General features: G+C 41.2%; 3 protein-coding genes and 3 long non-coding RNA genes across 10 annotated transcripts; 4 read left to right on the forward strand and 2 right to left on the reverse strand.

The window, feature by feature from the left end:
- The first annotated feature begins 15,069 nt into the window (after positions 1–15,069).
- On the forward strand, positions 15,070–16,081 carry LOC143488696 (uncharacterized). 2 transcript variants are annotated; one of them, XR_013124508.1, is made up of 3 exons: positions 15,070–15,409; positions 15,507–15,618; positions 15,692–16,081. It is a non-coding gene; the product is annotated as an uncharacterized LOC143488696 (long non-coding RNA). The 2 variants fall into 2 exon arrangements; XR_013124507.1 differs by having other exon boundaries at positions 15,764–16,081.
- Positions 16,082–19,803: 3,722 nt separating this feature from the next.
- LOC143488799 (uncharacterized) lies at positions 19,804–21,106 on the forward strand. Its single transcript, XR_013124532.1, has 3 exons — positions 19,804–20,146; positions 20,310–20,406; positions 20,536–21,106. It is a non-coding gene; the product is annotated as an uncharacterized LOC143488799 (long non-coding RNA).
- Positions 21,107–29,380: 8,274 nt separating this feature from the next.
- On the reverse strand, positions 29,381–34,082 carry LOC143488712 (globoside alpha-1,3-N-acetylgalactosaminyltransferase 1-like). Its single transcript, XM_076987562.1, has 7 exons — positions 34,020–34,082; positions 31,964–32,028; positions 31,789–31,833; positions 31,487–31,531; positions 31,285–31,317; positions 30,817–30,948; positions 29,381–30,569 (listed from the first exon to the last, which is right to left on the reverse strand). Exons 1-7 carry the CDS (start codon positions 34,080–34,082, stop codon positions 29,876–29,878), a joined length of 1,077 nt encoding a protein of 358 aa, XP_076843677.1. The 3' UTR covers positions 29,381–29,875.
- A 2,373-nt stretch (positions 34,083–36,455) lies between these two features.
- Positions 36,456–37,467, forward strand: LOC143488695 (uncharacterized). Of its 2 annotated transcripts, none has more exons than XR_013124506.1 (3): positions 36,456–36,795; positions 36,893–37,004; positions 37,078–37,467. It is a non-coding gene; the product is annotated as an uncharacterized LOC143488695 (long non-coding RNA). The 2 variants fall into 2 exon arrangements; XR_013124505.1 differs by having other exon boundaries at positions 37,150–37,467.
- A 13,616-nt stretch (positions 37,468–51,083) lies between these two features.
- LOC143488758 (globoside alpha-1,3-N-acetylgalactosaminyltransferase 1-like) lies at positions 51,084–60,209 on the reverse strand. 3 transcript variants are annotated; one of them, XM_076987644.1, is made up of 8 exons: positions 59,853–60,209; positions 59,270–59,285; positions 53,610–53,645; positions 53,481–53,525; positions 53,186–53,230; positions 52,972–53,004; positions 52,526–52,657; positions 51,084–52,286 (listed from the first exon to the last, which is right to left on the reverse strand). In XM_076987644.1, exons 1-8 carry the CDS (start codon positions 59,998–60,000, stop codon positions 51,593–51,595), a joined length of 1,149 nt encoding a protein of 382 aa, XP_076843759.1. In that variant the 5' UTR covers positions 60,001–60,209; the 3' UTR covers positions 51,084–51,592. The 3 variants fall into 3 exon arrangements, with proteins under 3 accessions (XP_076843759.1, XP_076843758.1, XP_076843761.1); XM_076987643.1 differs by having other exon boundaries at positions 52,526–52,660; positions 59,853–60,207; XM_076987646.1 differs by having other exon boundaries at positions 52,526–52,660; positions 59,270–59,358; positions 59,853–59,978.
- Positions 60,210–68,493: 8,284 nt separating this feature from the next.
- LOC143488713 (E3 SUMO-protein ligase ZBED1-like) lies at positions 68,494–70,049 on the forward strand. The gene is made up of 4 exons (XM_076987563.1): positions 68,494–68,855; positions 69,098–69,248; positions 69,595–69,928; positions 70,030–70,049. The coding sequence occupies exons 1-4, from the start codon at positions 68,551–68,553 to the stop codon at positions 70,047–70,049; spliced, it is 810 nt and encodes a 269-aa protein (XP_076843678.1). The 5' UTR covers positions 68,494–68,550.
- The last annotated feature ends 1,827 nt before the right edge of the window (positions 70,050–71,876 follow it).

The raw sequence follows: 71,876 nt of genomic DNA on the forward strand, positions 1-71,876 counted from the left end.
CGCATGTCCCAGTCCTTCTGGTGTTTGTTAGTGACCTTGCAGTTAAACCACTCTACTAAGCCATCTCCCTGTGGGTGTAGCGGTGTGGTCCTGGTCTTACTTATTCCCGGCATCTTGCACACTTCCCCCATGACCTTGGATTTGAAATTCCACCCTGATCGCTGTGCAGCATTTCCAGTACCCCAAAACGACAAAAGAACTCACTGACGAGTACGGACGTGGTCATAGTTGCGCTCTGATCCAGTATGGGGTACGCCTCATGCCACTTTGTAAAATAGTCCATTGCCATAAGGACGTATCTGTTGCCTGCCCCCATAACTGGGAACAGACCCATGACATCAACGGCAACTCTCTCCATCTGCGAGCCCGATTGCATAGGGATCAGCGGTGCCCTGGGTTTCAACGCCGGCCCCTTTTTGGCGGCACACATGTTGCAGCGAATAGCTCAACGTCGTGTCAACAACCCGGCCGCCTGAATCTCTGTCTTAGCCAACACAACGTCTTAGCTATTCCAAAATGCCCGCTACCCAGCTACATTCTTCCACAATTCACTGGGAATTCACTTTGTAGAATTGACCTAATTCGATTCTGACCACTCACGGCACAGCAGAGCCCTATAGAGAGAAAGTCGCGTCAACTCCGTTCACTCCAATGGACCAGTTTTTTTACAGCAATGGCGGATCGTGGAGCCTGTCAATAGTTCCCGGAAGTTAGCAGCAAATACGAGCAGCGCAGTCAAACTGGACCAGTGAGACCATCTGTGATACACTTTTACAGGTTAGTACGCTTAAAAAATCAGATTGTGTATTATAAGGACATCAGAATCAAATTAGCATGTGCATTAAAATGTGAATTAAAGCATTTTAGTGAATTATCCACCTCTTAATAAGCAGATTTAGGGAACTAAATCTATGCTAAGACAACGCGAATACGGTTAGCGAGATTTCACATTAACGACCGACAGCCTATTAATTGTAAATTCCTCTCTTAATGCCATTTCACCTAAACGCAATGTTTTTGCGGGGTAGCTAAGTATTGGTTAAATATAACATTTGAGTGTGATTGTAGAGTGTGTTGGGTCGAGGAGGTGAAATGAGGATATCCATTTTGGAGTACCAGCTAACGTTTTATTTCCTTTTATTTTATTTATTTATCCTTTTATTTATTTTAATTTCCTTTTTATTTTGTTTTATTTATTTTTATTTTATTTTATTAACGTATTTCCTCAGTTTTTGAAACTGCTGGATATAAAAGACATATACTATTTAGTGTGATTAAGTTTTAAATATTCTATCACTTAAAGAAATAATATAATTATTAGGAGTTCATACTTATTATACCTGTGTCAACACTATAGCTGTGATCAGCAGCTATGGGCCCTGTCTTTACATGTCCAGTGGTGCATCGTAGTGCAGGGGGCTTCCTCTTTCTGAGTGCGGGGCGATGCACAAAAATGGTGGGAACAGCATCTGCTCTCAGCCTAGTCTTGCCCTGTTTGGTTTTGATGAACTGGTCTGCCTCAAAATGTGCCTGCAGAGTGATGTGAGTTTACTCCTCACACATGACAACTCAGTTTTGTCTACCCATATACATATTCCATAGTGGGTGAATACACAGTATTAGAGAACACTTACTGGATACGTATACACTCATTACACGTATAAAAAACAACCAAGGATGTGCAACAAGTTCAAATTCATATCACATCAATACTCATAATAATCATTTTCTCCTGTATTTTTCTCCTCTCTCTCTTTAAGCCAAAGAACCATAGGGGATTCAATGGAGCCTGCAACTAGAAAGCACCCTCACCCTGCACCCGAGTCTGTCTGGAGTCTTAGATTTTTTTTTGTTCACTATTCTGTATTTTAATAAATCAGGCATTAAAGCTTTCCAATAGTGTGTTTATTGTGAAAAGTGCAAATGCAGTGTTTGATGATTACCTCACATATATATTTGCTGTTGTAATCTTTAGTGAGGGTAAGATTGCTCCTGCTTAGTTGAGACAACCATTTTTTCTCCTCTCAGTATCAGTGGGGAAACCATACATTTTTGCTCGATTGGAGCATCCCCATGCAACACAGCAAACCATGGTGGACACTACACAAACAACTGGGAGGAAAGGACCCAGAAAAACTGCTTGACATGATATTCATATTTGAGATTATTAGAGATTTATTTAATGAATTAATTGCTGTAAATAAGTGTGTATTAAAAAGACAATGTGACGTTGGGTGCGAGGCGAAGGACGAGACACAAATCCAGCTTCACAGACACAACGACACGTTTTAATGCAGACAGGTATTGCGCAATAGCGCACGCTAAACAGACGCATACACACGTAACGTGTAGACTCAAACATTAGACAACGACGAGCACAAGACACTGCGCGAACACACATTAAATAGACAGACCACATCAACCCCAAGTGATGACGAGACGAGCCACAGGTGAGACGGATAATGACAAGACGCACCCGCACCCACGGAGGTACACAGACGCAGACGAATAGACGCAGACAACGTTAACACACGCCCCAATGGAAGGGTTCCTGGACCGTAGCGTGACAGACAAGATATATATATAATTTATCTATGTATTTTAATATGTCATATACTGTCTGGATGTAAATGTAATGTGTTTTAATGTACCCTTTTAAAGCATATTTCTGCACAATGAAGTCAAAGAAAATTTTCCTTCTGTCAGAAAATGTACATAGTCATTTAGATTACTTAGGTCACCAATACCATATGGGATTACAGACATTACCATGAATGTTAGAAAATTAATCTCATCTGAATTTCTCACCCCTTCCTGTCCCTCTAAATATATAAATGAACGTAATATATAACAATTATAAAACAATCAAAGCATTAAACAGCAATGTGCTCTAAAATTAGCCTAAAGTTGGTCGTTATATGTTCACAATAATCCTCAAATCGCAGTTCTGTCTCTGTGTTTACGCGCTCAAATTGAACTTCCTGGAACTATCTGAAGCCTCCGTGAATCACGTGACCATCAAGCGTTTTGAACTTCCGTTGTCGCGACTCTCTCTCTATACGGCTCTGCGGCACAGCACCCTCACCCGTAGGTTAGCCCAGTTCAACCTCAATGCCTTTGCTGCAGGGCTGGCGATGAGGATGCTTCTAGGTGTTTTAGGCTCCAACCAATTTCCAGCTGGGCCTCTCTAAATTGTTCTGAAGTAAAGGATTCGAGTACAGTAGAACCCTGGAACTCGACTGCCTCAGTACTCGACATATTCAGAGTTTGACGTAAAATTTCGAGAAAATTTTGTCTTGGAGCTCGAACAAAAATTTTGAATCCGACCCGAATCACGTGACTTTTGTAAACAAAATACAGTTTGTGCTTCGGTCACATGCTGCTAGTTGGCGTTGTTGTTCAATAGGTTTTAAACCATTTTGAGGCTGTGCTCCAAACTTTTGCTGTATATTTATTGTTTTTTGTACTGTTTTAGACAAAAACATAGGTCTGCAAGAAAGACAGCAGAAAAGCAGAAGAGGAACATGGTTAGAACAACAATAGACTTCAAAAATGCGATCATAGAGAAGTATGAAAAATGCATTCGTCTGACAGACTAAGCATTGTTATTCATTGGATATATTAGATTATTTTGTTAAAACATTGGCTAAATGTTGATCATTTTTGTAGGGAAAAAATTGATGGTGGAGAAACAATTAATCGGTTTTCCGTTATTTCTTATGGGGAAATTCAATTCAGAACTCGACCGCATCAGTTGTCGATGCAAGTTCCGGAACAGATTACTGTCGACTTCCAGGGTTCTACTGTATCTGTATGGGAAATTTTCTATTTATCTGGTTTTAAATGTATATGATTAACATTGTATCAATCAAAGCACTCAACCGGCAGGCCATTTATTTTCAGGGCGGTGTAGAAACCATTGATGCTCAAGCAGCACGAGGAAGATACACGAGCGTGTATTCCAAAATCCTTGTCTGGCGACCGGGACCACTGGAAAGTACCAGCTCTGCCTTCTCCGCTTCCTTGACTGCCAGGTCCCGTGATGCCGAGCACGGAAGTAATTTGGAGCGTTCGTTTTCGACATGGTTCTAGCGCTTCATTCATTGCTATTTAAATATTTAGTTTTTTTTTAACCGTAAAAACTGGGGGGGGGGGGGGGGGGGGGGGGGGGGCAAAACCCGGCTTTTGAAAAAGTGGGGGGGGGGGCACTACCAATCAATTACAATTTAGAAGTGAAATTTTGCCCTGCAGGCTCAGCACAACGCCGTTTCCTATAGGAGCTGCATCAGCGAATCACAGCTGGGGATCTAGTGGTTCAGCCTACTGCGTTGTGCAGTTTACCAAGACTGCCACTTTTTCTTTCTTTTGTTCTTTCTGTCGATTCCACTGGTGTTAAGGAGAGGTGTGGTAGCAACTATTGAGGAAATAATAGTAAAGATCCTGCTATTAAAATTCATAAGAACAGTACATCTACTAAAGTACATCTCCCATACTCAGCTGAACTGACGGAGAATTAGTTGTGCAAGGGCAAATAACGCTGTTGCTGACTAGACCTGGTCGATACAGTCTGGCAGCGAGTTGAATTCATCCCAGAGGCCATGGTTTTTATCAGAGATCATCAGGATCCGGGGAGATGATGCCTGGTCGATCTACTGGAGAATTAGATGGTGAGCCACCCACGAGTTGGACTACTTTCTTTTGAGAGTCACCTTCACTAGGAACATACTAGTCTGAAAGACTGTTACCTCCCTTCCACTCGTTATCTCGAGCACTATATGTAATTTTTATTATTTTTAATACCAGTTTCATATTTGATATTTGACACGAATGAAATAATTTTGTAAATTCCAGCTGTTATTTTCTTTACCCCCTGTAACTCTGTATACCTACCTTCATCCTCCAGTAAAGTGTCCACTCCCTTTGAGCCGTATCACAGTCTCCTGTGCATGCTGTCACACACCTCGCCTCCTCACAGAACCTAGATATACTGGTCCATAGCCTTGTTACAGTTTCTGATCTCCAGTTATATTACTAAGGCAGAACAGCTGCCACTGTAGGTGGTAACTGTGGTAAAGTTGGCGTTACACTATTCAAAGAAAACTATAAACTATTCAAAGAAAAACTTACCTATGAAAATCTATGGACTGAGCTGTGAATATAAACACAATGTGGCAGTAAAAGGGTCATGGCACTCAAACAAGGTTCTGGACATTGTTTTTATTGTTTTATTTTTATTGTTTATTCACCCCCATCAGACTTTGTTAACACACACTAACCTGGGGGTATATTTTTAGGCTAATTTGTTTAATTTTGGAATTTAGCAATAGATTCATTGTACCCAAAATATTATACCCAAAATAGTAAAACTGACCCCACCTCATCACACTTTCACACTTACAAGTTTCCTCAATTATTGTAAAAATAATAATTTAAAAAAAAATTGTAAAAATTATTATTTATATTTATTTGAACATGTCTAAGCAGTGTCTTAAATACACATTATAGCAAAATGTCAGTTTTTGTCATTTCTTGTATTTATTCATGTGTAACGTAACATGCAGCAATAATTTCCATACCATGTGGACCAGCTCTCCTGGAGATTGTTGGTGATGGCTAAGGCATTCTCCCTTTCACTGTCTGAGTGAAACTGCATGTTATCTTGTCTCTCGCTCTCCCCATCTTGGTGATGCTCTCTCTCCTCCATATCTTCACCGCTGTGGTGTTCTCCCAACTCCTCCTGTCCCTGGTGCCATTGGACTTGTATTCTATCGCTGTCATGTTTCTGTTGCCCTTCTCTCTCTCTCTCCTTCCACCCTATCCTTTTCTTCTCTCTCTGCTACCACCTCATCTTCGTTTACCCTGTTCAGGTGTTTATTTTCTGTCTCTTGCCTTTCTCTTTTGTGAGAAAAAAACGATGTATGCTACCTTTCCTCTTCATTTCTGTAAGATTCAAATAACTTCACAATGTTTTCCTTGACAGACAATGAGTAAATATTAGCTTAACCTGCTTAACAACGAACTAACGTCAGACCTAGCTAACATTACATGCATGTTTAGGGAAATAACGTTCATCAGATAGTTCATCAGTTTTTACGTCTTCCCTCCCGTGTCTCCTTTTGTCACGTCTCCTGGTTCCCTCGCTTTGCGCCACTTTGTGTTTGTCTTTTGCCGCTCTGACGTTCTCATGCTGAGTTCACTGCAGCCGGACATTGGAGATTCGCGCTCGTAAATGCCAAATTGTCCATAACTTTTCTTTTAATTTGTTGCTGCCAACTGGGGTGGCAGCACTATGCCACCCTGGTAGATCCGCCCCGATTACCCATGTTTGAAAATAATTATTCTAAGCTGGAAATGTCAAATGCTTTTATTTAAATGCTTAAAATTTGTTGCTTACCAAGAAGCCACCCATCACACACTCTGCTAACTTGTAATCTAATCCCAACCATGCTGTTTATAAGGATGTACGAATCATGGGTTGATCCAGGCCAACGTGCCACTACATTAGTAAGGCACATTTTTGCATCATAGGTTATTTGTACATTTATGGAATGAAAGTACTTTCTATTCACATAAGCAAATTCCTCCTCAGATGGTGCCTTTATAGAAATGTGTGTGCAGTCGATCGCTCTGATTACATTAGGGAAACCGGCTATCACAGCAAATTGCGCTTTAATGTTTGCCTGGTCAACCGCTTCATATGGGAACATAGCTGACATGCAGATCATCTCATCCAAAACAGCTGGCATGGCCCAGCTCAAAGATGACTGGGACATCCCCAACTGGTCTGCCAGTTGTCTTTGAAATAAGCCAGTTGCCAGGAAGCCGAGCATTGTCAGCACCTGTAAAGGAACTGGCAATGCGCGACTCCTCACCGTTTCTCTCTCCAAAACTGGACCCAACTCAGCACAGAGTGCCCCGCCCCCCGAGTACGAGTTCAAGAGTGGAGAGGAGGAGAGTCCCCCCCCCGTATACTCAGAAGAGGAGAGCGAGGGTGAGGCTAGCGGCTTCCCACCGTGTCTGCAGCTTCTCGGAAGAGGAGGAGGTCAGCCCCCCCACTCGACCCCCACCGAGCACCACAGTGCGGAGGAAGAGATCAGCCCTCCTTTACTCGGCCCCTACCGAGTATTACGGTGAGGGAGAGGAAGACGTCAGCCCCCCTTCATCCGTTTACTCGGCCCCTACCGAGTATTACAGGGAAGAAGAGGAAGTCAGCCCTCCTCCATCCGTATACTCGGAGTCCACCGAGTATTATGGTGAGCAGGAGGATGAAGTCAGCCCCCCTCCATCCGTTTGCACACCGCCCTCGGAGCACAACAGCGAGAGCGAGGAGGAGGACAGCGTCTCTGGGTGGTCTGAGCTGACAGTCCAGTCTGAGAAGGGGTTCCCAAGTGGAGTGGACGTTCCTCGTGCCCCCTCTGAGGGGAGCAGTTCATGCTGCACGACCGAGGAGCCGATGTCTCTAGGTCGGGGCGGCTCCGAGGAAGAGGAGGAGATGGAGACCTCGAGGGGCGAGCCAGCGCTGTCCCCGGGAGTGTGAGTGGGCGTTGGTCCAGCCCGCGGCCCGACGTGGGGGTTAGGGGTGCCCAGGAGGCGCAGTTGACAGTAGCCAGCGAGCAGCGTAACGCAAGCCCTCTGGTAGCGCCTCGAAAGGTGACCAAAGCGCCCCGAGAAAAGCAACGCGGCGCACAATCTTCGGGGGAGCTCAGTCCCGAAGGCCGGAGGGACTCCGCCGCCTGTCTCGCCTGCAACCCCAGGAGGGGTCGCGCCACTGCTAGTGCTCTGGCAGGCAGCCAGAATGATTTTGGGGCTGCCTGTGCCTGTTTGTTTGTCCATTCCAATGTTTCCCCCAAACCCCCTTTTTCCTCTTGTGCCCTTTATGTTGAACGTGCCTGTGTGTGTGTTTGTAACTGTGCCCGTGTTTAAAGTATTTTCCCCTGTCTTCCCAGGGAGGGTGTTTTGGAGCTATTCGTGGCAGTTCCCACCATCGGGGGAGACGGCTCTCAGGGGCTCGTGAGTCCAGCGGCTCCGGACCTACCCGTCGGTGTAGGTTCGGGGCTTTCCAACTTCATTGGACACACCAAGAGTAGCGAGCACCTATTTAATGTGCGTTCGCGCAATGCCTCGTGCTCGTCTTTGTCTAAAGCTTCGTGCCTGCGTAAGTGTCGGTTAAAAGTTCTTGCGCTGCCGCGCTGAGCTTCACGTTTTGTGTAAATAAAGTTGTATGTTACATCAGATCTTTGTTCGTCATGCTTGCCTCCTCCGCACATCACAATAAGAAGCAATAAATATAAAGGTGTTGCACAAAAAATATTATGTAAAATATATTTTACATAAAGTAGTGCAGAGAACAACTTTTAAATATTAATAATAAATTTAAAAAATAAAAAAACAACTACCACCAGTGCAAATCAGGGCAATTTGCCTACTGCAACATTATTATTTCAAAAGTGCATCTGCAATGAACAGAGGAGCATTTGTGTGTTTTAATATATATTTATTTTAAAACTTGCTGAGCTAATCTAATAATAGCACCTACTAGGATTGGGCAGTATGATGACTAGTGTAAAACTGTGGCAATATATTAACCATGTGACGTGACGCAACGTGCCAAATATGTACTTTGAAAAATGGGGCATTTAAGACATTTTGCACATCCATTAAAAAGATCTGTGGGCGGGGTCAGCAGTAAGAGCTCACTGATTGGTTATGGAGTGATGACAATTGAGTGTTAGTTGTGAGTCAAGCGAGCTGGTTTCAAAGAAAAACACCACTGCTACAGATAAGCAGCATTTTGGGTTTGTTTCAAATAAAAATGAGAGCCAGCTACCCATATGAGTCAGTGTGTAAGATCTGCTTACAGAAATTCACCGCCAAAGATGGAAACACATCAAACACGCATTCTCATATTAAAACTAAGCACCCTTCAATTAGAATTCGGCAGGTGCTAGAAAAGTCACGACTCCGTTACCACTTTAATTGGAGCTTTTACCAAATGCAAAAAATACAAAAGAGACGATAGAACGTGATTACACTAACAACATCTGAAGTTTCTGCTTATTGTAGGGTGTCTCTAATCAATGAGGATTAAGACCTGCTTATTTAGTGAAAAAGGGGGGTTATGAGGTCTTTTAAAATTTCTTTAATGAGTTTAGGGAAGGGAGTAACTGACGCTATCACTTGCTAGCTAGTAACTACCTTTCTGAAGAGAACTTTTACAGTACAACATATAGTATAGTGCAGTGGCGGACCGTACTTACTGGCCATGGTTCTTCACTAGACAGAGCCAAATGAAAACATGACCATAGTATTAAAACACGTCCACACCACTGTTGTCGTCATCGTGTCTACTATGTGCAACTTACCTACACAAATTCTGCATCATTTAACCACCAATTTCCAGTCAGTTAGAAGTCCAAACATCACATTTTGTTCACAAATATCAGCAAATTATTAATAGCCGAACACGTATCTGTTATAAACATCCTGCGATTCCATCCTTTCCGCTTGTAAAACCTCATGGTATTGCTGGCTAGGAGCTGCTAACTTGCCAACACACGAACTAAAACCTCACGAGACACCAACCACGCAGAACTGATGCATGAGGACCAGCGAGAATACCCTGAGACCATTGGAGCACGCCCCCACCATTGTAATTCAAAATATGATTAGTTGATTAAACTGCCAATCTATAATAAAAGCTCTTCTAATGTAAAAGGCATGGGTATGCGACAGATAAACACTGGGGGATAAGTCCTGGGGGAGGTCCTTTCTCTCTTTTACCTCGAAACAACTGTGTGAAATATTCTGATTGGTTGATTTTTTTTATTTCAGCACTGAGTTTTTTTTCCCAGCACAAACACGAAAAGTGGATTTGAAAGCAGATTTAGAGGAAAAATACAAATTATTGGTGAAGCGTTATTAACATATATTACATATAATAGATAAAGCATCTTTAAGATCAGAGAAGGCCTTGAAGGCCCTGACGGTTCGCCACTGGTATAGTGTTAATTCACCACATATTACCATTATATTACCTGTTTTTTGCCGCCTTTCTTCCTCCACTTTTCTCCTTTTTCTACCCTGGGCACCAGAGGACTTCTGCCTTTTTGACGTCTTTTCGAGGAGATGTCACTCACTCTGTGGTGTCTTTTTCCCCACAGAGAAACAGTAACGAGGTGCGCAGAGCGCGCGGGGGAGGGCGGGTTTGCGCGCGGGTGATAGGTGTCGTGTGTTGTTATTATAATTATTATTAATTTGATTAATATTATTAAACAATGAAATTATGATTATGTGGACTTTGCTTGTTTTCACATTTATTAATTGTTCATTTGTAAAAAAAACAAACGCATGCACGCGAGCGCCCCCCTGAACAGACGGCGACCCTAGCATCTGCCTATATTGCCAGGCTTACTACAATGTGTGCGTAAAGGATATCTCAATAGTTGTAATTTCAATGCATCACCTCTAAGTGTCGCCAAATGACAAACACATTAGAAACATAAGTACGCCTGAAGTGAAAGTGTCGTGGGGGTACGCACTTTGTCACATTCAAATCACATTTAGTACATCTTACAGTTTGCATGAAACATAGGGTACGAAATGTTTTTGTACGTACGCACCGTTAGTACATGAGGCCCCAGGAGAGCTCTTAACCCATGGGGTGTAAATACTTGCCCAAAACATGCTCAAGAATGAGCATAGTATTTTTGTTTCTTTGTTTAACAATTTCTTAAACACAATGAATTAATGACCCCTCTTTGGGCGATACGTGTAATGCCATGAACATATCACACAAGAAATGGTAGACAAGTCTTGGGAAGTGCTACCTACCATCTGAAGATCAGATCAGAATAGAGTCATTTGGAGTGCATGACTCAGGTGACCAGTGTGACCAATCAGGTGTGGCTGTTAACAACCTGATACAGCGTGTGTGGCATGAGTGGATGAGATAAAACCAGTTTCTCAGCGTCATTCAGTAGTGCAGAGGCAGCAATGGGCCTCAAGCAGGCAGGCATGCCCTGTAAAACACAATCAAGAGATTTTGAAAGATATGTAACAGACCTATATTTATATTTAATGCTCTTGGGCCAGAACCCCCACAGCAGTGACCCCTTTATCAGAAACATACAGATGAAATGGCAGTTCATAGTTTGGTCTAGGGCCAGAGGTTAGGTCAGGGCCCCTTTGAGGGATCTGAAGGCATCAGTGCAGGAGATCTACTCAGGATGATCTTTAGAGCAGCATTGTCTCACATTGGTGTCATAATTTGAACAGTCCAGTATCCAATGGCGACAGTAGTTAATCAACTCCAGATAGGAGATGGTACACTGGCATCAATGCAGCTTGGAGGCTGATACCTTGAAAGCTCACTCAGTGAGGTGGTTTAACAGAGACACAGAACCTTGTTTACAGGCAGAGCCATCAGTGGCTGAGAACGTGTCTGCATAGCTGATAACAGCACAGTCAGGAGAGGTCCGTGCAGCCAGGTCCGTGCAGCCAGGGCTAGAAAAAAAAAAAGCTGGATTTGATCATGGATGAAATCAATGATCTACGCGTGAAGTTGGATCAGTTGGGAGACCGCTGACTTAAGGGGAGTTTGTGTGCTCAAACACTCAAGGACGAACTCCTTGCTAAATTCTTCATTCATGATTATCCGCATTGGCACCCAAACAAATTTCTCCCAGAAGGTCGTCGTCTTGGTTACCTGCTCCTACCCCCACACAGAGACTGTCAGAGATGGCTCTCGCCTTCCACCGCGAACTTTGACACAAAGACTGTGTGCCAGGCTACTGGCTACCCCCTCCCTTTCTGAATGAATCATGCCTCTCTCTGCTTGACTGTCTGTGTTATCAAATGCGTGTATGTGCTATGGGGATATTTTGCATGTACACAGACTGCTGTCCTGTTTGTGAGAATAATCTGTGGTCATATTTTTTTGTCTCCTCCTAATGTTATCTCTCTATGTTTCTCCCTAATCTGTACGGCAGCGCCCAAAGCGTGGCCACTCTAGGTTCTCGGTGATTTACTGGGGAAAACTGAATTTCCTACTCATGGGATCAATGAAGTTTGTCATTATCATTAGTTTATCATTAGTTCTGACTGAGGGTCACAGACAGTAAATCATAAACTCCCTTACAGTAGGTGAGTTTGCCCATTCAGTAGGTTATTCATTGTAATACTAATATGCATAGCGGTCACAACTGCCATGCTTATGCTTACTTTTCGTTTGACTGGAAGTTTATTTGGAAACAAAGATATATATATTGCTGCAAACAATTAAGCTTCAAACTATTTTATTATGAATTCATTTGTTTTCAGATTCAAATCAATTAGTGTAACACTCATATTTAACATAATTTGTGTAACTGGCAAGGCGGGCTGGACGCGAGTGCGGATATTCAGGAGATTTCATAAGAAAACAAACAAAACTACACAAAGCACATAGATAGGAAACAAAGATGAACCAAACACTAACCAGGTGGCTATTCCATGAAGCGAGCTAACTCAGTAAGCCAGGCTTTTTAAGACAAGCCTGGCTCATTTTACTCAAAGTCGGTTCCACGAAAAAGGCTAGACTTAAGCCTCGCTCAATTACTACAGCAACATATATGTTTGAACAAACCTGCTCTGTACCAGGCTAGAGTTGAGACTTAGCTTAGCTGGACCACTTTTATTGGCTGAGCAGTGTGATGTCATAGTCTCGCCATCCGGGAAACTGAATCGAGGAACAAGGTTCCGCTGCAGTTCTATCCATTAAATTGCTGTGGATGTAGCATCATATCATATCATATTTTTATACATTTAATGGAGTACTGTAATGATTGCAGGTTATTATTATTATTAAAATTGTATAATTATATTTCCAAATGCAATTTATATTTCAATCTTTAGTTATCAGTGAGGGTTCTGCACATTTCAGTGTATTGGTTTAATCTTAAATTCAGGTCAGTGTAAGATGGAATACAATGTCTAATCGTTATGGTCCATAAACACACATTAGCATAAACTCTATATCACAAAAAATACAATTCTTTGTACCTGAGTATTAATAATAACTGAGTAATTTAGGTGAAGATACTTTTAGGTATATATTTATCCCCATACTTCATCTTTTGTGTTCAAATTACAAGCAAATCATATCACTCTGCAATTCACATATGTTCAGTATAAATAATGTAAATGTGTGGTTAACTTAATGGTGCAAAAAGGAAATGGACACAGACAACTACCTTACCAAGATTTTCATACAGGTGATACAAATAATCCAAAATGTAGGCTATAAAAGAGCAGCTAACAGTGAAGGCTGAAGGCTGATTGACCATGGCATGCCCATTTGTAGAGAATCCAGTAGATGAGGGAGCGTGTGTAGTGTGCAGAGCATTCATGCTACCAGCATAAGATGTTACCAACATCTTAGTAAGGCAACGGTCTGCTGCGAAATTCAAAAGGTTTGTCTTGCGCTTAAGCGCTTCCTTAATATATTCATAAAATTCCTTGGTCACAGAGGCATCCTTCCCATAAAAGAAGCCTTTTTCAGAACAGCTGGTATGTATTCATGAGAACAGGCTCACGCATTGAGCGTGAGACACACGCATTTGACTGTTTTCACACGCTCTCACGCCACACTTTCGATATCTCACGCTGAAAAAAATCCAGTTTATTTACCTCTGATCCACATCTGTGATTCAACGAGTTACTAGTTCGCTCTGGCGCCAACCACCGGCGATCGATAGATCGCGATATAACACTTAACTTGTGTCCATTTTTCTCCAAGTATGTCTCGCTGCAGCCTGCAGGAAGGCGGAGTTGGACATCCAACCCCGCCCACATCCAACTCCACCCTCTAATGCGCTCTCGTGCGCCAACCCACTACTTCTTCATTCGAGAATAACTGTGTGGTACTTGAAAATATGCATAATAACTCACAAGTGTTCAAGAGACACGTTGTTGCGCTTAATTTACACATACCTCGTTTACTTTGTGTATCGTTCCACGTTATTTTTATATTATTATTGGGTGGCGAACGTAAAATGTTGACGGGGGGATGTAAATGGACACAAATTAAGTATTATATCGCAATAGATCGATCGCCGGTGGTTGGCGCCAGAGCGAACTAGTAACTCATTGAATCATAGATGTAGATCAGAGGTAAATAAACTAGATTTTTTTCGGCGTGTGAAATCGGAAGTGTGGCGTGAGAGCGTGTGAAGACGGTCAAATGCGTGTGTCTCACGCTCAATGCGTGAGAGTTGGCAACTTTGCTACTATAAGTACACAATTAAAATGGTAATGTTTACTGATAATGTTGGTGATAGAGAAGGGGTATGTTGGTAATGTTGATAATGGAGAAGGGGTGTAATCAGGGCTTAATTTGAGCCGTATCCTGCCGGAACAGGATCCGGGAACTCTTTCATTTTGAAGGGTGCGTTCCGGGAACTGTCTGCCTCGATCCGGTAACTTTCAAGCCTACTAATTATAAGTTATGAAGAAATCTGTTTGCATTGAACCAATTAATTGAACAAATAATTCTATAAAAGACATTTTTAAACACAAGATCCACATTCCTAAATCACATAAGAGCTCTCCTTTTTAGCGATGCCTTTCCGTGTCTCCCCTATAAAGCTAGTTATACTTTCGTGAGTGACCGTAGCGCGACTCCGCACACCTCGCGCGCGTCACATTCTTTGCAGTGTCCTCCTGAAACGATATGTGGTAGTTATAAAGAAACACCCCTCAAACTCAGGGGAAGGAACATTTACCTGACCAATTTTAATGTTGTATTGTGTTTCAGATTTGAAAAGTGCTGGAATTTAGGCTAAAGTACTTGAAAATGCACTTAAAATGCACTTCTGCACTTAAAACACTTATCAAACACACGTAAATAGTTCTGGAAGTTCTGTTTACTGGGAGAAAAAACAGTCCGAGTTTCGAACGTAACATAGGCGTGGCTTCGGACTTGAGAAGAGGGTGGAGTTGGATGTGGGCGGGGTTGGATGTCCAACTCCGCCTTCCTGCAGGCTGCAGCGAGAGGCTTCTCTTTTACGTTCGCCAATCCCCCCCACTCAACAATTTCCACTCGCCACCTCCTCCAGGTTAAAATCTCACTCTAAGCGAACGTCAAAAGTTGGCAACCCTGTGAGAAGTAGTGTTGGTTTGATCAGTAACTTGGAGTTAAATGTATATGATTTAACAGACGCTCTTATCCAGAGCACTTACCAACGTGCTTTGCATTCATCTTGATCAACTATTTCATGCTAAAATTAATTCAATTCAAAACGCATTCAATTCTCCAGGATTTCCAAATGTTATTGATGCTATAGACTGCACTCACATCTGGATAAAGGCTCCATCTGGACCCATGGAGGCAGACTATGTGAATCAAAAATCATTTCACATCATCACTGTACAAGTACATGCAAGTTTTGCCTACCCAACAGAAATTTTAAAGCATGTCAGTCCATGGGTTTGAACAACTTCACCCTTTGTCACTTTTGCCATTGTTCTAGATGGTTTGCACCAGCAAATATCTATTTTCCAACACTGAGGCAAAATGGTCTGGCTCGGTGCATGATTCACGAATATTTTGTGCCTCCTCACTGGCACAGAGGTTTGTCCAAGGTAAGAATACTCCAACCACACAAAATAGTGCAGATTTGGCCTCAGTGTTTAACTCTACTCCTTATAATCGTAGGTGCTTTTCCTGGCTTACTGCTTGGGGATAGGGGTTACCCCTGCCAACCTTTTCTTCTTACCCCATATGCAGACTCTACAACAGATGCAGAGAGGAGGTTCAATCGTGCACATTCCAAGACAAGGGCATGCATTGAGATGGCATTTGGACAGTTAAAGAACAGATTTAACTGCTTGTGCCATCTCAGTCACCCCTGAGAGAGCCTGTGATATCGTAGCAGCCTGTGCAGTTTTGCACAATGTGGCAATACTGCAGAAAGAAGCGATGCCAAGAGTGCAGTTGGAGCAACAGGAAGACAACATTTTAACTGCAGACCACATGGATGGTAGAGCTGTGAGGGACATGTGTGCAAACACTTACTTTGGTTAATGGAATATTTTGTTTGTATTGGTTCATTAACACAATATATTATTAACACAAAAATTTTTTGGAAAGAGACATTTTTTGATTGTCTTGCTCAGCCTGTGGACAGAAGAAACTTTGATTTACTTAGCTTGCAAAAACAAGCATATTAAAGTGAGACATTTTTGCAAATACTCACATTTTTCTACATTTTCTTTATTTCAAGCTCCAATTTCCAATTTATTTTATTTTTATTTTGTATTGCAGATCTGCTTTTTTACATTCTATTTCTTGGATAAATAGACATATTACAATAGACAAAAGTACATTTTGTAGATCTCCCGAATCTCGGATTCCTTCAAGACAGAAGTATAGTCAAGATTGAGAAGTATTTATACATGTTGAACTGCATAACTACTACTCACTTGTTCTCTGGACGTGGAGGCCTGAGGGTCTTCACTCTGTTCTTCCATTTCCTTTAAACACAACACAAATCATGAGATCACACAGCACATTAACAGACAGATACTCAGACACACACGCCTTACAGCTGGCCTTTCTGTACAGGCAGACACTGTGTCAAAAGGTATTAAGTTAGCTCTTCTAAAAAAGGTTTGTAGATGTGAATGATTTAAAATAAATAAAAAGTATAAAAGAATATTGGAAAATTAATTGAGTAAATTGAATGTTTTAAATAAAAAGGTTTTAGAGTTTTAATGATGAACAAAAATGTCACGTAGGGCTACGTCCCCCTCTTCTAGCTGTAACCTCGGTCCACTGTTCCATGTGCCTGTGTTTTCCTTGTCTGTTGATCCCGCCTTGTTATCTGTTGTCATGGTTTCCCTCTGTCTGTCACTCCCATGTCGTCAGTGTTTCCACCTGTGTCTTGTTAGTTCCATGCATTTATATATAGTCCCCCCATTTCGTTCATGCTTGTTTTGTGTTACGCTGCCGTGTTGTTCCTAGTTCCATGAGTGAGTATGCCCATCTACCTTTCGTATTCGATTGTCCTCCCGTTATGACCTATGCCTGTCCTTACGACCGTGATTGTGGAATTCCCCTTCATAAATCTCGCTCTTCTCAGTGTTTGTGTTCGCCTCCTCGCTCCGCAGCGTATGCAGCATTACAAAAAATTGTAAAAATATATTTTGTACAAATGTCATGGTTGTAACGGGCATGAAAATCTGTCACCTTTCGGCGAAATTCGCCGTTTTGAAGTTGAAAAGGGTGACCTACGTGAATCGTGTAGATCCGAGGAGTTTTTTTTTTTTTTTTTTGGGGGGGGGGGGGGGGGGGTTCGGGAGATATTTTATATATATATATTTTTTATTATCATATTGACTTATGATAAGCAAACAAAGCACTTCCGAAATCGACAATTTCAATGACACAGTGGCAAGCAATTCCTGCCCAGAACTATCATAGAGGCCAAATTGCGTTTCAATCATACAAACGTTCTTCATTCATGTTGTGGCACAGGACCTAGTGCTGTCTACACCGGCAGAAGAGACAAGGCAGAAGAGCGTACATTTACCACTACATTTACCAGATCATACATTTACCACTACATTTACCACATCGTACATTTACCACTACATTTACCAGATCATACATTTACCAGATCATATATTTACCACTACATTTACCACATTGTACATTTACCAGTGGATTTAATTGGGTGATTAATGGTTTCAATCGTTTTCATATTTTGCAGTAAATCAAAGTTACTGCCGTTCGCTACAGCGTTGAACACTGTCAGAGCCACAAGCTCTTGTGATAAATAGGTAGATAGATAGGCCTATTAAGTTCGTGTCAACCCCGTGTAGTTAACGGTGACATAAAATAAGAAACAAGATTTTTTCTAGTGTGTCTGTAGTTGTAACTGGTGAATCCATGGACGTGTGAGGATAACATTCACGCCAGGGCTGAAAAGGATGAAGATGAAGGTGTAAACTCTTGTCAATTGAGTCTACCCTGTGCTTTAGCCCATGTTCAATAAAAACACGTGAACCCTGGTATTTTTACTCTCATTTTCGCCGCTGATGTTATTTATTGGTTCATTAAGACGTAATGGTTTTGACTGAGCCATCTGGAATGGCGAAAGCGGGCTTCTCGCGTTTACGGATCTGACTCCACAAGACAGGTCAATATTTTTCAGCGCCACATTATCGTGAGAGAAGATGGCGGAAGAGTGTGTCACAAAAGGCTTGCCATGTGAAAGCTACGAAGCTGTTGCTATTATGTTGCTATTATTTTTAGTCGTTTCTGTAGCTTCTGTCACCGTTTTGCTACATTCACAAAATGTAGCTACTACTCGCTTGGCCTGGAGTTCGCGGTATTTTTACTATTTTACTATTATGGGGCCGTACTATTGCCATACCCCTCTGGCATCACCCGTTGCTGCTGTACACTAGCGTGCGCACCCCCCCAAAGACACCTGTCACCGTATCAGCAGCCCCCCCCCCCCCCCCCCCCCCACTGTCTTCTCACCTTTTTGACCCCTGACCCATTTTCATGCCTGTTGTAAAATAAGCAAAACATAAGTTAAAGGAAGGTGTGCTGTAAAACACGGCCAAACATGTCCACCTGTCTAAAAAATACCTTTTCATCACTTCACAATGATAAGCTTAGAAATGCACTTCAACTGGTTGTGAAAAGTGATTCCCATCTCTCCTACACAACTGATTACAATCACATGCTGTTGTGACCAGTCTTGTTACCTGCAGAAGCAATGTGGCAGGTTCACTAAACCTAATAAACTAAAACTAAACCTTAATATGCTTTTTCACATTTTGCATATGTTGAGGGCTGGGCCATTTACAGACAGAACAGAAATTCGTTAATATCAATATTCCTGTCTTTGTCTTTCTCCACCCTCTTGTCTGGTCCCTTGACTTCCTCATTCGGCCAAAAAAATGTCTATCAGTAAAATGGCGACATGGAATTTTCCATCACAATTCCCCCTTTTTGTACTTCCCAGTACAAACATTATATTAATCAACATCAAAACATTATAAACTCAATTATGAACTCTAGAACGATATAGAATCAAACGGGCGGACTGGGGAGAAAGTGGCCTAAGTTCCTGACAGACTGGCCCACTACATTATATATATATATATATATATATATATATATATATATATATATATATTCTACTATATTATATATATTCTGTATATATATATTCTGTATGTGTGGGTGTGTGTATATATACTGTATATGAATCTATACATGGCACGTAGTGTATATGACAGCTTTTATTGTCATATGGACAATATTACTTCCAGCAATAATATGATTACAAAGCCACATATTGGCATAACAAAATGACAAAATACAGGAGAAAAACAACTGGAAAGCTACCGCCTTTACATTTCGTAGTTTGTTTAGACCCTGGCTTAGACTGCTCCATCTTTACGGCAATGCTGACTTATATTTTCACGTTTCAGTAGTGTGAACCGTGTGGTGGAGGGATCACATGATGAGTTAGACCCTCAGCAGTGTCAGTGTGCAACTGGCATCTCTCTCTTGACTTGTCACTCGTGGGATACAAATCAGTGTTGTGCGTGAATGAGTTCAAAAGAACGCGTTCATTGAACACGCTCGTTTTCTCGTGAGCGTTGAACTGAACGCAACAATTAGTTCACATTATGTGTCATGAATGGCAGACATCACTGTAAATGAACGTTGGAATTTGTTTTCCATTGAAACTGAGTGACATCTGTTTTCTCTTTTGAAACGCAACAAGAGAACGTTCCTCCCTCCTGTATTCTCTGTGGTACCGCTTCAATCATGTATCACCAGACAGAAATGGTTTGACATTGTGTGCGCAATGCATTGCGGGCAACGTGGTGTCCGGCTAAGAATAGTTAACATACTGGCTAATGAATAACATACTGGCTTCCGCACAACGTTACCCGTGGTGAATTGCAGCAGAGTGGGGTAGGCATAGCAACGCCGCGGGCAACGACGAGAGCGAGGAGGGCTGGAGGAGCGAAAAGAGGGAGAGAGAGAGAGAGAGAGAGAGAGAGAGAGAGAGAGAGAGAGAGAGCAATGACAAGAGTGAGAGACAAGAGTGAGAGAAAGCGCTGCAATAAAAAAAACCCACAGGTATACAGGGCAGGAAGCTTAAACCACACACTGAAACTGGAAATGCTGAAGCTAACTTAATGATTATTGAGTCAAATCAGTTTTCCTAAATTGAACTTGTGTGAACATGGTTTGAACTTTGAGACATGACCTTTCAAAGACGGTGAAAGTTTCACTATTGCAGCAGGAAGAAGAGGTGATGCTCTGTATAGAAATGTGTGTTCATAACAGACAGCAGCCAATGAAACTGTTCAACCGAATGAGAATTTTCTTCCTCAGAGGTAAGTGATCACATCCCGAAGTGAGAGAGGGTTACTGTTACTGGGAGTTACTGTTTCCCAGGTGCATAATGTGATAAGAATGTAGACTTTGTGCATGTCTGTGAGACTTATCTATGTAAATCTACGCAGCTGAAAAACTCGTTTTTCTACACACTGCTCTCTTCTCGATGTCTCCCTCACCTCAACTCACCTCAACTCACCTCACCTCAACTCACCATCACTAAGCTCTGCATTGTACGTCATCAAAGGCTACACAGAAATTAGGAACATTGCTGTGTAGTGGGATACAAGTCTTTCTTCAAAAACTACAATGCTTTCAAGTTTCATGCTTGTCGTCGTCATTTACAGTAATAATGGGACTTTGCTGGACCTTTTATACTCAGTAAACTCCCTCACTGTCAAAAATACTATTGTGTCATAAAATGACATTTCAGAAAGTGAGCAGGTCCATTGACTGAGCTTCATTAGATAAATAAATCGCTCACATGCACAAAATTTTGGAAACTTGAGTTGAAATTTGTCACTTTATGATGAATCATTGAACTAGATAGCTAGTTAATATAATTGATATTTTTGCTGTATACTAATGTTATGTTCCTACCTGCCAGCTAGCGTTAGCTTCACAAGCTAGATAGCCAATAGGCAAACAAAGTAGCTAGTTGGCTAAACTAGGGCTCCACACCAGAAAAAAAAATCACAAAAAAAAACCCATTATACATCAGCAATCTCCTGCTTTATGTCATGGTACATTTTATACACTTAGCAATTTTAATCAATTATTAAATAATAATTTAATTATTATTATCAATAATTATGATTATTATCAATAATTAAATCAATTATTTTTCCTGTTTTGGTTATATTAATTTATATCTCATTTTTACATCTTAAAATATTCAATAAAATGCAATGCTAACACAAGTCACATCTACCAAGGGTGGCATAGGGCTAAATCCCCAGACATTATTTTGTACTAGGGATGTCCCGTTCCGATCTCAAAGAAACACAGGAGTAAACAAAGGAGTCAGAACGTGATTATAATGTCTGCTGTGTGTTACTTCATATTAGGAAGCAATACAAGTCCAACAGCGAGGTGTAATGTCTGCAATATGAGTGTTTCACAGGGTGGTAGTAGCAGATCTGCATTTAATACTACAAATAATACCTAAAAAATAAACATTTAACAGAATATAGCAAGTTCGTTCAGACAACTCAGTTAAAGGCTGGACCTAAGCAATCTACGCTATCAGTAAGTTTTAAAAGAAAAGAAAAGTTCTCTCAAGACAGCGCTATGCCAAGAAGATCACAGAGAAGGTCACTGACTTAATTGCTTTGGATGACCAGACGATCGCTGTGGTAGAAAATACAGGTTTTCGGCGTCTTTAAGGGCGTACTCACACTAGGGTCTGTGATCCGGGCATGGTTCCCTGCCGAAGCACGGTTCGTTTGGCTAGAGTGAGCGCTCCAACCGTGCCCGGGCCCGGCCCAGTTAATCGTGCTCGGGCCCGCTTGAAGAGGTGGGCCAGGGCACGATTCATGTGGACTCGGGCACGGTTTGCTTCTAGTGTGAGCGCTATCCGTGCCCGGGCCCGCTTGGTGCCTCGTGTGATTGGTTCATTTTGCCGTTACTCAAACATAACATCAGTGATGCGACGCTCACATTAAACAGTCACGGCGGCAAAGCGATTAGCATACAATCGTTGTGTTAAATTATCGATAAATCTGTGCTTGCACCGTGTTTCTGCACTCCCAAAACGACTCCAAAAATACAATAAAAAGAGAATTGGCAACGCCATGGTGTTGTGCGAGCGCGCTTTTTTTCCAAATAAAGTGGCGTTGTGATGACGTAAGCATCCTCGGGCCGGCTTGATGAAGTGAGTGCAGGCCAGAGGGGGAGTGGGGAGGGGGGATAACCGGGCCCCAGCACGGAACCAGCAAACCGTGCCTAGTGTGAGTACGCCCTTAGAGCTTTTTTTATGATCTGCCATCACGACACTACATTTCAGAAACGGCCCTGCCAGAGCTTTACACAAAGGTTAGTGACCACCTGCGAGGTCTTATCAGATGTGACTGCTATTGGCTTTACCACAGACGTTTGGAGCTGTGATGTTTCGCCGATTTCATTCCTTAGCCTCACTGCACAATGGATTGACTCCGCTTTCAACTTAAAGCATGCGGTATTGCATGATCAGTTTCACGCATCTCATACAGCGGAACATGTAAAACAAGCAATCGATGAGATGTTGAACACTTGGGAGTTAGAGGAGCAACGGGTTCATGTTATTTTGCGTGACAATGCAAGAAATATGAAAGGGGTGATCTAGGGGTACAAAAATGTGTGCCGCATCACACATAGGCTTTACAGACAGAACAGAAATTTGTTAATATCAATATTCCTGTCTTTGTCTTTCTCCACCCTCTCGTCTGGTCCCTTGACTTCCTTATTCGGTCAAAAAAATGTCTATCAGTAAAATGGTGACATGGAATTTTCCATTACAATTCCCCCTTTTTGTACATCCCAGTACAAACATTATTATATTAATCAACATCTGGTTGTACACGAGGGGCTGCTTTCTCAGCACAGCATCACAGACACACTAGCTAACGCAAGGAAGATTGTAGGTCATTTTAAGCACTCACCACAGGCCTACGGACATCTGGAGAATATTCAGTTTGATATGAAAACACCACCCAGGCGCCTACAATAATAATAATAATAATAATAATAATAATAATAATAATACATTTTATTTAATGGCGCCTTTCAAGTCACTCAAGGTCACCTTACAACTCACATTAAAATAACAATAAACAGTAAGCCCATACAGAGAATATATAAACAATCCACTTTGTAAAAAAATACAATAAAATAAACACAGTCAATTAAATGAATAAGCAATTTTAAAAATGAGTTTTTAAAGCAGATTTAAACTCTGCGATTGAATCCAGCATCCGAATATGATAAGGTAGTGAATTCCAAAGGTTAGGTGCAGCATGAGGGAAAGCCCTAGAACCCACTGTGCTAAGCTTAATGACAGGAAGTGCCAATAAGCGTGCTGATGAATACCGCAGAGAACGGGGTGGGGTGTATATCTGAAGGAGATCTGCTAAATAGCCAGGAGAGAGGTTATGTAGTGCCTTAAAAGTTAAAAGCAAAATTTTAAACTGAATCCGCTCCAACACAGGAAGCCAGTGCAGCTGAATCAACAGAGGTGTAACATGATGAAAAGATTTTGAGCGTGTAATAATTCGTGCTGCAGAATTCTGAACTAGCTGGAGTCTGTGAATAATCTTTTTAGGAATGCCTACCAAAATTGAATTACAGTAGTCAATGCGCGATGTAACCAGAGCATTAACTAAAACCTCTGCTGAGTATTGTGTTAAAATAGGACGTAGTCTGGAGATATTTCGCAAATAATAAAAGGCAGTCCCAGAGACCTTGCTGATATGATCAGAGAAAGAGAGTGTACTATCTAAAATAACACCAAGACTCTTAACCTGCGTAGAGACACGTATAGTGATTCCAGCAATGAGAAGAGAACAAGGTGAAACTTTTGAGATAGTGGACTTAGAACCCACAAGAAGTACCTCAGTCTTACTGTTGTTGAATTTTAAGTAGTTCCTTGTCATCCATAAGTGTAGATCATGGATACAGGCAGTAAGTGAATCCAAAGTAAGAACAGAGGCTGATTTGCTGGACACATAGAGCTGTGTATCATCAGCATAACAGTGAAAATGAATCCCATGATATCGAAAAATATTGCCAAGAGGAAGAAGATATATAATAAATAAAAGTGGCCCTAATACTGAACCCTGTGGTACACCGTGACAAACTCTGGAAGTCTCTGATCGAGAATCCTGAATTTGAACAAATTGTTTTCTATCAGCAAGATAGGAGACAAACCATTGATATACAGTGCCACAGAGGCCAATACCAGCCAGCCGATCCAAAAGAAGCTGATGTGATATTGTATCAAAGGCTGAACTGAGGTCGAGAAGAATTAAAATTGAAACCAAGCCTGAATCAGCAGCACGGAGAAGGTCATTAGTGATTTTGACCATAGCTGTCTCTGTACTGTGTTTAGGACGAAAACCAGATTGAAACTGTTCAAAAAGATTATTGTCATCAAGGTAAGCTTGAAGTTGAGCTGCAACTACCTTCTCAAGAATTTTAGAAATAAATGGTAGGTTCGAAATAGGGCGATAATTATTTAAATCATTGGGCTCCAGACCAGGTTTTTTTAAAATTGGTCGAATCATAGCAACTTTCAGTGCAGGCGGAACTATAGCTGCAGTCAAGGAAGAATTAATAATTAAGGTTATCAGAGAAACAATAGAAGGTAAACAAGCTTTAACTAAAGTTGTAGGAATAGGATCCAGGTTGCATGTGGAGTTATTTGATTTTGAAATAAGTTCATAGATGTGACTTTCGGTTGGAAGACAGAAATCACACAGAACAGTTGATGGAGACAGATTCATAACACTCACTAGTGGTGAACTAGACTGCATACCATTATCAGAAATTAGCTGCTTATGGATTTCAGCAATTTTAGAATTAAAAAACTTCAAAAAAACAGAACATTGTTCAGTTGAGTTATTACTGCTCATATTTATATCGGAAGGTTTGAGTAATCTTTTCACTGTGCGGAAAAGAGTTTTAGTGCTCCCTGCATTTATGCCGATAATGTTCGCATAATAATTCGTTTTTGAGTGCATTCTTATAATGGAGTACATGATCAAAATACATTTGTTTATGAATTAAAAGTCCAGTCTTAGAGTATAGTCTCTCTAGTTGTCGACCTTTTGTTTTTAGCTGATGTAGCTCTGAGGTGTACCATGGAGCACTATGTGTAAATGAAACAACCCGCGTTTTCAACGGAGCTACAGCGTCCAATGCAAGGGATAGACTATTGTTATAATAGTCCACTAGATCAGTAGGTGAGACAGTAGATGGATAAGAGGATTCTGAACCAATGAAACTTAAAAGATCTTCAGGATTAACATGACGAATGTTGCGATAGGATATTGTACGGTTCACCCTTGATTTACCAGATAATAAGTTGATGTTAAATAGCACAACTTCATGGTCCGAAATGGGTAATTCAGTAGAAGTTATATTATATGGTATGATGCCAGAACAACAGACCAAGTCAAGTATATGTCCCTTATTGTGAGTACAAAAATTGATATACTGTGTTAAGCCAAAACAGTCTAACATTGCTTTAAAATCTTTAGTAAGCAGAAGATCAGCATCATCGAAATGAACATTAAAATCTCCAGTTAAAATGACATTAGGAGATAATGCACTAAGTGTAGTTAAAACTGTTGAAAGTTCATTGATAAAAGTACTTGGTGATTTCGGAGGTCTGTACAGGACAGCTATAATGGTAGGTATAGGTCCACAAAGTTCAAAAGCCAAAAGTTCAAACGAGGACTGTTCAGGTACAGAGACTGGTCTTACTTTCAAACTCTCGCGATAGATCAGCGCAAGACCGCCGCCTTTACCAGAAGAGCGAGGTTTGCACATATGAACAAATCCAGGTGGAGTTGCTGAGTTGAGGTGGAAATAATCATTCTCTCGCTGCCAGGTTTCCGTCAAACAGAAATAGTCCAGGTTATTGTTCGTGATAAAATCATTAATCAAGAGGGCTTTGTTGGTAATGGACCGAATGTTATAAAGAGCAAACTTAAAACAAGTCACGTATGCACTCACAAGTGCTCTAGGTATTGGCATTAGCACACCATGATCCACACACCGGTTAGAGCTCCTCTGATGCCGCTGTCGCGAAGACCAAAGTGCACAAATAGTTCCAGGATTTCCACCACTAAAACTGAAATTTCGGCGAGATCCGCGATGAACATATCTTGAACGCCGAAGAACATCACGATGTATTCCGAGTTCAGTTGGAAGTTCATAATTAGCCCGAAGTCGATACAGTTCCTCAGGTGAGTATTTCAGTCGATTTGTAGTGGCAACGGGGGACAGCATTGTAAAAAGTACAATCCAAAACATAATTTTAAAGTTTGCCATGTTTTTTGACTGGGATTCAATCAGCAGCAATGATAAAATAAAACAATTATTCAACACCCCGGTGAGCAGCGGCAGCCACAAGCGCCAGCGTTCACTCACTCGCCAAAAACTCAAGTTAGATGTGCAAGTTAGATGTAACAGCACCCACTACATGATGCAGAGCCTCTTGAAGCAAAAGGACCTGAGGGAGAGAGGACGGTTGAGAGGGATTTGAGGCATGGAAGTCTCATTAGAGGGATGGGTCGAGGATGTCATCAGCTAACACCCAGCTTGAAGGAAGCTTCAAGCAGTAGGAGACAAGGTTAACTTGCTGCAGAACCAGGAAGGGATCAATATAACATTGCTGTAGTCTTCTTCCTCTTGTTGGAGCTTATCCGATTACAGCTTTTGCCTCCGTATTGCTCATTGTAGCCGAACGTGAGCTCCCTCCCATGTCTGCTCACTCTGCCTAAACCAGTTCTCAACTGCTGAGACTTCAGAGGGTTCACCTGACCAGGAGAAGAGGAGTGGCTGAAATCCCAGAATACACTGGAAGGGGGTGAGTCCTGTAAAGGTATGGGTTAAGGAATTCTGGGCATACTCGGCACAAAATGGCTCCAGCCCCCCTGGGGCTTGATAGGACCTCAAGAATGTCCCTTGTTCTTGGTTTAGGCGTTCTACTAGGCCATTAGATTGCGAATGGTAGCCCGAGATCAGACTCACCAAGATTTTCAACAGTTTACAAAAGGCTTCCCAGACTCACAAGGTGAACTGGGGACCCCTGTCTGACACAATGTCCTTGGGATTGCCATAGTACCAAAACATATACTGAAAAATCACCTCAGCGCTTTCTAGGGCTGTTTGGAGTTTGGAAAGGAGAATACGTCTGCAACCCTTAGAAAAACAGTCTATAACCACAAGGATGCATGTATTGCCCTGAGATGGGGGTAAATCAACCACCAAGTGCGACCAGGGGTGTTTGGGAACTGGCAAAGGCACCAGCATCCCCTCTGGCAGCTGGCGAGGGGATCTAGTTTGAGCACAAACATCATACGCAGAGACAAATTCAGTTACATCTTCGGACAGCCCTGTTCACCAGTATTTGGTTTGTACAAGTGATCATATGTGGCAACCACCTGAGTGTCCTGCATACATCGAAGCATGCACTTTCTTTAATACACTGGGATGCAAGGAGGCAGTGACATACAGCTTACCCGGAGGAGTCGGTCGGTGGGGGATCCCTGCGCCTGTGACATTTGAGAGTCAAGATCCCATTGTATTGGTGCTACAATCATCACAGGAGGAATAATGGGTTTGGGAGCTGGATTGTCTACACGCAATGGTGTGTCAAATATGGAAAGGGCATCCATTTTACCATTCTTGGAACCAGGACGAAAGGTGATTGTTTAGTTGAATCGTGTAAAGAAAAAGAACCATCTAGCTTGTCTAGCATTGAAACACTTTGCAGATCTGATATATTCCAGGACTTTATGGTCGTAATGATCTGAAATGGATGAAGGACCCTCTCTAACCAGTGATGCCACTCTTCCAGGGCTGATTTGACAGTCTCAAAATTCCTCACAGCACAAGAGTCTCCATGAATGGAAAGCGCAGGGATACAACTTGGCAGGACTGCCATGTCACTGGGAGAGGATTCCCCTTATGCTATACTCTGAAGCGTCTACCTCTACCACAAATGGTAGAGAGGGGTCCTAACTGTGGAGCTGTAGTGAAACGTCTTTTGAGTTCAAGAAATGCTGTGGGGTTTTATGTAAGAGTACAGGGTTTTCCCTGCAATAGAGAAGTGAGAGAGGCTGCTACCGAACTAAACTGTCTAATAAAGCGCCGATAAAAATTTGCAAAGCCCAAAAACCTCTGTAATTCCTTGGTGCATGATCGAGGGCACTCCACAACCGCTTTCACCTTGGTCTGGTCCATGGAAACCCCTTGCAGTCTAATATTGTAACCTAAAAATTGGATTTTCAGCTGATGACACTCACACTTTTCAAGTTTTCCGTATAGGTGATGGGTTCGGAGTCTAGAGAGTACAGCTTGTATGTGTTCTATATGTTCTGCCAAGCTAAGGGAATAGATTAGTATGTCGTCTATGTAAACCACAATGAATTTATGAATGAATCAGAGTGAACGAGAGCGCTCAGTTCATGAACGAATCAGAGCCCTCAGTACAGTGAACGAATCACATAGCATGCGCAGTTCCCTCGCAACGAATTTCTCCGCCTCCAGATTCACGGGTGATTCACAGACCACACAGAAGTTCCCCTGCCATATTTTGTCAATTGTGATTTTTTCACAGCAAACAAAATTTGTCCTCCGCTTTTTACCTATCTGTGCAGTTAGAATACACACGCACACACTAGTGATTACTAGGGGGTTGTGGATCACACGTGCCCAGAGCGGTGGGCAGCCATAGTCTGGCGCCCGGGGAGCAGTTGGGGGTAGGTGCCTTGCTCAAGGGCACTTCAGTCATGGCCTCAGGTCGAGGAATCGAACCCACAACCCTCCGGTCACAAGACCAGTTCCCTACCACCAGGCCATGACTGCCCCATTCATCACCCATTTAAATTCTGATAAGATTATAGGCACTTTGTAAATCTAATTTCATGTAAATTCTTTCCTCACGCAACTCTTCTAGTGCTGTGGGAACTAAAGGGAGTGGATTCTAAAGGGATTCTGTAAGTCCGTCCCATCGGCTGGATCCATGGGTGGTGCACATGCTCCCCAGCTGGAACGGGCATGGCGCCCTTTACTAACACGGCCCGTTTGGTATTCACAAAGTGCTTCTTTGTTTGGGATTTGCACGCAGCTCTGCAAGATCCAGAATCTGCCTTTGTTCTATGTGTAGTAATAAATCATCATCACCTGTTTACACTGCGTCCCTTTATGTCAGTGTGTTGTCATGTGCAGACATGTCACAGTAACAATTGTGACACATTTTATTCATAATGATCTTTTTAATGACCCAGAATACATTAACATGAATTAGCAAAAATCATTAACACACATGAACACATGCGAAACAAAAGGGACAAGGAAACCTGACATGGAGTGGAAAACAGGACAGAACCCAAAGAAGCAGGCTGGAGATCAAAAAACAATCTGTTGTGACCTGAGTGCTTGCGAAAACCAAAGGACATCAAGGTGGGATTTAAATGAGGGGAGTGACTGGATCATGGTTAAGAGATTCAATTTCAGAGCAAAATATGCTGTAATGGTGAAAGAAGGAGGTTTTCATACTATGCCAATTAACAGTTCTCACGAATAATATTTCTAGCAACTGAGCTGTTTACAGACTGTCTGACAGAAAACAAAATTTGACAAATTTAAGAAGGATTTCTTGAGGCTCACTATTTACTCTGTAAAAGTAGGTAAGAAAAATTATTATAAAAAATTTGCAGTAATTGAACATTGGAGAGCAAAAGCTCAAATGTGTTCCATAGTTCACATGAGGTCGCTGTTCATCTCAGTGAGGTTTGTAATAACTTGTGACAGACGAATCAGTTTTACATCATTGATTTTGTATCTTAAGTCCTGCCACAGGTACTCAGGTGACAGGACCTTGGTGGGCTTGTTGTACAGGAAGTACTTGTTCAGGTGGGACTCCTCCTGCCACGCCGCTTCAATAGAATTGGCCTTGTCCACGTCCAGCTGTATCCGGCAGGTTTTAACCACTTTGTGCACCTCCTTCACTAGACCACCAATCACTGCACCACCATAGTAATAATCTCCCATCCCCTGAGGAATGTAGGCCTGGGACTCAGGACGCCTCTCATATGGGAATTCATCACGTGCTGTACTGTAATAACCAGGGTGTATCACGGCAACTATTTCACCCAGAGTCTCCGCCCCCCAGTGATCATAGAACTTGGTGTCCACGTCAAGGCTGAAGATGTAGTCGACCTCATTGGCCAGTCGGTTCTCAATGAGTTCCTCAAGCTTCTCCATCCTGCCTAGTGAGATCTCCTGCCAGAGGTTTGAACTTGGTATTTTCAGTGTAGTCAGACTACGGTTGGCACCCAGTGTTACCATAGGAACTGCCTCTGGCTGGTCTGTAAAGATGTAATAATGCACAAGGTAACCCTGCAGGTAGTGTTTCTCTGCTGACTCCAAGAAGTCCTTCAGCAACTGGACATATCTGAGGGTTTGGGGGAGGAGTTGGCATTATGTTTTGTGCTTGTTCATTAAATTATATTAGTATTAGTTTTTATTATCTTGTTCATTATATTAGCATTAGTGTCTATTTTACATTTTATTTTTCATTTTTGAGAATTTTTGCCAAAATATTTCAGTGTAATATTAGAGTAAGTTACATTCTAACTTAAATATTAGACTTAGTTATTGTTACTCTACACATTAAACACCACCCTATGGTTTATACTTACTTCCCCAGTGCAAACACAGTGGTTGCTATAGTGATGTTCTGGGTTTTGTAGATGGCATCAATCAGAGTTGTGTCAAATGTGTCGTCCCACACCACTGGAGCAAGCCATGGGGTCACCGTGATGACATCTTTCCTGCTGTTACACACACACACACACACACACACACACACACACACACACACACACACACACACACACACACACATATATAATCATATGTAAACACACACACACACATATAATCATATGTAAACACACACAAACACACACACACATATAATCATATGTAAACACACACACATACACATATAATCATATGTAAACACACACACACACATATAATCATATGTAAACACACACATATAATCATATGTAAACACACACACACACACACATATAATCATATGTAAACACACACACACACATATAATCATATGTAAACACACACACTCTTCCATATGTACTTACCCATTTAGAACACTTGGTTGCTTGTACAAAAGCCTGATAAAAACATTAAAGTCAATAAACCTCAATAAAACCAGGAGAATTTAGTAATTCTATTTACATGACAATCCAAATACTACAAATTACCAAATTAGTAGTAATACAAACAAGTAGTAATTAGTTAGCAATGAATGTGTAGTGTGTGTGTGTGTGTGTGTGTGTGTACCCCTGAGGAGAGAGCAAGTCCTTGGTTTTGTACTGTACTTTTTCGCTGAGGGAAAAAAACATCAATACATTTGATTATTTAACCAAAAATCAGGTTTTTCATCTTTTCTGATGTTATTGTTACTGATGTGGTTTTGGTGATGCTGTTAAACTAGCTGCTAAACACACAAACACAAAGGGATACACGTGATTACACAGAAACTGAAACAAAACAAAGAGCACATAGTGCTTGAAGCCACTGGTGTTGAAACCCCAGATGGACCAACCATGACAGGACTGCTGTGTGAATGCAACAGGACTCACTTCACACTTGAGTAGCATATGAGTTCCTTTAACTGTACATTCTCTCTGGAAACACAAAACACATGTGAATTAGCTAGAACAGTGTGTGTGGTGTGTGTGTGTGTGTGTGTGTGTGTGTGTGTGTGTGTGTGTGTGTGTGTGTGTGTGTGTGTGTGTGTGTGTGTTAACAATTTACCCAAACCAGGAGTAAGTGTTGCCCAGGTAAATAGTCCTGAAGGGATAAAGGATATAGTTAGTAATCTGAGCTCATTATGGGCCTTGTAAATAAATATCACATTGAAATCAAATTGAAAATTTAAATTATTTTTGGCAGCAGGAACATTGGGGGAGAATGGTAGTGTTATATCTAGATTATTTAAAGGGTTTCCTCCAGAAAGCACAATTTATATCTCTCCCATACTGTAAGCCCAGAGACACTCTCCTCTAGTATAAAATGCTGTTCTGTTGCAGATTTTTTTTTAACCACACAAACCGATCCCTGGACAATCCCACAGTACAGCTATGCTATCCAATTCACTGCCGGCAAAACACAGCCGACTAAGTAAACCATATAAGGACAGTTGCTGATGGTCTTTTTCAGAAATGGCTTAATGTCAGATGGTTTACTGATTTGGAGAAAATTCCTGTTAAGATGGAACCTTTGCAGCAGAACACCAGCTACAGAATTTAATGTGTTTATGAGAGACATAATTTTCTCAGTAGGCTAAGCATCAAGAAAACCTATGGACAATTTAGGTTGTTTAATAGTGTTTTAAAGATAGTTGTATAAAATTATCTGTGGTGATGGGGAAGGTATTGTCTCATTATTTGATTGTGAGCAAATCCAGTGCCAGTTGTATGGAGCTATTATAGTGTCACCAGAACCTGAACCTGAAATCATTATTACTTGAAAAAACAGTCTGTAAAATCCTCGCAGGTATGCAAAAATTCGAGTTAAAATTCAGGTTCTGGTCGAAATTCAGGTTCAGGTCGCAATTCAGGTTCAGGTCGCAATTCAGGTTCAGGTCGCAATTCAGGTTCGGGTCGTAATTCAGGATCGGGGCGAAATTCAGGTTCGGGTCGAAATTCAGGTTCGGGTCGAAATTCAGGTTCAGGTTGAAATGCGGTTCATCCGGGATATGTAGGATGAGCAAACAAACTCAGAGCTAATCGAACTGCATCTGGTTGAGCGGGTGGGGGGGACGTAAAATGTTACCGGAGGGGTTTAAAATTGACACAGCGAGAAAAAAAAAACAGATTTCAAGTGTGCAGAAACAGTCTGAATCGTGGTTTTAACTAACCTAATTTTTTTCCGGGACTGAATATTAAAAAGAAGAAAAACCGGGACAGGCACGTGAAAACACTACCCGGGACATATATATTGTTTTTAGCCTACCTGCTGCTAAATTACACCATTTGTACAGGTAGGCCTAATTTATCCAGTGTAAATCATCACTTACCACTGTCTTGTGTTTTTTTGTGTTCCTCTTCCTTCTTTTGTTTTCTCTTTTGGCTTCCTGATGGATAAATTCGCTTCATGGTTAAGTTTCATATTTGCCGGCGTCTAAAACTTGGCTGTCTGCCAGGACAGTGTCTGCCTGCCTTCAGCAGCTGGTGGGAGGGGCCCCCTTGAGGGGGATTCTGAGAACAGTGTCATTGCTCATGACTTTGAGAATGTAAAGGGGGGCTCACACAGTTTGTCGCTGCATTTAATTCTTAACCTGTTGTTGTCTGGGGGCCCCAGGCCAGCTTGGGGCCCCAAGCAATTGCCTCATTTGCCTGCCCCATCGCGACGGGCCTGTATGCATAGCGGTCACAACTGCCATGCTTATGCTTACTTTTCGTTTGACTGGAAGTTTATTTGGAAACAAAGATATATATATTGCTGCAAACAATTAAGCTTCAAACTATTTTATTATGAATTTATTTGTTTTCAGATTCAAATCAATTAGTGTAACACTCATATTTAACATAATTTGTGTAACTGGCAAGGCGGGCTGGACGCGAGTGCGGATATTCAGGAGATTTCATAAGAAAACAAACAAAACTACACAAAGCACATAGATAGGAAACAAAGATGAACCAAACACTAACCAGGTGGCTATTCCATGAAGCGAGCTAACTCAGTAAGCCAGGCTTTTTAAGACAAGCCTGGCTCATTTTACTCAAAGTCGGTTCCACGAAAAAGGCTAGACTTAAGCCTCGCTCAATTACTACAGCAACATATATGTTTGAACAAACCTGCTCTGTACCAGGCTAGAGTTGAGACTTAGCTTAGCTGGACCACTTTTATTGGCTGAGCAGTGTGATGTCATAGTCTCGCCATCCGGGAAACTGAATCGAGGAACAAGGTTCCGCTGCAGTTCTATCCATTAAATTGCTGTGGATGTAGCATCATATCATATCATATTTTTATACATTTAATGGAGTACTGTAATGATTGCAGGTTATTATTATTATTAAAATTGTATAATTATATTTCCAAATGCAATTTATATTTCAATCTTTAGTTATCAGTGAGGGTTCTGCACATTTCAGTGTATTGGTTTAATCTTAAATTCAGGTCAGTGTAAGATGGAATACAATGTCTAATCGTTATGGTCCATAAACACACATTAGCATAAACTCTATATCACAAAAAATACAATTCTTTGTACCTGAGTATTAATAATAACTGAGTAATTTAGGTGAAGATACTTTTAGGTATATATTTATCCCCATACTTCATCATTTGTGTTCAAATTACAAGCAAATCATATCACTCTGCAATTCACATATGTTCAGTATAAATAATGTAAATGTGTGGTTAACTTAATGGTGCAAAAAGGAAATGGACACAGACAACTACCTTACCAAGATTTTCATACAGGTGAAACAAATAATCCAAAATGTAGGCTATAAAAGAGCAGCTAACAGTGAAGGCTGAAGGCTGATTGACCATGGCATGCCCATTTGTAGAGAATCCAGTAGATGAGGGAGCGTGTGTAGTGTGCAGAGCATTCATGCTACCAGCATAAGATGTTACCAACATCTTAGTAAGGCAACGGTCTGCTGCGAAATTCAAAAGGTTTGTCTTGCGCTTAAGCGCTTCCTTAATATATTCATAAAATTCCTTGGTCACAGAGGCATCCTTCCCATAAAAGAAGCCTTTTTCAGAACAGCTGGTATGTATTCATGAGAACAGGCTCACGCATTGAGCGTGAGACACACGCATTTGACTGTTTTCACACGCTCTCACGCCACACTTTCGATATCTCACGCTGAAAAAAATCCAGTTTATTTACCTCTGATCCACATCTGTGATTCAACGAGTTACTAGTTCGCTCTGGCGCCAACCACCGGCGATCGATAGATCGCGATATAACACTTAACTTGTGTCAATTTTTCTCCAAGTATGTCTCGCTGCAGCCTGCAGGAAGGCGGAGTTGGACATCCAACCCCGCCCACATCCAACTCCACCCTCTAATGCGCTCTCGTGCGCCAACCCACTACTTCTTCATTCGAGAATAACTGTGTGGTACTTGAAAATATGCATAATAACTCACAAGTGTTCAAGAGACACGTTGTTGCGCTTAATTTACACATACCTCGTTTACTTTGTGTATCGTTCCACGTTATTTTTATATTATTATTGGGTGGCGAACGTAAAATGTTGACGGGGGGATGTAAATGGACACAAATTAAGTATTATATCGCAATAGATCGATCGCCGGTGGTTGGCGCCAGAGCGAACTAGTAACTCATTGAATCATAGATGTAGATCAGAGGTAAATAAACTAGATTTTTTTCGGCGTGTGAAATCGGAAGTGTGGCGTGAGAGCGTGTGAAGACGGTCAAATGCGTGTGTCTCACGCTCAATGCGTGAGAGTTGGCAACTTTGCTACTATAAGTACACAATTAAAATGGTAATGTTTACTGATAATGTTGGTGATAGAGAAGGGGTATGTTGGTAATGTTGATAATGGAGAAGGGGTGTAATCAGGGCTTAATTTGAGCCGTATCCTGCCGGAACAGGATCCGGGAACTCTTTCATTTTGAAGGGTGCGTTCCGGGAACTGTCTGCCTCGATCCGGTAACTTTCAAGCCTACTAATTATAAGTTATGAAGAAATCTGTTTGCATTGAACCAATTAATTGAACAAATAATTCTATAAAAGACATTTTTAAACACAAGATCCACATTCCTAAATCACATAAGAGCTCTCCTTTTTAGCGATGCCTTTCCGTGTCTCCCCTATAAAGCTAGTTATACTTTCGTGAGTGACCGTAGCGCGACTCCGCACACCTCGCGCGCGTCACATTCTTTGCAGTGTCCTCCTGAAACGATATGTGGTAGTTATAAAGAAACACCCCTCAAACTCAGGGGAAGGAACATTTACCTGACCAATTTTAATGTTGTATTGTGTTTCAGATTTGAAAAGTGCTGGAATTTAGGCTAAAGTACTTGAAAATGCACTTAAAATGCACTTCTGCACTTAAAACACTTATCAAACACACGTAAATAGTTCTGGAAGTTCTGTTTACTGGGAGCAAAAACAGTCCGAGTTTCGAACGTAACATAGGCGTGGCTTCGGACTTGAGAAGAGGGTGGAGTTGGATGTGGGCGGGGTTGGATGTCCAACTCCGCCTTCCTGCAGGCTGCAGCGAGAGGCTTCTCTTTTACGTTCGCCAATCCCCCCCACTCAACAATTTCCACTCGCCACCTCCTCCAGGTTAAAATCTCACTCTAAGCGAACGTCAAAAGTTGGCAACCCTGTGAGAAGTAGTGTTGGTTTGATCAGTAACTTGGAGTTAAATGTATATGATTTAACAGACGCTCTTATCCAGAGCACTTACCAACGTGCTTTGCATTCATCTTGATCAACTATTTCATGCTAAAATTAATTCAATTCAAAACGCATTCAATTCTCCAGGATTTCCAAATGTTATTGATGCTATAGACTGCACTCACATCTGGATAAAGGCTCCATCTGGACCCATGGAGGCAGACTATGTGAATCAAAAATCATTTCACATCATCACTGTACAAGTACATGCAAGTTTTGCCTACCCAACAGAAATTTTAAAGCATGTCAGTCCATGGGTTTGAACAACTTCACCCTTTGTCACTTTTGCCATTGTTCTAGATGGTTTGCACCAGCAAATATCTATTTTCCAACACTGAGGCAAAATGGTCTGGCTCGGTGCATGATTCACGAATATTTTGTGCCTCCTCACTGGCACAGAGGTTTGTCCAAGGTAAGAATACTCCAACCACACAAAATAGTGCAGATTTGGCCTCAGTGTTTAACTCTACTCCTTATAATCGTAGGTGCTTTTCCTGGCTTACTGCTTGGGGATAGGGGTTACCCCTGCCAACCTTTTCTTCTTACCCCATATGCAGACTCTACAACAGATGCAGAGAGGAGGTTCAATCGTGCACATTCCAAGACAAGGGCATGCATTGAGATGGCATTTGGACAGTTAAAGAACAGATTTAACTGCTTGTGCCATCTCAGTCACCCCTGAGAGAGCCTGTGATATCGTAGCAGCCTGTGCAGTTTTGCACAATGTGGCAATACTGCAGAAAGAAGCGATGCCAAGAGTGCAGTTGGAGCAACAGGAAGACAACATTTTAACTGCAGACCACATGGATGGTAGAGCTGTGAGGGACATGTGTGCAAACACTTACTTTGGTTAATGGAATATTTTGTTTGTATTGGTTCATTAACACAATATATTATTAACACAAAAATTTTTTGGAAAGAGACATTTTTTGATTGTCTTGCTCAGCCTGTGGACAGAAGAAACTTTGATTTACTTAGCTTGCAAAAACAAGCATATTAAAGTGAGACATTTTTGCAAATACTCACATTTTTCTACATTTTCTTTATTTCAAGCTCCAATTTCCAATTTATTTTATTTTTATTTTGTATTGCAGATCTGCTTTTTTACATTCTATTTCTTGGATAAATAGACATATTACAATAGACAAAAGTACATTTTGTAGATCTCCCGAATCTCGGATTCCTTCAAAACAGAAGTATAGTCAAGATTGAGAAGTATTTATACATGTTGAACTGCATAACTACTACTCACTTGTTCTCTGGACGTGGAGGCCTGAGGGTCTTCACTCTGTTCTTCCATTTCCTTTAAACACAACACAAATCATGAGATCACACAGCACATTAACAGACAGATACTCAGACACACACGCCTTACAGCTGGCCTTTCTGAACAGGCAGACACTGTGTCATCATCCTCCTGTACCATCCTGGATGGTCCAGCAATCTCCCCCTGCAAACAAACTAGACACGTAAATGTTAACGATCCTTAGGGTTCAGTCATAAGAAATAGGCTGGTTTATAGGTAGGCTATAACTGCCAAATGGCAGTGTGGAGCACAAAAGGTATTAAGTTAGCTCTTCTAAAAAAGGTTTGTAGATGTGAATGATTTAAAATAAATAAAAAGTATAAAAGAATATTGGAAAATTAATTGAGTAAATTGAATGTTTTAAATAAAAAGGTTTTAGAGTTTTAATGATGAACAAAAATGTCACGTAGGGCTACGTCCCCCTCTTCTAGCTGTAACCTCGGTCCACTGTTCCATGTGCCTGTGTTTTCCTTGTCTGTTGATCCCGCCTTGTTATCTGTTGTCATGGTTTCCCTCTGTCTGTCACTCCCATGTCGTCAGTGTTTCCACCTGTGTCTTGTTAGTTCCATGCATTTATATATAGTCCCCCCATTTCGTTCATGCTTGTTTTGTGTTACGCTGCCGTGTTGTTCCTAGTTCCATGAGTGAGTATGCCCATCTACCTTTCGTATTCGATTGTCCTCCCGTTATGACCTATGCCTGTCCTTACGACCGTGATTGTGGAATTCCCCTTCATAAATCTCGCTCTTCTCAGTGTTTGTGTTCGCCTCCTCGCTCCGCAGCGTATGCAGCATTACAAAAAATTGTAAAAATATATTTTGTACAAATGTCATGGTTGTAACGGGCATGAAAATCTGTCACCTTTCGGCGAAATTCGCCGTTTTGAAGTTGAAAAGGGTGACCTACGTGAATCGTGTAGATCCGAGGAGTTTTTTTTTTTTTTTTTTGGGGGGGGGGGGGTTCGGGAGATATTTTATATATATATATTTTTTATTATCATATTGACTTATGATAAGCAAACAAAGCACTTCCGAAATCGACAATTTCAATGACACAGTGGCAAGCAATTCCTGCCCAGAACTATCATAGAGGCCAAATTGCGTTTCAATCATACAAACGTTCTTCATTCATGTTGTGGCACAGGACCTAGTGCTGTCTACACCGGCAGAAGAGACAAGGCAGAAGAGCGTACATTTACCACTACATTTACCAGATCATACATTTACCACTACATTTACCACATCGTACATTTACCACTACATTTACCAGATCATACATTTACCAGATCATATATTTACCACTACATTTACCACATTGTACATTTACCAGTGGATTTAATTGGGTGATTAATGGTTTCAATCGTTTTCATATTTTGCAGTAAATCAAAGTTACTGCCGTTCGCTACAGCGTTGAACACTGTCAGAGCCACAAGCTCTTGTGATAAATAGGTAGATAGATAGGCCTATTAAGTTCGTGTCAACCCCGTGTAGTTAACGGTGACATAAAATAAGAAACAAGATTTTTTCTAGTGTGTCTGTAGTTGTAACTGGTGAATCCATGGACGTGTGAGGATAACATTCACGCCAGGGCTGAAAAGGATGAAGATGAAGGTGTAAACTCTTGTCAATTGAGTCTACCCTGTGCTTTAGCCCATGTTCAATAAAAACACGTGAACCCTGGTATTTTTACTCTCATTTTCGCCGCTGATGTTATTTATTGGTTCATTAAGACGTAATGGTTTTGACTGAGCCATCTGGAATGGCGAAAGCGGCTTCTCGCGTTTACGGATCTGACTCCACAAGACAGGTCAATATTTTTCAGCGCCACATTATCGTGAGAGAAGATGGCGGAAGAGTGTGTCACAAAAGGCTTGCCATGTGAAAGCTACGAAGCTGTTGCTATTATGTTGCTATTATTTTTAGTCGCTTCTGTAGCTTCTGTCACCGTTTTGCTACATTCACAAAATGTAGCTACTACTCACTTGGCCTGGAGTTCGCGGTATTTTTACTATTTTACTATTATGGGGCCGTACTATTGCCATACCCCTCTGGCATCACCCGTTGCTGCTGTACACTAGCGTGCGCACCCCCCCAAAGACACCTGTCACCGTATCAGCAGCCCCCCCCCACTGTCTTCTCACCTTTTTGACCCCTGACCCATTTTCATGCCTGTTGTAAAATAAGCAAAACATAAGTTAAATGAAGGTGTGCTGTAAAACATGGCCAAACATGTCCACCTGTCTAAAAAATACCTTTTCATCACTTCACAATGATAAGCTTAGAAATGCACATCAACTGGTTGTGAAAAGTGATTCCCATCTCTCCTACACAGCTGATTACAATCACATGCTGTTGTGACCAGTCTTGTTACCTGCAGAAGCAATGTGGCAGGTTCACTAAACCTAATAAACTAAAACTAAACCTTAATATGCTTTTCACATTTTGCATATGTTGAGGGCTGGGCCATTTACAGACAGAACAGAAATTCGTTAATATCAATATTCCTGTCTTTGTCTTTCTCCACCCTCTTGTCTGGTCCCTTGACTTCCTCATTCGGTCAAAAAAATGTCTATCAGTAAAATGGCGACATGGAATTTTCCATCACAAATCCCCCTTTTTGTACTTCCCAGTACAAACATTATATTAATCAACATCAAAACATTATAAACTCAATTATGAACTCTAGAACGATATAGAATCAAACAGGGGCGGACTGGGGAGAAAGTGGCCTGGGAGTTCCTGACAGACTGGCCCACTATATTTTATATATATACAGTTGTGCTCAAAAGTTTACATACCCTGGCAGAATTTTTGCTTTCTTGGCCTTTTCTCAGAGAATATTAATGATAACACACAAACCTTTTTTCCACTCATGGTTAGTAGTTGGGTGAAGCCATTTATTGACAACCACTGTGTTTTCTCTTTTTTAATTATAATGACAACCAAACACATCCAAATGACCCTGATCAAAAGTTTACATACCCTGGTGATTTTGGCCTGATAACATGCACAGAAGGTGACACAAATGGGTTTGAATGGCTACTAAAGGTAATATCCTCTCCTGTGACCTGTTTGCCTCTAATCAGTGTGTGTGCATAAAAGCTGAGTGAGTTTCTGGGATCCAGACAGACTCTTGCATCTTTCATCCAGCCACTGACGTTTCTGGATTGTGAGTCATGGGGAAAGCAAAAGAATTGTCAATGGATCTACGGGAAACGTAGTTGAACTGTATAAAATAGGAAAGGGATACAAAAAGATATCCAAGGAATTGATAATGCCAGTCAGCAGTGTTCAAACTGTGATAAACAAATGGAAAATCAGGGGCTCTGTAAAAACCAAACCACGGTCAGGTAGACCAACAAAAATTTCAGCCACAACTGCCAGGAAAATTGTTCGGGATGCAAAGAAAAACCCACAAATAACATCCGCTGAAATCCAGGACTCTCTGAAAACTAGCGGTGTGGCTGTTTCAAGATGCACAGTAAGGAGGCACCTGAAGAAAAATGGTCTGCATGGTCGAGTGGCCAGAAGAAAGCCATTACTGCGCAAATTCCACAAAGTGTCTCGTCTACAATACGCCAAACAACACAGAGACAAGCCCCAAAACTTCTGGAACAATGTAATTTGGAGTGATGAGACCAAAATTGAACTTTTTGGCCACAATCATAAACGTTACATTTGGAGAGGTGTCAACAAGGCTTATGATGAAAGGAACACCATTCCTACTGTAAAGTATGGAGGTGGATCGCTGATGTTATGGGGATGTGTGAGCTACAAAGGCACAGGAAACTTGGTCAAAGTTCAAGGAAAGATGAATGCAGCACGTTATCAGCAAATACTGGAAGCAAATTTGCATTCATCAGCCCGGAAGATGCGCATGGGACGCACTTGGACGTTCCAACATGACAACTATCCAAAACACAAGGCCAAGTCGACGTGTCATTGGCTACAGCAGAACAAAGTGAAGGTTCTGGAGTGGCCATCTCAGTCTCCTGACCTCAACATCATTGAGTCACTCTGGGGAGATCTCAAGCATGCAGTTCATGCAAGACAGCCCAGGAATTTACAGGAACTGGAGGCTTTTTGCCAAGAAGAATGGGCAGCGTTGCCATCTGAGAAAATAAAGAGCCTCATCCACAACTACCACAAAATACTTCAAGCTGTCATTGATGTTAGAGGGGGTAATACACGGTATTAAGAACTGGGGTATGTAAACTTTTGATCAGGGTCATTTGGATGTGTTTGGTTGTCATTATAATTTAAAAACCGAAAACACAGTGGTTGGACAATAAATGGCTTCACCCAACCACTAACCATGAGTGGAAAAAAGGTTTATATATATATATACAGTTGTGATCAAATTTATTCAACCCCCAATGCTGCGAAGGGTTTTATGGAATTCAGTGCACATTTGTAATTGTGTTCATAATGAAATCTTACAAGGACTTGTTAAAGAACTAAATGCAACTAAGATAGCATCAATTTTTTTTGTCATAAAGTATTAAATGGCCTTTTTGTGATTTCTTCATTGACACAATTATTCAACCCCTTTACGACTACTACTCCTAAGAACAGAGGTTCATTCCAGTGTTTTCCATCAGGTATTGAAAACATCTGTGGATGTCAACGAGCAGCAATCAAGCATGATAAGCACCAATTAGGCAGATTTAAAAGGACTGTGATACTCAGCTCCTTCTAGACATCTACTGGTGTGTTTCCAAGCATGGTGAAGGCAAGAGAATGGTCCCAGAAGACAAGAGAAGAGGTTATTGCTCTTCACAAGAATGGCAATGGATATAAAAAGATTGCGAAGTTGTTAAATATTCCAAGAGACACTATCGGAAGTATCATTCGCAAGTTCAAGTTAAAGGGCACAGTGGAAACGTTACCTGGTCGTGGCAGAAAGAAGATCCTGACCGCGACTGCTGTGCGCTACCTGAAGCGTAATGTGGAGAAAAATCCCCGCGTGACTGCTAAGGAACTGAAAAAAGACCTGTCAGATGTGGGCACTGAAGTTTCAGCTCAGACAATAAGGCGCGCACTGCATAACGAAGACCTCCATGCCAGAACGCCCAGACGCACCCCCTTGCTGACTCCAAAGAACAAGAAAAGTCGACTGCAGTATGCCAAAAGTCATGTGGACAAGCCACAAAGGTTTTGGAACAGTGTACTGTGGTCAGATGAAACTAAATTAGAACTGTTTGGGACAATGGACCAGCGCTATGTTTGGAGAAGGAAGAACCAGGCTTATGAACAAAAGAACACCTTGCCTACTGTGAAGCATGGCGGGGGGTCAATTATGCTTTGGGGCTGTTTTGCTTCTAATGGTACAGGAAAGCTTCAACGTGTGCAGGGTACCATGAATTCCCTTCAGTACCAGGAGATCTTGGAGGAAAATGTGATGGAGTCAGTCACAAACCTGCGGCTTGGGAGACGTTGGACCTTCCAACAGGACAATGATCCGAAGCACACATCCAAGTCCACTAGAACATGGTTGAACATGAAAGGCTGGAACATTCTAGAGTGGCCATCGCAATCACCAGACTTAAATCCAATTGAGAACCTCTGGTGGGACCTAAAGAAGGCAGTTGCAGTGCGCAAGCCTAAGAATGTGACTGAACTGGAGGCTTTCGCCCATGAAGAATGGGCTAAGATACCCATAGGTTGCTGCAAGACACTTGTGTCAAGCTATGCTTCACGCTTGAAAGCTGTCATAACTGGAAAAGGATGTTGTACTAAGTACTAAAAAATAATGTCACTAGGGGGTTGAATAAAACTGATAATGATGTGAGCACAGTAAAGACATTTGTGGTTATTCCATCATAAATATTATGTTATGTTTGTCTAATTTATAAGTGCCTCTTTGATATAATTGTAAATAAGATGACTGAAATGATCAAAATCAATGTCAAACTGGCCAAAACACTTTATTTCAGTGGGGGTTGAATAAATTTGATCACAACTGTATATATACAGTTGTGCTCAAAAGTTTATATACACACACCCACACATACAGAATATATATATATATATATATATATATATATATACTGTATGTGTGGGTGTGTGTATATATACTGTATATGAATCTATACATGGCACGTAGTGTATATGACAGCTTTTATTGTCAAAGCCACATAACAAAATGACAAAATACAGGGGAAAAACAACTGGAAAGCTACCACCTTTACATTTTCGTAGTTTGTTTAAACCCTGGCTTAGACTGCTCCATCTTTACGGCAATGCTGACTTATATTTTCACGTTTCAGTAGTGTGAACCGTGTCGCGGAGGGATACATGATGAGTTAGACCCTCAGCAGTGTCAGTGTGCAACTGGCGTCTCTCTCTTGACTTGTCACTCGTGGGATACAAATCAGTGTTGTGCGTGAATGAGTTCAAAAGAACGCGTTCATTGAACACGCTCGTTTTCTCGTGAGCGTTGAACTGAACGCAACAATTAGTTCACATTATGTGTCATGAATGGCAGACATCACTGTAAATGAACGTTGGAATTTGTTTTCCATTGAAACTGAGTGACATCTGTTTTCTCTTTTGAAACGCAACAAGAGAACGTTCCTCCCTCCTGTATTCTCTGTGGTACCGCTTCAATCATGTATCACCAGACAGAAATGGTTTGACATTGTGTGCGCAATGCATTGCGGACAACGTGGTGTCCGGCTAAGAATAGTTAACATACTGGCTAGTTAATAACATACTGGCTTCCGCACGACGTTACCCGTGATGAATTGCAGCAGAGTGGGGTAGGCATAGCAACGCCGCGGGCAACGGCGAGAGCGAGGAGGGCTGGAGGAGCGAAAAGAGGGAGAGAGAGAGAGAGAGAGAGAGAGAGAGAGAGAGAGAGAGAGAGAGAGAGAGAGAGAGAGCAATGATAAAGAGTGAGAGACAAGAGTGAGAGAAAGCGCTGCAATAAAAAAAAACCCACAGGTATACAGGGCAGGAAGCTTAAACAACCACACACTGAAACTGGAAATGCTGAAGCTAACTTAATGATTATTGAGTCAAATCAGTTTTCCTAAACTGAACTTGTGTGAACATGGTTTGAACTTTGAGACATGACCTTTCAAAGACGGTGAAAGTTTCACTATTGCAGCAGGAAGAAGAGGTGATGCTCTGTATAGAAATGTGTGTTCATAACCGACAGCAGCCAATGAAACTGTTCAACTGAATGAGAATTTTCTTCCTCTGAGGTAAGTGATCACATCCCTAAGGCATGAGTGAAGGAACTGGGAGAAGTGAGAGAGGGTTACTGTTACTGAGGGTTACTGTTACTGGGAGTTACTGTTTCCCAGGTGCATAATGTGATAAGAATGTAGACTTTGTGCATGTCTGTGAGACTTATCTATGCAAATCTACGCAAACCAGCTGAAAAACTCGTTTTTCTAAACACTGCTCTCTTCTCGATGTCTCGCTCACCTCACCTCACCTCAACTCACCTCAACTCACCTCACCTCAACTCACCTCATCCACCATCACTAAGCTCTGCATTGTACGTCATCAAGGGCTACACAGAAATTAGGAACATTGCTGTGTAGTGGGATACAAGTCTGTCTTCAAAAAGTACAATGCTTTCAAGTTTCATGCTTGTCGTCGTCATTGACAGTAATTGTCTGTATGAAATAATAGGACTTTGCTGGACCTTTTATACTCAGTAAACTCCCTCACTGTCAAAAATACTATTGCGTCATAAACTGACATTTCAGAAAGTGAGCAGGTCTATTGACTGAGCTTCATTAGATAAATAAATCGCTCACATGCACAAAATTTTGGAAACTTGAGTTGAAATTTGTCACTTTATGATGAATAATTGAACTAGATAGCTAGTTAATATAATTGATATTTTTGCTGTATACTAATGTTATATTCATACCTGCCAGCTAGCGTTAGCTTCACAAGCTAGATAGCTAGTAGGCAAACAAAGTAGCTAGTTGGCTAAACTAGGGCTCCACACCAGAAAAAAAAAAATAACAAAAAAAAACCCACTATACATCAGCAATCTCCTGCTTTATGTCATGGTACATTTTATACACTTAGCAATTTTTATAAATTATTAAATAATAATTTAATTATTATTATCAATAATTATGATTATTATCAATAATTAAATCAATTATTTTTCCTGTTTTGGTTATATTAATTTATATCTCATTTTTACACCTTAAAATATTCAATAAAATGCAATGCTAACACAAGTCACATCTACCAAGGGTGGCATAGGGCTAAATCCCCAGACATTATTTTGTACTAGGGATGTCCCGTTCCGATCTCAAAGAAACACAGGAGTAAACAAAGGAGTCAGAACATGATTATAATGTCTGCTGTGTGTTACTTCATATTAGAAAGCAATACAAGTCCAACAGTGAGGTGTAATGTCTGCAATATGAGTGTTTCACAGGGTGGTAGTAGCAGATCTGCATTTAATACTACAAATAATACCTAAAAAATAAACATTTAACAGAATATAGCAAGTTCGTTCAGACAACTCAGTTAAAGGCTGTACCTAAGCAATCTACGCTATCAGTAAGTTTTAAAAGAAAAGAAAAGTTCTCTCAAGACAGCGCTATGCCAAGAAGATCACAGAGAAGGTCACTGACTTAATTGCTTTGGATGACCAGACGATCGCTGTGGTAGAGAATACAGGTTTTCGGCGTCTTTAAGGGCGTACTCACACTAGGGTCTGTGATCCGGGCCCGGGCACGGTTTCCTGCCGAAGCACGGTTCGTTTGGCTAGAGTGAGCGCTCCAACCGTGCCCGGGCCCGGCCCAGTTAATCGTGCTCGGGCCCGCTTGAAGAGGTGGGCCAGGGCACGATTCATGTGGACGTTTCGCTTCTAGTGTGAGCGCTATCCGGGCCCGCTTGGTGCCTCGTGTGATTGGTTCATTTTGCCGTTACTCAAACATGACATCAGTGATGCGGCGCTCACAATAAACAGTCACGGCGGCAAAGCGATTAGCAGACAATCGTTGTGTTAAATTATCGATAAATCTGTGCTTGCACCATGTTTCTGCACTCCCAAAACGACTCCAAAAATACAATAAAAAGAGAATTGGCAACGCCATGGTGTTGTGCGAGCACGCTTTTTTTCCAAATAAAGTGGCGTTGTGATGACGTAAGCATCCTCGGGCCGGCTTGATGAAGTGAGTGCAGGCCAGAGGGGGAGTGGGGAGGGGGGATAACCGGGCCCCAGCACGGAACCAGCAAACCGTGCCTAGTGTGAGTACGCCCTTAGAGCTTTTTTTATGATCTGCCATCACGACACTACATTTCAGAAATGGCCCTGCCAGAGCTTTACACAAAGGTTAGTGACCACCTGTGAGGTCTTATCAGATGTGACTGCTATTGGCTTTACCACAGACGTTTGGAGCTGTGATGTTTCGCCGATTTCATTCCTTAGCCTCACTGCACAATGGATTGACTCCGCTTTCAACTTAAAGGATGCAGTATTGCATGATCAGTTTCACGCATCTCATACAGCGGAACATGTAAAACAAGCAATCGATGAGATGTTGAACACTTGGGAGTTAGAGAAGCAACGGGTTCATGTTATTTTGCGTGACAATGCAAGAAATATGAAAGGGGTGATCTAGGGGTACAAAATGTGTGCCGCATCACACATAGGCTTTACAGACAGAAATTTGTTAATATCAATATTCCTGTCTTTGTCTTTCTCCACCCTCTCATCTGGTTCCTTGACTTCCTTATTCGGTCAAAAAAATGTCTATCAGTAAAATGGTGACATGGAATTTTCCATTACAATTCCCCCTTTTTGTACATCCCAGTACAAACATTATTATATTAATCAACATCTGGTTGTACATGAGGGGCTGCTTTCTCAGCACAGCATCACAGACACACTAGCTAACGCAAGGAAGATTGTAGGTCATTTTAAGCACGCACTACAGGCCTACGGACATCTGGAGGATATTCAGTTTGATATGAAAACACCACCCAGGCGCCTACAACAGGATGTGCAAGTTAGATGTAACAGCACCCACTACATGATGCAGAGCCTCTTGGAGCAAAAGGACCTGAGGGAGAGAGGACGGTTGAGAGGGATTTGAGGCATGGAAGTCTCATTAGAGGGATGGGTCGAGGATGTCATCAGCTAACACCCAGCTTGAAGGAAGCTTCAAGCAGTAGGAGACAAGGTTAACTTGCTGCAGAACCAGGAAGGGATCAATATAACATTGCTGTAGTCTTCTTCCTCTTGTTGGAGCTTATCCGATTACAGCTTTTGCCTCCGTATTGCTCATTGTAGCCGAACGTGAGCTCCCTCCCATGTCTGCTCACTCTGCCTAAACCAGTTCTCAACTGCTGAGACTTCAGAGGGTTCACCTGACCAGGAGAAGAGGAGTGGCTGAAATCCCAGAATACACTGGAAGGGGGTGAGTCCTGTAAAGGTATGGGTTAAGGAATTCTGGGCATACTCGGCACAAAATGGCTCCAGCCCCCCTGGGGCTTGATAGGACCTCAAGAATGTCCCTTGTTCTTGGTTTAGGCCAGGGGTAATCAATTAAATCTTTCCGCGGTCCATTTTTGGCAGATAGCTCAGACCTTAGGTCCGGGTCCGCGGTGGCGAACGAAAGTTGTTGAGCGGGGGGGGGGGGAGTGGCGAACGAAAGTTGTTGAGCGGGGGTGGCGAACGAAAGTTGTTGAGCGGGGGGCGAAACTAACACTCAAATGGGTGGTGAACGTAACACTCGTCTTAAAATAAATTCTCCGGTTTAAAATATAGTCTCCCGTTAAAATTTTTTTGGCATTTGGGTCCGTATCCAGTTAATCAGGAATGTGATTGGGTCCGGACAGGACGGCGTTCGGGTCCGGATCCGGACCGCGGTCCGCCATTTGGTGATACCTGGTTTAGGCGTTCTACTAGGCCATTAGATTGCGAATGGTAGCCCGAGATCAGACTCACCAAGATTTTCAACAGTTTACAAAAGGCTTCCCAGACTCACAAGGTGAACTGGGGACCCCTGTCTGACACAATGTCCTTGGGATTGCCATAGTACCAAAACATATACTGAAAAATCACCTCAGTGCTTTCTAGGGCTGTTTGGAGTTTGGAAAGGAGAATACGTCTGCAACCCTTAGAAAAACAGTCTATAACCACAAGGATGCATGTATTGCCCTGAGATGGGGGTAAATCAACCACCAAGTGCGACCAGGGGTGTTTGGGAACTGGCAAAGGCACCAGCGTCCCCTCTGGCAGCTGGCGAGGGGATCTAGTTTAAGCACAAACATCATACGCAGAGACAAATTCAGTTACATCTTCGGACAGCCCTGTTCACCAGTATTTGGTTTGTACAAGTGATCATATGTGGCAACCACCTGAGTGTCCTGCATACATCGAAGCATGCACTTTCTTTAATACACTGGGATGCAAGGAGGCAGTGACATACAGCTTACCCGGAGGAGTCGGTCGGTGGGGGATCCCTGCGCCTGTGACATTTGAGAGTCAAGATCCCATTGTATTGGTGCTACAATCATCACAGGAGGAATAATGGGTTTGGGAGCTGGATTGTCTACACGCAATGGTGTGTCAAATATTATGGAAAGGGCATCCATTTTACCATTCTTGGAACCAGGACGAAAGGTGATTGTTTAGTTGAATCGTGTAAAGAAAAAGAACCATCTAGCTTGTCTAGCATTGAAACACTTTGCAGATCTGATATATTCCAGGACTTTATGGTCGTAATGATCTGAAATGGATGAAGGACCCCCTCTAACCAGTGATGCCACTCTTCCAGGGCTGATTTGACAGCGAGAACTTCCCAGTTTGCAGTGTCAAAATTCCTCACAGCACAAGAGTCTCCATGAATGGAAAGCACAGGGATACAACTTGGCAGGACTGCCATGTCACTGGGAGAGGATTCCCCTTATGCTATACTCTGAAGCGTCTACCTCTACCACAAATGGTAGAGAGGGGTCCTAACTGTGGAGCTGTAGTGAAACGTCTTTTGAGTTCAAGAAATGCTGTGGGGTTTTATGTAAGAGTACAGGGTTTTCCCTGCAATAGAGAAGTGAGAGAGGCTGCTACCGAACTAAACTGTCTAATAAAGCGCCGATAAAAATTTGCAAAGCCCAAAAACCTCTGTAATTCCTTGGTGCATGATCGAGGGCACTCCACAACCGCTTTCACCTTGGTCTGGTCCATGGAAACCCCTTGCAGTCTAATATTGTAACCTAAAAATTGGATTTTCAGCTGATGACACTCACACTTTTCAAGTTTTCCGTATAGGTGATGGGTTCGGAGTCTAGAGAGTACAGCTTGTATGTGTTCTATATGTTCTGCCAAGCTAAGGGAATAGATTAGTATGTCGTCTATGTAAACCACAATGAATTTATGAATGAATCAGAGTGAACGAGAGCGCTCAGTTCATGAACGAATCAGAGCCCTCAGTACAGTGAACGAATCACATAGCATGCGCAGTTCCCTCGCAACGAATTTCTCCGCCTCCAGATTCACGGGTGATTCACAGACCACACAGAAGTTCCCCTGCCATATTTTGTCAATTGTGATTTTTTCACAGCAAACAAAATTTGTCCTCCGCTTTTTACCTATCTGTGCAGTTAGAATACACACGCACACACTAGTGATTACTAGGGGGTTGTGGATCACACGTGCCCAGAGCGGTGGGCAGCCATAGTCTGGTGCCCGGGGAGCAGTTGGGGGTAGGTGCCTTGCTCAAGGGCACTTCAGTCATGGCCTCAGGTCGAGGAATCGAACCCACAACCCTCCGGTCACAAGACCAGTTCCCTACCACCAGGCCATGACTGCCCCATTCATCACCCATTTAAATTCTGATAAGATTATAGGCACTTTGTAAATCTAATTTCATGTAAATTCTTTCCTCACGCAACTCTTCTAGTGCTGTGGGAACTAAAGGGAGTGGATTCTAAGGGGATTCTGTAAGTCCGTCCCATCTGCTGGATCCATGGGTGGTGCACATGCTCCCCAGCTGGAACGGGCATGGCGCCCTTTACTAACACGGCCCGTTTGGTATTCACAAAGTGCTTCTTTGTTTGGGATTTGCACGCAGCTCTGCAAGATCCAGAATCTGCCTTTGTTCTATGTGTAGTAATAAATCATCATCACCTGTTTACACTGCGTCCCTTTATGTCAGTGTGTTGTCATGTGCAGACATGTCACAGTAACAATTGTGACACATTTTATTCATAATGATCTTTTTAATGACCCAGAATACATTAACATGAATTAGCTAAAATCATTAACACACATGAACACATGCGAAACAAAAGAGACAAGGAAACCTGACAAATGGAGTGGAAAACAGAACAGAACCCAAAGAAGCAGGCTGGAGATCAAAAAACAATCTGTTGTGACCTGAGTGCTTGCGAAAACCAAAGGACATCAAGGTGGGATTTAAATGAGGGGAGTGACTGGATCATGGTTAAGAGATTCAATTTCAGAGCAAAATATGCTGTAATGGTGAAAGAAGGAGGTTTTCATACTATGCTAATTAACAGTTCTCACGAATAATATTTCTAGCAACTGAGCTGTTTACAGACTGTCTGACAGAAAACAAAATTTGACAAATTTAAGAAGGATTTCTTGAGGCTCACTATTTACTCTGTAAAAGTAGGTAAGAAAAATTATTATAAAAAATTTGCAGTAATTGAACATTGGAGAGCAAAAGCTCAAATGTGTTCCATAGTTCACATGAGGTCGCTGTTCATCTCAGTGAGGTTTGTAATAACTTGTGACAGACGAATCAGTTTTACATCATTGATTTTGTATCTTAAGTCCTGCCACAGGTACTCAGGTGACAGGACCTTGGTGGGCTTGTTGTACAGGAAGTACTTGTTCAGGTGGGACTCCTCCTGCCACGCCGCTTCAATAGAATTGGCCTTGTCCACGTCCAGCTGTATCCGGCAGGTTTTAACCAGTTTGTGCACCTCCTTCACTAGACCACCAATCACTGCTCCACCATAGTAATAATCTCCAATCCCCTGAGGAATGTAGGCCTGGGACTCAGGACGCCTCTCATATGGGAATTCATCACGTGCTGTACTGTAATAACCAGGGTGTATCACGGCAACTATTTCACCCAGAGTCTCCGCCCCCCAGTGATCATAGAACTTGGTGTCCACGTCAAGGCTGAAAATGTAGTCGACCTCATTGGCCAGTCGGGACTCAATGAGTTCCTCAAGCTTCTCCATCCTGCCTAGTGAGATCTCCTGCCAGAGGTTTGAACTTGGTATTTTCAGTGTAGTCAGACTACGGTTGGCACCCAGTGTTACCATAGGAACTGCCTCTGGCTGGTCTGTAAAGATGTAATAATGCACAAGGTAACCCTGCAGGTAGTGTTTCTCTGCTGACTCCAGAAAGTCCTTCAGCAACTGGACATATCTGAGGGTTTGGGGGAGGAGTTGGCATTATGTTTTGTGCTTGTTCATTAAATTATATTAGTATTAGTTTTTATTATCTTGTTCATTATATTAGCATTAGTGTCTATTTTACATTTTATTTTTACATATTTTCCCAAAATATTTCAGTGTAATATTAGAGTAAGTTACATTCTAACTTAAATATTAGACTTAGTTATTGTTACTCTACACATTAAACACCACCCTATGGTTTATACTTACTTCCCCAGTGCAAACACAGTGGTTGCTATAGTGATGTTCTGGGTTTTGTAGATGGCATCAATCAGAGTTGTGTCAAATGTGTCGTCCCACACCACTGGAGCAAGCCATGGGGTCACCGTGATGACATCTTTCCTGCTGTTACACACACACACACACACACACACACACACACACATATAATCATATGTAAACACACACACACACACACATACACATATAATCATATGTAAACACACACACATACACATATAATCATATGTAAACACACACACACACACACACACACATATAATCATATGTAAACACACACACACATATAATCATATGTAAACACACACATATAATCATATGTAAACACACACACACACATATAATCATATGTAAACACACACACACACACACATATAATCATATGTAAACACACACACTCTTCCATATGTACTTACCCATTTAGAACACTTGGTTGCTTGTACAAAAGCCTGGTAAAAACATTAAAGTCAATAAACCTCAATAAAACCAGGAGAATTTAGTAATTTTATTTACATGACAATCCAAATACTACAAATTACCAAATTAGTAGTAATACAAACAAGTAGTAATTAGTTAGCAATGAATGTGTAGTGTGTGTGTGTGTGTGTGTGTGTGTGTGTGTGTGTATACCCCTGAGGAGAGAGCAAGTCCTTGGTTTTGTACTGTACTTTTTCGCTGAGGGAAAAAAACATCAATACATTTGATTATTTAACCAAAAATCAGGTTTTTCATCTTTTCTGATGTTATTGTTACTGGTGTGGTTTTGGTGATGCTGTTAAACTAGCTGCTAAACACACAAACACAAAGGGATACACGTGATTACACAGAAACTGAAACAAAACAAAGAGTGCTTGAAGCCACTGGTGTTGAAACCCCAGATGGACCAACCATGACAGGACTGCTGTGTGAATGCAACAGGACTCACTTCACACTTGAGTAGCATATGAGTTCCTTTAACTGTACATTCTCTCTGGAAACACAAAACACATGTGAATTAGCTAGAACAGTGTGTGTGGTGTGTGCGTGTGTGTGTGTGTGTGTGTTAACAATTTACCCAAACCAGGAGTAAGTGTTGCCCAGGTAAATAGTCCTGAAGGGATAAAGGATATAGTTAGTAATCTGAACTCATTATGGGCCTTGTAAATAAATATCACATTGAAATCAAATTGAAAATTTAAATTATTTTTGGCAGCAGGAACATTGGGGGAGAATGGTAGTGTTATGTCTAGATTATTTAAAGGGTTTCCTCCAGAAAGCACAATTTATGTCTCTCCCATACTGTAAGCCCAGAGACACTCTCCTCTAGTATAAAATGCTGTTCTGTTGCAGATTTTTTTTAAACCACACAAACCGATCCCTGGACAATCCCACAGTACAGCTATGCTATCCAATTCACTGCCGGCAAAACACAGCCGACTAAGTAAACCATATAAGGACAGTTGCTGATGGTCTTTTTCAGAAATGGCTTAATGTCAGATGGTTTACTGATTTGGAGAAAATTCCTGATCAGATGGAACCTTTGCAGCAGAACACCAGCTACAGAATTTAATGTGTTTATGAGAGACATAATTTTCTCAGTTGGCTAAGCATCAAGAAAACCTATGGACAATTTAGGTTGTTTAATAGTGTTTTAAAGATAGTTGTATAAAATTATCTGTGGTGATGGGGAAGGTATTGTCTCATTATTTGATTGTGAGCAAATCCAGTGCCAGTTGTATGGAGCTATTATAGTGTCACCAGAACCTGAACCTGAAATCATTATTACTTGAAAAAACAGTCTGTAAAATCCTCGCAGGTATGCAAAAATTCGAGTTAAAATTCAGATTCTGGTCGAAATTCAGTTTCGGGTCGCAATTCAGGTTCAGGTCGCAATTCAGGTTCGGGTCAAAATTCAGGTTCGGGTCGTAATTCAGGATCGGGGCAAAATTCAGGTTCGGGTCGTAATTCAGGTTCGGGTCGAAATTCAGGTTCAGGTTGAAATGCGGTTCATCCGGGATACGTAGGATGAGCAAACAAACTCAGAGCTAATCGAACTGCATCTGGCCAATCACAAAACATATCAGAGGTCATTAAGAGGCGCGTCTTTCTGCTAAATTTCCTGTAAGAGTGCGATCCCTGTTTGGCGTGTAAGTAGCATGTAAGCAGCACGAAAGTGACCACTGTGCCACCCAGAAATGGCACCTTGTGGCATCTGCCACATAATCGTGGCACTTATTGTGGCCAGTGCTGCGTGACTGTGGTCTCCGTTGTCCAGAAACGCCGCCTGCCTCTGCTGACAGACATCTAAAGACTCTTGGGTGACTCTGCGTATCGGCCACTCGCTTAAAATCATCCCGACGAGCTCCGAATCGCCATTTGTTGAAATGAAGATGGTTCATAACTTTTGTTTAAAAATTATGTTGAGTGAAATACTAGCCGACATCCAGCTAGACAGCTCTATATTACTAGTTCAGAATACTGTTTAGCGATAACGTTGAATTAAGATTATAGGAGGGTACGTGAATCTACAGTGGTAGAACGTTAACGACAGCACTAAATTTAAAGGGTTTATTATTATAGATGTATGGTTATCAGTGGATGTTCCTACACGCCATCAGCGTCATTTAAACCTCTGTGAGCGAATGGCATCGCATTTAGTATTTGTGCAATTTGTAGTATATTTCGCTTTGTATTGGTTTCTATTGTTAGTCTAGATTGTCAGCCGAGCGGCTCCCGACATAATCGTTAAACAGCATCCTGAACTCGTAGTTTGGAGCTGTCGGTTAGCTCCGAATCGTTCACCCAACATAACTTAACAAACAAAAAATATAAACCATCTTCATTTCCACGAATCTTACAAATGCGATGCTACTCGCTCGCAGTGGTTTAAATGACGCTGATGGCATGATGAACGTTCACTGATGAACAATCTGTAATAAATCTGTTTTATGTTGTGATGTGGGGGTGAAGTGTTATCAGTGGGAGGACACTTGCTGAGAAGAGCATTTTATAAGGGGTTTCACATTTAACATTAACTTAACTACATTAATATAATAGAAGACACACGATCATGATGAGGCATGACTAAACTAGACGACACCACAAACCACTACAGCGACACAACACGGATTGTAAATGACAACCTTATATTTATTTATTTGTTTATTTGTTTATTATTGAATATTTGCTTATTCTGCTACCTCCTGTTATCGCTGAACTAAACTTTCGGCATGAGACTTTCAGCGCGAGCGCTTCAGCGCGAGCTCTTCTGTGCGCGTTCGATGTACGTTGCTCCAGAGTTTGAAAAAACACAAGAACAAACGAATTACTTGTTATATTCCTTGTTGACACTTGTGGAAGATATTTTACTGTAGTTTGCTTTGTTTTTTTGTGTTGTTGTATGTCAAATGTAAAACAAATTTCAAACTTAGCGCCCTTGGAAGCAGAAGGAGGTAGGAAGAAAAATTGTATTAATCCAAAAGAGTGATTTATTTAATTTAAAACGAAGGGAGATGTGATTGTTGTTTTGTTTTCAGTAAGAGCTGCGGCTCATAACATAAAGTTGAGTTCATGTGCAAGTTTGCTAGGAGTGACGCATTTAAAGTTTGGACCCTGTTCTACACATTATCTGTGAGGTATGGTGCTAGGGCATTTGTGTTTATTTTTTATTTTTTGCCACATTTTGTAGTTTTCACGGTGTCAAATGTCGGTGGCGAAAAGGAGGAGAGAATAAAGATACACCAGTCGAAGCTCCGAGCATTGTTTGTGTGATTAATCCAAGTGGTCCGCTACACGGATGACTAAGCGAACATACCAGAGAACGAGTACAGATAAACACGAAAACACTCAAACTTACCCATGCACACACCACACTCTCATACAGAACACATACTCTTTAACGATAATGTCGAATTTAGATTAGTGGTAGACAATGAGTGGCAGTAGCCGCTCGGTGGTTGATGGCTGATGCTGCGGTGTTACGTGAACTGTGGATTTTGGGGAGGTTGTTTTCTCTTTCGGTTAATTTTGGTTTAACAGGTGGATTTCATCGGTACGGGTGGATTCTGTCGGCCAATCGAAGATCGTGATTTGGATGAGGGGGTGGATATTCGGATTCATAATCTGCATGACGGAGTTGCTGGAAGTTGCCGGGAGGCGACGCGAGCATTTACTGCCTTTACGGTTGTGTGTGTGACTTTTGAGAAACTGTAGCTCATGATTCTCATGTGAGAGGTGAGGGTTTGTGCGATGGCTTTTGTCATGAATTGTCATGAATAGCGTTGTGAAAATGGCCACCATGGAGTAAGAACGTAGTAGCATGTGCACACTTATATAGACACCCATGCAGGGATGTTTTATAAGAAACACCAGTATAGAGGCGGGCACCGTGTATGTATATTTGTTTGAGATTATCGTCGTAGATATATTTTCTTTATTTATGTTAGTAAGGTGTGAGTCTTGCTTTGTTAACTTAGTGTAGTATATTTTGTTTGTTTCTTTTCTTTGGTGCCGTCTACTGCTCCTTTCCTTGGTTGGTTTATGGTTAATCGTGTATTTTTGTACGTACGTGTCTGTTCAGTGTTTTGCTGCGTAGAAAAGGCTCTTCTACCCATTACCACTCTGCAGTAAAGAGTTTTCTTACGTATCCGTCTGGTTTTCGCGTTCTTCTTTAATTTCATCTTGTCCACTATACGCACATGCTACTACCCCACACCCCAAACCTAGACCCATGACATCGTGGGGTCATAACAGACGTAATCTAGACAAACAATAGAAACCAATACAAAGCGAAATATACAAATTGCACAAATACTAAATGCGATGCCATTCGCTCGCAGAGGTTTAAATGACGCTGATGGTGTGTAGGAACATTCACTGATAACCATACATCTATAATAATAAACTCTTTACATTTAGTGCTGTCGTTAACGGTCTACCACTGTAGATTCACATACCCTCCTATAATCTTAATTCGACGTTATCGCTAAACAATATTCTGAACTAGTAATATAGAGCTGTTCAGCTGGATGTCGGCTAGTATTTCACTCAACATAATTTTTAACAAAAGTTATGAACCATCTTCATTTCAACAAATGGCGATTCGGAGCTCGTCGGGATGATTTTAAGCGAGTGGCCGATACGCAGAGTCACCCAAGAGTCTTTAGATGTCTGTCAGCAGAGGCAGGCGGCGTTTCTGAACAACGGAGACCACAGTCACGCTGCACTGGCCACAATAAGTGCCACGATTATGTGGCAGATGCCACAAGGTGCCATTTCTGGGTGGCATAGTGGCACTTTCGTGCTGCTTACATGCTACTTACACGCCAAACAGGGACCGCACTCTTACAGGAAATTTAGCAGCCTCCCAATGACCTCTGATATGTTTTGTGATTGGCCAGATGCAGTTCGATTAGCTCTGAGTTTGTTTGCTCATCCTACGTATCCCGGATGAACCGCATTTCAACCTGAACCTGAATTTCGACCCGAACCTGAATTTCGACCCGAACCTGAATTACGACCCGAACCTGAATTTCGACCCGAACCTGAATTATGACCCGAACTTGAATTTTGACCCGAACCTGAATTACGACCTGAACCTTTTACAGACTGTTTTTTCAAGTAATAATGATTTCAGGTTCAGGTTCTGGTGACACTATAATAGCTCTATACAGTTTGTCTAGTTAGGTGGGTTTGTGTCACAGTTCTGACATTGTTAAGTGTCTTAAAACCTCTACAAAACTAATTTTGTGTGATGTTTCTCATTGCCCAGTTCAGAAAAACTAGTAAAAGTGACACAGTTGATGTTTCATGTATTTAAGGGTGTAGCCTACGTCAGGCTTTCTATTTAAATAAGCATATTCTTTTTAAAGTTTTTTTTATATATCAAATTACCTTTAAATTTCTAAAATTAATCTTTAATTTTAGTTATACAGTTAGTAGTTATACAGCACATTGCACTTTTCTCTTTCGTTTCATGTTTTCTGTGCATGCTTTGTTTGAATATTGACACAGCCCAACCATCTCCTCCTGCTGCTTCTGTCACGACGTCACACAAAATTTATTGTTGGTGGTTGGGAATGCTGAGTGTATTCTCTGGTAATAAAATATAATAATAATAATAATATAATAATAAACAATAATTCTCATCCATTCTTATTGATTTTTATATCATAGCACCCATGAATAAGAAGTTTGAAAAAAGTTGCTTTGAAAATATATATTTAAATGATGATAATTAATAACAATAATATATTTTTTGCTAATATATGTAATTAACTCCTCAGAGAATTATTTTCTTTCACCATGCATCACTGATATGACAACACAAGTGTAGAAGCGTTTCATTCACCGTCAAAGTGCTAACAGTAAGACTCTAAATGACATTGTAGTCTACCAGTTATACCCACCGTGTAATTGGAGGTTTATATTGACAAATGCAATCTTTAACAACGGGCATTTTTTGTTAATTATTGTCCATAATTTAAATAGATAATGATTTAGGCACACATTGGCTGTTTCAAAAGACTTTTAAAATCAGCACTAGAACAGCAGCACTGCTATTAAAGTGAACTCATTAAAATGTTGAATTTTATCTTCAAATCAAATTAAACAAGCGTTTTCATCTTTATGTATCATGGATCAGCAACAAATCTAAATCTGAATGTGTAATCATGCACATCACCTTTATTGATTGAGTCGTCAATCCAGTACTGTGAATAAAAAGTATTTACTTACCCAACCAACAGAACTCCTATAAATGACAGTAAAAACAGCTGATATTTCTGTAGTAATGCCATGGTGATGTTAATTCTCTTCACCAGATGCTGACACAAACGAGACGTGGCAGATAGAAGTTATAAATAATCCAAACCCATCATAACCATCAGAATTAAACCATGTTGTAGGGGTGTGTCTTTTACAGTCAACAGTGTTTCAATGTTTAATGGACAAACTTTATTTGCTCTAAATGTTACCTAATGAAAATATGCTTCTGCATCCTATTGTATATTACCAATTGAAATATTTAAAAATAAAAAAAAACTACGTGACTACATTTGAGAGTTGAGTCCAACACTACATTTTGGACTCTTCCAAACTGGGCTCTCCTGCGTCAGTGAAGAGGGCAAGGTGGTAACATTAAAAGTGAGTACGTAAATTAATTAGAGTAACTCCAAAAGTAACGCATTTGAATGATCATTACTGTTGCTGTTCTTGTTTTATGCATGTATTGATATTCCAAATACAACTTCAAATATGATTTCATGGGTAAACTGTAATTATAAGTTATTTAGAATTATAATTATACGATCTGACTCACTCAGTTCCTTGGTCACCTGTCCACGTTCCCAGCATTCCGTGCACACTTGCCCTTGGTCCTGGCCATTCAAGCTCTGAGTATCACAGATGCCCCTTTGTAATGGAGGAAAGTGTCCGTGGCATTTAGCTACAGCTAAATTCAGTGTCATGGCACATCCCCGGACGTGTCTTGAGGCTTACGGATGTCTGTAGATGGTTGCTTCTGTGCGTGTCTTGGTGTGTGCATTTAGTGTGTGTACATTGCTCGTCTTTTTTGCATGTTTGCTCTATGTTTATCTGTTAGCACTTAAAAGCTAGTATTGTAAAATTATATCGTACACGCTACTCTCATATCTGCATCTTGCCTCACCCTCGCCCACGTTACACTCATTTATCTGGTTGGGCATGCAGTTGAGCACATAATGCACTGGCAATCTTCCCAGTACCAGCTTGGTTGCGCCATAACTTTCCTGTACAGCTTGCCCTGTCCCTGCTTGTTGTCATATTCCTCACTATTAATCAAATAAGTTGATTTGGGGGAAACACACCAAATGGTTCACAACTAAGGTCCTGATCCTGTTCTCACTCCAGAAGTGGTTTCATCTTGACCCTTGCTTCTGACCCAGTGCGTAGTTTTTAAATATCATTATTCTTTACTTTAATTTTGTATATCCTTGACATCTCTGTCCACATTCCAGTCTGTGATTGTGTAACATAAGCAGGCTGTTTTTTCTGGTATATCATAAAGTTTTATGGCAGGATAGGCTCAGCATGTTTGATAAATGACACCATGTGCTCTGTGACCTTCCTGAAGAGATCCACCATTCTAGTCACTTTGGAGCCCTGTGATTTTAAGGGAGGCCACAGTTCTTTTAACCAGCTGTACGCCCCTGCAGTTCCCTGCCTAGTCCCTAGCAGTGCTTAATAGAAATAAATACACATGACTCTTATTGATCTTGACATGGTTGATGGGAAGCCATGCTCGTGCGGCGCGATGAGATGGCTGAAAATTTAATTTTCTTTTGTTACCCAGCTGTGGGTTTAGTAGAATAAAGTTGCACGAAAACAAGAAGATATACGCGTTTAATTCGAGGGTGCAACATACATTTTGGTGTTTCTGCCTGGTAAAGCAAAAGTTTTCAGCCAAGAAAAGTTTTTATGAAGAACACAGCAGCACTGAGGTAAACGGGGGGGAAAAAAAACCGCTGGCAGGTTAAGCGACTACACCCGCAAAAAAATGACAGTTTACAGTTACACGGTCACTGGAAGAGCTAAATGTCGTAAGTGAAGTGCTAGGCTTGGAGCTGAGTGAAGAGGTAAGGGTATCATGTCGGTTAGGTTTATCACCACAAAGACCAAACAGTTTAGTGGGTTCAGAGAGAGAGTCATTACAAGCCAAAAACCAATCGAGCTTACAACAAAGATACAGAAAACATTTCCTCCTGATTGCACAGAATAATTTCACTTCAGAATGGTAGAATACCACCTACACTCAGTCAAGATCAAGAAGATGTGATGTGACATTTCAAAATAAAGGTCCCTCGTGACCAGATTTGATCAATTATACTCTATGTTTACAGTGTCATTAAAAGGAGTCCTCCTGATTGCACAAAATAATTTCACTACAGAATGGTAGAATACCACCTATAGGTGTCACTCAGTCAAGATCAAGAAGATCTGATGTGTCATTTCAAAATAAAGTTCCCTCAAATGACCAGATTTTTATCATTTTTACTCTACACTGTCATTAAAAAGAATCCTTTTGAATAATTTCACTTCAGAATGGTAGAATACCACCTACAGGTATCACCCAGTCAATATCAAGAAGATGTGGTGTGCCATTTCAAAATAAATGCCATCTAAATTATCATTTTGATCAATTTTACTCTGCATTTACAGTGTCATTTAAAGGAATCCTCCTGATTGCACAGAATAATTTCACTTCAGAATGACAAGTCACCACCTAAATGTGTCACTCACGTAAGATCAAGAAGATCTGATTTGTCATTTCAAAATAAAAGTTCTTTATCATCTTTTGATTACATTTTGGAACCACGGTATGATCTGCCGTTGCAACACTACATTTCGGAAACGGCCCTTCCAGAGCTTTACACAAAGGTTAGTGAGCACCTGCGAGGTCTTATCAGATGTGACTGCTATTGGCTTTACCACAGACATTTGGAGCTGTGATGTTTCGCCAATTTCATTCCATAGCCTCACTGCACAGTGGATTGACTCCGCTTTCGACTTGAAGCATGCAGTATTGCATGATCAGTTTCACGCATCTCATACAGTGGAACATGTAAAACAAGCAATTGATCTAACTTGGTAGAGAAGCAACGGGTTCATGTTATTTTGCGTGACGATGCAAGAAATATGAAAAAAAGCAATAGATGAATTAGGGGTACAAAATGTGGACTGCATCGCACATACGCTTCAGCTGGTTGTACACAAGGGGCTGCTTTCTCAGCGCAGCATCACAGACACACTAGCTTAACGCAAGGAAGATTGTAGGTCATTTTAAGCACTCACCACAGGCCTATGCAGGTCTGGAAGATATACAGGTTGATATGAAAACGCCACCCTGGTGCCTACAACAGGATGTGCAAGTTAGACGGAACAGCACCCACTACATGATGCATAGCCTCTTGGAGCAAAAGCGCCGTCTTAGTGTCTATGCAGCTGTCCACAACCTTCCAGCTACACCGACGGTGAACCAGTGGACACTAATGGAGAAGATGGTTGAGGTTTCAGCTCCCTTTGAAAAACTGATGAGGGTGGTGAGCGCTGAGACTGCGACTGCAGCTGATGTGATCCCTGCCATATCAGTCCTTAAGCGTGTTCTTTCTCGAGAGAGCAAAGCACTGACCAGGGAATTGAGACAATGAGACGCACTCTTCTGGAGTCTGTGGATAGATGCTTCTGCCAGATTGAGACTGAGCCACTCTACTGCATTGCCACTTTAGTGCATCACAGATACAAAGACAGGCAAGTCCAGTAAATTCTCTTTTCTAATGCTATCATAAAACACTACTTTACAATTACGCAAATGCAATCATTACCCAGTATTATTTAAAACTATTTTGCTGTTGAGCTATTTTTTTAAATCTAGATTTAGTTCTGTTAATGGTTATGACTTTTTAAGTACACCATTTATCTCTTTTCAGATACTTTACAAATTCAGATCATCTGAGGCATGCTAAAGATGCTCTCATTCAAAAAGTGGAAAAGATGGAGTTAAGAAGGACCACCAGTGAATTGTCAAACAGCCTGTGAAAAAGGCATCACGTCAATCCACAGCAAGCAGCAGCCTTGGCAGTGTCTTTGATGAGTCAGAGACACAGAGTCCGTGAGCGCCTCATCAGCAGTTATCTTGTGCAGTTACCTTGCAGAGCAAACCATCTTAATGTCAGACAATCCACTACAGACCTGGAGGGCACATTCTACAGTTTCCCTTATTAGCTGCTACTGCAACCAGGTTTCTATCTGCCCCCTGCACAAGTGTGGACAGTGAGTGACTCTGTAGTGGAGTCTCAAACATTATTGATGAGAAGAGGAACCAGCTGTCCTCTAATATTGCAGAGATGCAGATTTTTCTCATAAAAAGAATTTTCACTTCATTTTGAAGTGAGAGTAACAGTATAGAAACAGTAAGATAAAGGACAATTGGAGCAGCTCAAATTAAAGCACTTTAACGTTAACTGGCTTTCCAGCTATTTTATTTTTGTATTCAGGTTCTACTGTTAAGTAACTTATTTGTTTTTTTAATATTTAAGCTGCTACACCACATTTGAGAGGATTTTTTGAAATATTGATTTCTGTTCATTTTTAGATTAGATCATGTTTACTGCATCAGAATTGTGTTCTTTTGTTCTTTAATTGTGTTGTGACTGAATGTAAAGTTCTAAGTGGAAGTGTCATTATCACACTCATTTCAAGTGTTCTAGTTTTACTATTATAATGCTGCACCAAGTTTGTTTACTTTTATTTAGTAAAAAAAAAACACTTAACAATAGTTTGGAAGCTGACAGTTTTTTTCAGAAGGCAGTGCAGTTGTTAATTATAAACTGTGATGTGGGGACAGAGGCAGCAGGAGGCAGAGGCTGTGAGCGAAAGGCTTTATTATCCATGGTTGAACTGAAATACTCAGGCCACCAGTCAGATCAAACACAACAGTATACTCAAGGTAATGCAGGTAAGTAATGCATCCACAGGTGTATGGCAGGTCCGGTGCAGAGCAGGCAATCCCACGTAGTGAGGTGAGGGGTGCAGGCTGTATGTGCAGCACTGGACGGCGTGACCTGTGGGGGTTTAAAGAGCCCGAGTCCAATTAGTGGCAGGTGCTAATACTCTGGTGCAGAGCCGGCCCTGACCAATGTGGCGCCCTAGGCGAGATTTTGGTTGGTGCCCCCTGCATCATCAATCATTGTGTTGATTGTGTCACTATTAAAGAAACAAATAAAAAGCAAATGGCTTAAATATTACCGTAGAACAAGAAATAAATATAAAGGTGTTGCACAAAAAATATTTTAAAACTATTTTACATAACGTAGTGCAGAGAACAACTTTTAAATATTAATAATAAATAAAAAATAAAAAAACAACAACTACCACCAGTGCAAATCAGGGCAATTTGCCTACTGCAACATTATTATTTCAAAAGTGCATTCGCAATGAACAGTGTTTTAGTATATATTTATTTTAACCTAAGCTAATCATAGCACCTACTAGGATTGGGCAGTATGATGACTCTTTTCACTAAGATCATACAGAGGGGAAAAAGCCACAATGACGATTGAGTGTTGTGAGTCAAGCGAGCTGGTTTCAAAGAAAAACACAACAGCTACAGATTGGCAACATTTTGGATTTGTTTCAAATAAAAAGGAGACCATTGGAGCACGCCCCCACGATTTTAATTCGATAATATGATTGGTTGATAAAACTGCCAATCTATAATAAAAGCTCTCAATGTAAAAGGGCCTTTCTCTCTTTTACCTAGAAACAACGGTGTGATATATTCTGATTTTTTATTTCACCGCTGAGGTTTTTTTTTTCCAGCACAAGGACGAAACGTGGATTTGAAAGCCGATTTATAGGAAAAATACAAATTATTGGTGAAGCGTTATTAACATATATTACATATAATAGATAAAGCATCCTTTTTAAGATCAATTTACATTCAGAGAAGGCGTTGAAGTCCCTGACGATTCGCCAATGGTATAGTGTTAATTCACCACATATTACCATTATATTACCTGTTTTTCTGCCTTTTTGAGGTCTTTACAGGAAGATGTCACTCACTCTGTGGTGTACAGAGAAACAGTAACGAGGTGCGCAGAGCGCGCGGGGGAGGGCGCGTTGGCGCGCGGGTGATAGGTGTCGTGTGTTGTTATTATAAGAATTATTAATTTGACTAATATTATTAAACAATGAAATTATGATTATGTGGACTTTGCTTGTTTTCACATTTATTAATTGTTCATTTGTTAAAAAAAAAAAAAAAAACCGCATGCACGCGAGCGCCCCCCTGGACAGCCGGCGCCCCTAGCATTTGCCTATATCGCCTAATGGAAGAGCCGGCCCTGCTCGGGTGATTGGGAGTGAGGGAGTGAGAGGGCGTGCGCAGTGTTGGAGTGGGTGTGTGTGAGAGGGAAGGAGTCTGTGTGCGCGCCCTCTGGTTGCGTCTGGGCTGACCCATCGTGACATAAACATTGGATTACTGTTATTAAATTTAATGTAATGTGTACACTGTGTGAAGAATATTATCTAGTTCCTATCTAGAAAATTGAAGTATCGGTTTGAGACTCTGTATCGGGAGTAGGGGTGTGTTTAAAAAATCGATCTTTCAATTCAAATCGATCTTCATTTGAATGATTCGATATCGATTTATGAAACCTCAGATCGATCTTTAGAATTAGCCAATTTTCCCCGCATATGCGCGCCGTTTTAACGTCTCACGTTTTATCTCGCGAGACCATCCTTTTTTTCCTCGAGTGATCAGTTAAGCATGGCTGGAGCTAGAGTGAAGACGCCCAAGAACCTGAAGTCAGATGTGTGGTTACACTTTGGATTTAAAAACCATGATGGTAGGGAACAGCTGGACAAAAGCACAGCCGTGTGTAAACAAAAATATTGCAACATGGAGTTGAAATATTGTGGTAATACCACAAACCTAAGAAATCATTTAACGCGACACCATCCCGATGCTCAAAAAACGCCAGAACCCAAACAAACTCCGCTAGAGCAGGCATTTGGGATGAAACTTCCTACAAGTTCTCCCCGTGCCAAAAAAATTACCGAAGCTTTGGTATCCTTTATATGTAAGGATATACGTCCATACAGCGTTGTAGAAAATGAAGGCTTCCGAAACCTCATTAATGTTCTGGAACCACGTTATGTTTTACCCACACGTAAACATTTGAGTGAAGTGGCCATTCCAAACCTGTATGGAAATGTGAAGCACGGTGTCGCAACTTTACTTAAGTCGACAGAGAGGGTCGCCCTTACCTGTGATAGCTGGGTATCCAGAGCAACGGATTCGTACCTAACAATTACGGCTCATTATATCGACGACGAATGGAGGCTCATGTCTCATGTTTTACAGACAAGGGAAATCGAAACTAGTCACACAGCCAGTAATCTTGCTGAACTATTGTCCGAAGCTATACAAGAGTGGGACCTTGCAAACAAAGATCCAGCTATCGTGACGGACAACGCTGCGAACATGACCCGTGCTGTGGAATTAACCAACTTGTTGCACGTTGGATGTTTCGCCCACACACTCAATTTAGCCTCACAGGCAGCTCTCAAAATTCCACCTGTTGCACATTTGCTTGGGCGAGTGAGGCGCATTGCATCATTTTTTCATCGTAGCACTACAGCAAGCCACAAACTTAAAGAGCAACAAAGGACACTGGGCCTGCCTGCACACAAGTTGGTGATTGATGTGGCGACTCGTTGGAATAGCACAGGGGTTCTCAACTGGTCTCAGCCCGGGACCCACTTTTTCTCATTGTCATTAAGTCGCGACCCATTAAAGAAAAAAAAGTTGTAGGTTGCCATACACCATGCACTTTATGTAATACAACTTGTTTGGTTGTCTTATGAAGGACCTTTTAAAAGCTATTGAAACTATTTTAAAAAACAGAGTATGTAGTGCTCTGGGGCCTTCACGACCGCCCCTTGCGTCCGTGTTAAGGTAATTTGTAGACGGTGCCTTAAGCCTGGTTTATACTCGACGCGCCGCGAGCGGCGCGAGGGTCCGCGCGGCGAAAATGACGTAATCGCTGTGGCTCCGCCCGTGCGCGAGGGCCTCGCGCGCTGTCGCGGCGCGAGGTCGTGCACCTCTAGAATTTTGTAACTTCGCGCGCGCGCCGCGCTTCAGCGCGATGGACAAAGTCATGTTTGCCGGGTTCATACGCCTATACAAGGTGGAATTAAAGCACTTGTACGTCACTTTAAAGGTCCATTTCAATATTTCCCAGCACGTTAAACTTAATTAATTTAAATATTTATACATATACTCGAAATGAATCGAAATAATTCGCTTTTTTATCACATTATTTAATGGTTGTTTATTTTCAAAACGCCCAATCTTAACGTCTTCACGTTCTCTCATGTTTCGTCCTGGAATTACAAGAGGCTCGTATTTGTTAACGTAATTTCAACATTTTAATGTACTTTAGCCTAAATTCCAGCACTTTTCAAACCTGAAACACAAAGCAACATTAAAATGCGTCAGGTAAATGTTCATTCCCTTTTTTTTGAGGGGTGTTTCTTTATACTACCACATATAGTTTCGGACAACATTTCAAAGTCATATTTATGTTTGATGCCTGGTGTATATATACGGTCTCTGGTCAGGTAAAATGTTCTTTCACCGGTTTTGCAGGGGTTTTTTATTCTCCACTGCCACCTATCGCCACCTATCGTTTCGGAGAACACTGCAGCGACGCTCGCGACGTTCGCGAAAGTATAAACGCCTACACCGCTCGCGCAGGGTCGCGCGAGGTGGGCGGAGCCGCGCGCTACAGTCACTCGCGAAAGTATAAACCAGGCTTTAGACGTTGCAGTGGTGAAAGTTGCACATTTAAAATAACATGTTGTCTGCTATTTAAAATACGTCTATTCCTGACGTAAACAAAGTTGTAGATGTTTGTCTTAGTTGCCAGAAATAAGAATTTTCATATTCTGGCACTTTTGCCAATACTGTCAAAGTTATTGAAGAAAGAATTAAGAATATGTGAACGTGAAACAAACTTTACTAGTATGCATACGAGTGACTTTTGATCCCATTAAAATTACTTTAAAACTATGTACAGTTATAAAGAAGTGTGTCCTCTTTGGGTCCGATTTTGGGTTGTGAAAAAATGCTATATTTTTCGCTTGGCCATTTTCAACGCTTAGCGATTAGCGCTCCGCTGCTTTGCGAGTCACGCAGGTGATCAGATTCCCGCATTTGTTGATGGGGAGTGAAATAATTATTACTCGCAAATTTAAATTTATGGTCGCGATTGCGACGATTTTAGTCGCAATCTGGAGCCCTGGCATGTTTGACGGGTGCCTCTCTGTCTTTTTTCAGGATAAAAGGTGAGTACAAAATTAGAAGAGTAGCATATTAATTTTTTTACAAACTGTCCGCGACCCACCCAGAACGTGTCTGCGACCCACTTTTGGGTCGCGACCCACCAGTTGAGAATCACTGGAATAGCGCACTGGAGATGCTAGAACGCTTTCTGGAGCAGCAGCCGGCGATCTCTGCAACTCTGCTTTCTCCAGAAGTACGCAGGAATGAAAGCGATCTCTGCACGCTGAGCGAGCTTGATATAACTGTCGCAGAGGATGTGGTGAAAGCTCTCGGACCTCTGAAGACAGCCACACTGGTAATGTCGGAGAAAAAGTCTCCAACTTTATCCGTCATTGCGCCTCTACATGCACAGCTGCTTGCAGAGATGAATAATGTGACCCACGACTCCACCGTGATTAAGGACCTCAAGACTGCTGCACACAACAACTTGAAATCAAGGTATGCTCACTTGTGCGTTTGAGGGACTGGGATATCCATTATAATGAGCAGAAATAAATAAATATATACAAAAGGCAATACAATGGATTTCTAGTAAGGGCTATATGCTTGGTCATTTTACATTCTACAATTAACCTATTAACCCTAGGATAATACATGCAGTTTGTGCATGTGCATGCATTTAGGTAAATCTATGTATATAATGCATTGTGGTAATTGATCCATGTGAAATTTATTTTAAGGTATGTTCTGCTGAAAGACAAGCTGTATGTCGCATCAGCATTAGATCCTCGTTTCAAGACCCTGCCTTTCTTGACTGATGAGGCCCGTGACAACACATTTTCTAGACTGGTTACTGAAGCTGCTAGTCTGGAGCCTGTGGATGCATCTAATGTAAGTTATGCAAATATAAAAATAACTTCTACAGCTTTATACAGACATACATTCAAAATAATCCCTTTCCTTAGGAATATTAAACAATAAATTCTCCTGCAGTGTTAAAATGGCACAATACAACAATGGTTTAAGGACCAATGTGTGCCATTAATACGAATTATATAAATTATATATTCATATAAAGGCCTACACTCAGTGTGGTGTGTGTGATACCCCACCAGTAATGCAGGGGTGTGGTACTCAGTGATAGTTTTGTACTTTTTTTTCTGTGTGTGTGTGTGACTGGATTTCCTAATCAGTTTTCCATTGAAGTTTATACTTGAATATTTTCATCTTTCAAAAGCAACAATCTGATGGTGACGGAGCAGAGCACATTGTGCCTGTAGAGCAAGAAGACAACTGCCATGCTTCTTTTGAAGTGAATGATGCCCCTACACCACCCAAGAAACCAAAGGAATCTTCTGCATTGATGTCACTCCTTGGACCAGCCTACACCCCAAAGGACACTTTATCAGAGAAAACGGCAGCTGACAAATCATGGGAAGAAGTGAGCCGATACAGGGAAATAAAACCTATTCCACACTCTGAAAATCCACTGACATGGTGGAGGCTGCATGCAGGGGAATATCCCCTTTTGGCCCGCCAAGCCAAATGTCATCTTTGTATCCCTGGGACCAGTGTCCCTTCTGAGAGAGTTTTCTCAACAGCTGGTAATATTGTTAATGCACAAAGGAGCTGTCTCACTCCTCAACATGTGGATCAGCTCCTTTTCCTGCAGAAAAATTTGACAATCTCTAAGATGTCATAAAGCAGTAAAGAATAAACTATGTTCATAAATGTTTTTGTTACATGTTAAAAAAAAAACAAAAAAACAAAACTTAATTTGCACTTTAACAGGTTGTTCAAAGGCTGTGCCTTTTCTGGTAAAGGAGCTATGTGGAAGTTGTTGCAGTGTGATGGATACATTAATTTATATTTAAAAAGAATGTAACTGTTGTTCACAGTATAAAAATTATCTTTATTAAAATGTATTAAGTTTGAGTATTCCTTGTGTCATTACATTTCACATTCAAACTACACTTTTTATTGTAACTGAAATTTCCCTACAAGAATCGATATCGAATCGAATTGAATCGAAAATCGAATTGAATCGAAAATCGAATTGAATCGGGACCTTGTGAATCGGAATCGAATCGAAATGGGAAATCAGTGGTGATACCCACCCCTAATCGGGAGACACTAAAAAATGTATGACTCGGATCGGGAACAGAAAAAATGTGATCCGGACATGTCTATTTGGTACTAGACAAAGCTTTGCTAAGCCTGTATGTTGCTATTTCTCAGATTCAGCTGTGTACATGACTAACGACGTTTAATTTTCAGATTTCTGAAAAGGACACTGATGCCCTTCATCTATAGTTAGGTTGAAATTGATTGTTTGTTAACATAATTTAATATTATTTGTTATTTTTTTCCAAACCTTTTAAATCGGCTAGCGCTAAATACTACTAAACATGGGGCTGGGGTAATATGTGAATCTTTAGTCTTCAGCAGTATCGCACCTAGATATATTTGTATGTACTTCCACATTTACATAGCATTTTCTTGGCAAAGTTGTGGGTTCAACACTAAATGGGGGAAACCTGCCAAACTAGAACATGCATACTTAAACAATTCCAAAATAACAGCACATCTATTGCTGTAAGAGCTATGAATAAAAAATAAATAAAAAAAACAGATTGACTGGTTTTTGAAGGTTTATTGTAATGCAGTCATTAGGGATATTATATATATAACAAAGGGTTTTTATGTTTTACTTATCACATACAAAAATACACTTACCACTATATGTTCGTACATTGTGTTATGGAACAGACTGGTTAAGATTGTAATTTACACACATACTAACTAAACTAAACAGTAGCATGTGTGCAAATCTCAATCTTGACCAGTATATTACACACCAAAGTATCTGAAAACATGGTGGAAAGTGTAAAATACCAACCTGTAGGCCAAAACAAAGAAAACCTATTTGCCAACACTGTCAAATGACCATGACTGTAAACGCCAATATACCCTTTTTTTTACACAAGACAGTGGAATCAGCTGTGTGCACTTTTCCTTTCAATTCCTCCCTACCCAAAGAGAACCTGCTGAACGAATTGAAGGGTGTGTTTACTATACACCTTAGTTAGTTTGTGTACAGGTATGGTCATTTGACAGTGTTGGTGCTACCCTATTCACAGAACAAAGTAGCATAAAGTGCATATAAATAAAGTCACTGCCTTCCACAACAGACACTCTGGCAACGGCACTTTGTAAAAACAACTTTTTCAAAACTTTTTTTTTCTCAATTGTTCACACACCAAATGTAACGTTACTTTTTTCAACAGCCTTTGTACCTTAAGTGTTCTGAAATGGTTGTTCATGACACTTAAAACAAAATAAAAAATAAAAATTACAAATAAAAAAGATAGTTAGAAAAAATACAGCTACTTACCACCAAAGTGCCATAATGATTAATTAAATAATGAAATTAACCAAATCGCCATACCCAATAACATCTTCCAAGGTCAAGTTGGTCATTTTACATCTACCACTATATGTTGGTACATTGTGTTATGG

Source organism: Brachyhypopomus gauderio, unplaced genomic scaffold (assembly GCF_052324685.1).
Source record: "Brachyhypopomus gauderio isolate BG-103 unplaced genomic scaffold, BGAUD_0.2 sc54, whole genome shotgun sequence".
Lineage (NCBI taxonomy): Eukaryota > Metazoa > Chordata > Actinopteri > Gymnotiformes > Hypopomidae > Brachyhypopomus > Brachyhypopomus gauderio.

Excerpts from the sequence above, each read along its gene's own strand:
- LOC143488758 (XM_076987643.1), bottom strand. The coding sequence starts at position 60,000 with ATGACACTGAATTTAGCTGTAGCTAAATGCCACGGACACTTTCCTCCA. Across the intron at positions 53,526-53,609 it reads AACACTTACTCCTGGTTTGG|AGAGAATGTACAGTTAAAGG; the intron begins GTAAATTGTTAA and ends TTGTGTTTCCAG. Across the intron at positions 52,661-52,971 it reads CAACCAAGTGTTCTAAATGG|CAGGAAAGATGTCATCACGG; the intron begins GTAAGTACATAT and ends TGTGTGTAACAG.
- LOC143488712 (XM_076987562.1), bottom strand. The coding sequence starts at position 34,082 with ATGACATCACACTGCTCAGCCAATAAAAGTGGTCCAGCTAAGCTAAGT. Across the intron at positions 31,318-31,486 it reads GACTTGCTCTCTCCTCAGGG|GCTTTTGTACAAGCAACCAA; the intron begins GTACACACACAC and ends TGTTTTTATCAG. Across the intron at positions 30,570-30,816 it reads ACTGTGTTTGCACTGGGGAA|ATATGTCCAGTTGCTGAAGG; the intron begins GTAAGTATAAAC and ends CCAAACCCTCAG.
- LOC143488713 (XM_076987563.1), top strand. The coding sequence starts at position 68,551 with ATGCTAGAACGCTTTCTGGAGCAGCAGCCGGCGATCTCTGCAACTCTG. Across the intron at positions 69,249-69,594 it reads AGCCTGTGGATGCATCTAAT|CAACAATCTGATGGTGACGG; the intron begins GTAAGTTATGCA and ends ATCTTTCAAAAG. Across the intron at positions 69,929-70,029 it reads TCTTTGTATCCCTGGGACCA|AAAAATTTGACAATCTCTAA; the intron begins GTGTCCCTTCTG and ends CTTTTCCTGCAG.